The sequence below is a fragment of the Triticum aestivum genome, chromosome 6B, assembly GCF_018294505.1.
Source record: "Triticum aestivum cultivar Chinese Spring chromosome 6B, IWGSC CS RefSeq v2.1, whole genome shotgun sequence".
Taxonomy (NCBI): Eukaryota; Viridiplantae; Streptophyta; class Magnoliopsida; order Poales; family Poaceae; genus Triticum; species Triticum aestivum.
Window position 1 is genome coordinate 411722008 of NC_057810.1, and position 72089 is coordinate 411794096.

The window sequence follows — 72089 nt, forward strand, 5'->3', positions numbered from 1 at the left end:
GAGAGGAAGAAGATGAGGAAAGGGGAGAATGAGGAAAGACCTGGTCGTGCCTATTTATAAGGAAAGACTGATAAGTGGGCGTGAAAAACGAGGAGGCCGAAAACATAGTTATCCAGCTACAAGGACGCCTCGATTCTCGGGATGGTCATTAAGGTAAGGATCCTTTGAGATATGTTGGACAAAAACGTGCATTAATGGCAGATGACGTCATGGCGGGTTACGACAAATCCAAAGGATGATGTCACGGCGGGTTACAAAAATTTTATAAGCAAAGAGCAGAAGATTTTTCTTAAGTGTTGAAGATTGACATGAACCAGTTTAAATCAATCTGGGGCCTAATGTTGGGGATATAACTATTAGGTATGACCCACCCAGGAGGGGCCGGGTTATACCTATGATTACTCTTGAAGCCCAAGACAAAGCTTGAAGATGGCGGTTCAGTTAAGGGCCCAAAGCCCAGAGGTGACTTAAGGCCCATAGAGGTAAACCACCATATGAACATAACTTGTATTGTAAGACAAGAATAGTTAGATACCGAGCCGGACACTATTTATGAGCCGGTCGGGACTCTGTGAGCCGCTGGGCGTTGACCTCTGTATATAAAGGGATGGCCTGGTGGCGGTTCAAGGCAAGTAACATAAGATTGAGAGCTAGGTCAAGAAATTTTTCTCCCTGGTAATCGAGACATAAGCAATCCCAATCAAAATTGGATTGTAGGATTTTACCTTCACCGTAAGGGGACGAACCAGTATAAACCCCGCGTCCTTTGTCCCGATCAACCCCTTTAAGATTCCTAGTTGCGATGGCTCCACGACTAAGTCCTTTCACTAGGACATCTGACGTGACAATTCCACAACAGACAGAGAGACAGATCCAATCTCGGAGGGGCTCTCGCCCCACCCATGCCATGGAGACCAAGGACCAGAGGGAGAACCATTCTCCCACCTAGGGAGAAGGCCAAGGAAGAAGAAGGAGGGGGGCTCTCTCCCCCTTGCTTCCGGTGGCGACGGAACGCCGCCGGGGCCATCATCATCACCACAATCTACACCAACAACTTCACCGCCCTCATCACCAACTCTTCCCCCCTCCATGCAGCGGTGTAACCCCTCTTTTACCCACTGTAATCTCTACTTAAACATGGTGCTCAACGCTATATATTATTTCCCAATGATGTATGCCTATCATATGATGTTTGAGTAGATCCATTTTGTCCTATGGGTTAATTGATGATCGTGATTGGTTTGAGTTGCATGTTTTATTATTGGTGCTGTCCTATGGTGCTCTCCATGTCACGCAAGAATCAGGTATTTCCGCTGTAGGGTGTTGCAATATGTCCATGCTTTGCTTATTGTCTGCATTGCGTGAGTGACTGAAACACAAGCACGGATAAGTGGGTCATGGCGTATGGGAATAAAGAGGACTTGATACTTTAATGCTATGGTTGGCTTTTACCTTAATGATCTTTAGTAGTTGAGGATGCTTGCTAGAGTTCCAATCATAAGTGCATATGATCCAAGAAGAGAAAGTATGTTAGCTTATGCCTCTCCCTAAAAAAATGCAATAGTGATTAGAGGTCTAGTTATCAATTGCCTAGGGACAAATAACTTTCTCGTGACAAAAAGCTCTGTACTTAAACTAACTTAGTTGTGTCTTCATCTAAACAGCCCCTACTTTTTATTTACGTGCTCTTTATTATCTGGTAAACCTATCCTATCACACCTGCAAAGTACTTCTAGTTTCATACTTGTTCTAGGTAAAGCGAACGTCAAGCGCGCGTAGAGTTGTATCGGTGGTCGATATAACTTGAGGGAATATTTGTTCTACCTTTAGCTCCTTGTTGGGTTCGACACTCTTACTTATCGAAAGAGTCTACAATTGATCCCCTATACTTGTGGGTTATCAAGACCTTTTTCTAGCGCTTTGCCGGGGAGTCATAGCGTGGGGTGAATATTCTCGTGTGTGTTTGTCTACTTTATCACTAAGTAATTTTTATTTGCTGTTCTTAGTTGTTTTCTATCTTTAGTTATGGGTAGGAAATGAAAAATACCAAAAAAATTAGTTGTACCTACTACCCGAATGGTTGAAGAACCACTGAAAATCTATCACACTCCTGAAGCTTTTTTACTTGGATCATCTTTGATCCCTTTGTGCTCGTGCTGAAACCCCAACTAGCTTAGTTGAGGGCAAATCTTTAAATGATCATGCTTGTTATGTGCGACACCACTTATCTCAAAAGGGGAAACTTTTACTGGATCAAATTCATCGTTTGCAATGTCATGCTTGGAAGTTATGTGAAATATATGATGTTACTTGTTGTTCTGAAAACCCTAAGAAACACCTTCCCTACCAATGTGAGTTTAGTGATAATGGAATCGCATCTTCGTATGCCAAGGGTGTTTATAATTACTATGATGTTCAACAAATTGAAGAATTTGTTGCTTTTAAGGGTGCTTATGAAATTGCTTCTTTGATTGAAAAGTATGATGCTACTCTCTACAAATCTGAAAATTTTGCCATACTTAAATATTGTTATGATAATTATGCTTCTAATGCCTATGTTAAACCATATATTTAGGAATCCTCCGCTGTCCAAGAAGAGACTAATATTTTGCAGGAGTCTATGGAAGAAGAAATTCATGAAACTGTGAGCTCATTGGATGAAAAAGGTGATGAGGAGAGCGAAGAACAAAAGGAGGAAGAGCGGATTAGCTATCTGTGCCCACCTTCTAATGAGAGTAACACTTCAACTCATACATTGTTTAATTTCCCTTCGTTCTTACCGAAGGATAATTGCTATGATGATTGTTATGATCTCGTTGATTCTTTTGAAATATCCCTTTTTGATGATGCTTGCTATGCTTGTGGCCAAGATGCCAATATGAATTATGCTTATGGAGATGAACTTGCTATAGTTCCTTATGTTAAACATGAAATTGTTGCTATTGCACCCACGCATCATAGTCCTATTATTTTTCGAATTCTCCCTACTACACTATATCGAAGAAGTTTGCCCTTATTAAGGATTGTATTGATGGGTTGCATTTTACTACTACACATGATGATATAGATAGATATAATATGCATGTGCTTGCTGCTCCTACTTGCAATTATTATGAGAGAGGAACTATATCTCCACCTCTCTATGTTTCCAATATGATAAAATTGCAAGAAACTGCTTATACTATCCATTGGCCTTTACTTGGTGTGCATGAAATGTTCTTTTATGACATGCCGATGCATAGGAAGAGAGTTAGACTTCGTTGTTGCTTGATATATGTTACTTTCTACTCACTACTAAATTACAAATCATTGTTAATTAAAATTGGCTTCGATATACCTTGGGATCCAGGTGGATTCATCACTTGAGCACTATATGCCTAGCTTAATGGATTTAAAGAAAGCGCTGCCAGGGAGACAACCCGGAAGTTTTAGAGAGTCATTTATTTATGTTCAGTGCTTTTATATAGTATAAAAACAAAAAAATAAAGAGGGGAACCCAAAACTTTTCAAAAAGGAAAGTGAAAGTAAGAAAGACAAGCATTGTTGAAGTGGGGGAGCTCCTTGAACTTTGTTCATGCTCACGGAAACTTTGCGAATCTTGATTACATAAAATTTTCAACAACAAAAATTATCCCCTTGTACAATTCCATTGTATTATAAAAATAATGTGCCAAGGTTTGCCTTTAGGATGTTTGCCTTTAGGATGTTTACAATTCTTGTTTGTTTGTGCGGTGTAGGACAAAAACTTTGGCTGTAGTGCGCGATTTTACAATTTTTTACTGGAACGTCAAACGGTTCTGAAACTTTTTGCAATGTCTTGCTACACAAATTATTTATTTTATCCTAATTTTAGCATAATTTTTTCTGTACCATAAGTATGGTGAATTTTCATATTACTACAGACTGTCATGTTTAAGATAGATTCTCTTTTTGATGCATAGTTTGCTTGTTTTGATGAAACTATCAATTTCTATCATTGGATTAAGCCATGGAACAGTTATATTAAAGTAGTTAAAATGCAAAAACAAAATATGAATTGGTTTGCAACAGTACTTAGAGTAGTTATTTGTTTTATTATACTAACGGATCTTACCGAGCTTTCTGTTGAAGTTTTGTGTGGATGAAGTGTTCGAAGATCGAGGAGGTCTTGAAATGAGGAAAAGGAGGAGAGGAAAGAGCTCAAGCTTGGGGATTCCCATGGCACCACAAGTAAATATTCAAGGAGACTCAAGTGTCTAAGCTTTGGGATGCCCCGGAAGGCATCCCATCTTTCTTCAATAAGTATCGGTATGTTTTCGGATTCGTTTCGTTCATGCGATATGTGCAAATCTTGGAGCGTCTTTTGCATTTAGTTTTCACGTTTACTTTATGCACCATGCTGGTATGAGATTATCCATGGTTGATTTATAGAATGCTCATTGCACTTCACTTAAATCTTTTGAGTATGGCTTTATAGAATGCTTCATGTGCTTCACTTATATCATTTGAAGTTTGGGTTGCTTGTTTCTCTTCACATAGAAAACCGCCATTTGTAGAATGCTTTTTTGCTTCACTTATATTTGTTAGAGCATGGGCATATCTTTTGTTGAAAGAATTAAACTCTCTTTCTTCACTTATATCTATTTAGAGAGTTGACAGGAATTGGTCATTCACATGGTTAGTCATAAAATCCTACATAAACTTGTAGATCACTGAATATGATATGTTTGATTCCTTGCAATAGTTTTGCAATATAAAGGTGGTGATATTAGAGTCATGCTAGTGAGTAATTGTGGATTAGTAGAAATACTTGTGTTGAGGTTTGTGATTCCCAAAGCATGCACGTATGGTGAACCGTTATGTGATGAAGTCGGAGCATGATTTATTTTTTTGATTGTCATCCTTTGTGTGGAGGTCGGGATCGCGCGATGGTTAACTCCTACCAACCCTTTCCCTAGGAGCATGCGTGTAATACTATGTTTCGATGGATAATATTTTTTTTACAATAAGTATGTGAGTTATTTATGACTAATGTTGAGTCCATGGATTATGCGCACTCTCACCCTCCATCATTGCTAGCCTCTTCGGTACTGTGCATTGCCCTTTCTCACCTCTAGAGTCGGTGCAAACTTCGCCGGTGCATCCAAACCCCATGATATGATACACTCTGTCACACATAAGCCTCCTTATATCTTCCTCAAATAGCCACCATACCTACCTATTATGGCATTTCCATAGCCATTCCGAGATATATTGCCATGCAACTTCCATCATCATCATATACATGACTTGAGCATTCATTGTCATATTGCTTTGCATGATCATAAGATAGCTAGCATCATGTTTTCATGGCTTGTCCGTTTATTGATGTCGTTGCTACGCTAGATCATTGCACATCCCGATACACCGCTGGAGGCATTCATATAGAGTCATATCTTTGTTCTAGATATCGAGTTGTAATATTGAGTTGTAAGTAAATAAAGTGTGATGATCCATTATTAGAGCATTGTCCCATGTGAGGAAAGGATGATGGAATCAACGATTCCCTCATAAGTTGGGATGAGTCTCCGGACTTTATGAAAAATAAAAGAGGCCAAAGAGGCCCAAATAAAAAAAGGCCAAAGAAGCCCACAAAAATAAAAAAATAAAAAAGAGAAAATAAAAAATTAGAGAAAAAGAGAGAAGGGGCAATGTTACTATCCTTTTACCACACTTGTGCTTCAGAGTAGTACCATGTTCTTCATATAGAGAGTCTCCTATATTGTCACTTTCATATACTAGTGGGAATTTTCATTATAGAACTTGGCTTGTATATTATGACGATGGGCTTCCTCAAACGCCCGAGGTCTTCATGAGCAAGCAAGTTGGATGCACACCCACTTAGTTTCTAGTTTGAGCTTTCATACACTTATAGCTCTTAGTGTATCCGTTGCATGGCGATCCCTACTCCTCACATTGACATCAATTAATGGGCATATCCATAGCCCGTTGATTAGCCGCGTCGATGTGAGACTTTCTCCTTTTTGTCTTCTCCACATAACCTCCACCATCATATTCTATTCCACCTATAGTGCTATATCCATGGCTCACGCTCATGTATTGCGTGAAAGTTGAAAAAGTTTGAGCATACTAAAGTATGAAACAATTGCTTGGCTAAAACCGGGGTTGTGCATGATTTGAATACTTTGTGTGGTGAAGATGGAGCATAGCCAGACTATATGATATTATAGGGATAACTTCCTTTGGCCATGTTGTTTTGAAAAGACATGATTGCTTTGTTAGTATGCTTGAAATATTATTGCATTAATGTCAAATGATAGACTATTGCTTTGAATCACTCATGTCTTAATATTCATGCCATGATTAGATTACATGATCAATATTATGCTAGGTAGCATTCCACATCAAAAATTATCTTTTTTTAATCATTTACCTGTATATAAAGGGATGACCTGGTGGTGGTTCAAGGCAAGTAACATCAGATTGAGAGCTAGGTCAAGCAATTTTGCTCCCTGGTAATCGAGACATAAGCAATCCCAATCAAAATTGGATTGTAGGCTTTTACCTTCACCGTAAGGGGCCGAACCAGTATAAACCCCGCGTCCTTTGTCCCGATCAACCCCTTTAAGCTTCCTAGTTGCGATGGCTCCACGACTAAGTCCTTTCACTAGGACATCTGACGTGACAATTCCACAACAGACAGAGAGACAGATCCAATCTCGGAGGGGCTCTCGCCCCACCCATGCCATGGAGACCAAGGACCAGAGGGAGAACCCTTCTCCCACCTAGGGAGAAGGCCAAGGAAGAAGAAGAAGAAGCAGGGGGCTCTCTCCCCCTCGCTTCCGATGGCGCCGGAACACCGCCGGGGCCATCATCATCATCGCAATCTACACCAACAACTTCACTGCCCTCATCACCAACTCTTCCCCCCTCCATGCAGCGGTGTAACCCCTCTTTTACCCACTGTAATCTCTACTTAAACATGGTGCTCAATGCTATATATTATTTCCCAATGATGTATGGCTATCGTATGATGTTTAAGTAGATCTGTTTTGTCCTATGGGTTAATCGATGATCGTGATTTGTTTGAGTTGCATGTTTTATTATTGGTGCTGTCCTATGGTGCTCTCCGTGTCGCGCAAGCGTTAGGGATTCCCGCTGTAGGGTGTTGCAATATGTTTATAATTTTCTTATTGTCTGTGTTGCGTAAGTGACTGAAAAACAAACACTGATAAGTGGGTCATGGCGTATGGGAATAAACAGGACGTGATACTTTAGTGCTATGGTTGGGTTTTACCTTAATGATCTTTAGTAGTTGCGGATGCTTGCTAGAGTTCCAATCATAAGTGCATATGATCCAAGAAGAGAAAGTATGTTAGCTTATGCCTCTCCGTCAAATAAAATTGCAATAGTGATTACCGGTCTAGTTATCGATTGCCTAGGGACAAATAACTTTCTCGTCACAAAAAGCTCTCTACTAAAACTAACTTAGTTGTGTCTTCATCTAAACAGCCCCGACTTTTTATTTATGTGCTCTTTATTATCTTGCAAACCTATCCTATCACACCTGCAAAGTACTTCTAGTTACATACTTGTTCTAGGTAAAGCGAACATCAAGCGTGCGTAGAGTTGTATTGGTGGTCGATAGAACTTGAGGGAATATTTGTTCTACCTTTAGCTCCTCGCCGGGTTCGGCACTCTTACTTATCGAAAGAGGCTACAATTGATCCCCTATACTTGTGTGTTATCAAGAGGCACAACTTCTTTAGGCGCAACTGATGCAGTTGCCCTGGCAGGTTCAGTTTCTTCAAGCACAACAGCAGATTCTTCAGCTGGCCTGGGTTGATCTTCAGGTGCAACATTGATGGTTGCCCTGGCAGTTTCATGAAGAACTGGAATTTCTTCAGAAGCCTTGGCACTCTTAGTATCATCAACAACCTGATTTTCATCAGCTGTGCTGGCATGTCCTTCAGTGGACTGAGCAGATGCTTCACCCAGAGGAATTTCTTGTTGCGCTTCAGCAGCAACATTGGTCTTGAAGCCTTTCGCCAGTCTGACGAATCTGACCTTGGCACCTAGCCAATCTGCACGGTATGAGTCAAATTCATCATTGAGAACTCTGATCTCAGTCTGAAGAGTCACAAGTTCTTCAGGAGACATGTTGACAACATTCTTCTTAAAAAATCGCTCCTTCTTGTACTGAGATTTCTTCACTTGTCTGGCCTTATCAAATTTCCATTTTTCGTCAGTGATAAAGGCGGTCAACATACTGGTACAACGAGGTGCTATACAAACGGTTTTTAACCCCTTTCCGTGGCGACATTTGGAACCGTCGCCTAGTGAGTGTGGGTGATAGGGGGTCCTTTCCGCACGACCCAGAAACCGTCGGGGATGGGCGAGCGGCTACTGACGATCCCCATAGAACAAACGTATGAGAAGCCGCACCAGTCCCACACGTTACATCTCGACATTACTTTTCTGATCAGAGAGACATCCCAAACGATTAGGCCGCTATAGCCGTGTGAAAAAGGTGGACATCAACATTTAATCCGCCAATATGTTTGTGATAGGTACGTTATCACACACGGTTCAAGAATGTAAAATGTGTGTGGTGCCTCTACTAACGCCAACGTGTACATTTTCATAACTGTGTGCGATTGGTATTCCTATCACACACACACACTGGTTTGAAACGTTTGCCGTATTGCCATGAATCGCACATGCTTATGAGATGAAACCGTGTGTGCGTCTGATGGGCATCGCAAACGTTTCACGTCAAAGAACCATCTGTTTTCTTTTTTCATCGCACACACTATTTTCTTTCTAATCATGTGCACATTATTTTATTCGCTCCTGTACATTTTTTGGCTGTAATTTATTATTCAAATTTTAAATTTTGAAATGTGGAACGTGCAATTCAAACTCTCAGCACAATGGTTCAACAATGAATCCATAAATAAAATTGTCAGTACAATATGTTTAGTAATTACAGGATTAGACATCAATTAACTATGATGAACCACAATATTTACAGGCGATAAAGGTGAAGAGACAAGTGTAAATCAGTTTGACTGCTGATGTTGTTGAAGAAGCGGAATGCCCATAATGTGCCTTCCTGTATGCCATAGGAACAAACAACTTTTGTCCAACCCCTTGTGACGATCACTCGCTCATCCTTCACCGCCTTCAGGAAGACTTCTAGAGCATTATCATGGTAGCATGAATTATATACTTTAAACTTAGTTGCCTCCACTCCAGTCATGTAGTTTGCAAGGTAATCATCAGTAAATAGCTTTGGAAACCACTGAAAAGATAAAAATATCAGATCATGAGGTCTAATAGATTAACTTGTTGTGGGCAGGGAGAAAAGGCAACAAATTACTTACTATCCTAAAGTACACTGATGTCTTGGACAAAGTGTAAATAAAGAGCTTAATTACCATCACCTGTTTCTTTCGCCTAACAATCTTTCTTAGTTTCCTCACTTGACGCTTGTTCACAAATATCTCATTGCCCCATACACAAAAAGGATCAAAGCGTGGATCACTACTGCTCATATACATACCTACAAGCAACCAGTAAATGTTAGAAGCTAAATGAGATTGCACAAATGATGTAAAATACAACTACCTACATTCCTAAGTACAAGTATTTTTAGAGTTTCAATATGTAATACATACGGATGTATATAGAATTATAGATATAGTTTAGATTAGAATCTAGATTCACTCATTTTGCTCCTTATGCAGTCTATATTGGAATCTCTAAAAATACTTAAATTTAGGAACAGATGGTGTATAAGACATAGTATGTAGCTAACCTCAATGGCAAACAACAGCATCACCCATTGTAGCCCTGTGTAAGTACATGGGAAGCCAATGTTAACTACAACAGGGTTAACATCCACCAAAAATAGCAAATGGTAATAAAACGGCAGCATCTGTAGTGATATCTTCATTGTGAAAGAGTAGCACGGTAGCAAATGGATGGATTAAAAAATGGATACAATTGTTAATTGCAACAAGCTTAATAACATCCTAATTCATGTTTTGTAAGTTTGTAGCCATTGAAATACAACTGTTTAAAAATGGATACAATTGTTAATTGCAATAGGCTTAATGGCCATTGAAACCGGTACTGATAAAAATGCAATTGGCAGAGTTAAAAATCACAAGGCAGGTGCTGCCAGAGCAGATAATGGCCTAGTTGTCTATAAAAAGGTCGGGAAAATAGCTAAAACATGTTAGGCATGTTTACTACAAGATTCTTAAGACATCAACTGTACAAAACATAGCCATTAATTGCAACTGGTATTGGTAAGATTGAACTGGTGAGTTCATACTTGGTAAGTCCTGAGAGGTAGTTGCTGGGGTACTTCATCTTGGCCAGAGCCCGCCCAAAGACAGCGGCGGCGAAGGCGAGCTCTTCCTCCGGGTCAAAGCGTGGATCAGTGCCCCCGACATGTGTACCTACAAGAAGCAAGTAAATGTTGGAAGCCAAACTGCAATTGCACAAATGATGTAAAATATTGTAAGACTTGGGATGCATCTAACCTCGACACCAAACAACAACATCGCGTGTTATGGCCTTGCGTAAGTACATGGATAGGTATGTTAAGTACAACAGGGTTAGCATCCACCAAAAATAGCAAATGGGCAACATCTCTAGTATATCTTCATTGCGGGGAGTAGCATGGTAGCAAAGGGACAGATTAAAAATGGAAAAAACTGTTAATTTCAAAAGGCATGAGAATGTACTAAATAGCACGAGGATGGTTTTCCAGACCGTTCTTGTACACCTTTTCATGCTCCTATTGTTCGAATTTGAATTATGTGCATTAATGCCTAGAAAATGAAAATAATCCCCTAAATATGATAAATGAGCCCAGAAAAATGTAAAATTTGAACACATTGCATCTGAGGCAGTACGTTAACCGTTGGAAAAAACTGAATGACAAACTAGGACAGAAATTTGGATTCCCCTTCAATCTTGGTGATTTCCCTCTCAAAAGCATGGGACTTCCTCAGTGATGGTTCGATTTGTGAAGGGCATGCATGACGCCATTAATCAAACCTTCTCAGCTATTAACCAGGGCACGGTGAGGCCATACCATGATGGCACCATGCCAGGCGTCATGTTTTTCAAGCACGTATTTCATTTTTCTATAGTTGCTAACCCAGTAAATGACGTGTTTTGGTTGACTATTGCCACACATTCCCTTGAAATCTCTGCCCGTTCCCTGTAAAAGGATTGATAATTTACTAAATACCACGAGTATGGTTTCTTCAGACCATTCATGTGCACCTTTTCGAGCACCAGTTGTTTGAATTTGAATTATGTGGATTAATGCCTAGAAAATGAACATAATCCCCTAATATGGTAAATGAGCCCGGAAAAAATGCCAAATTTGAGCACGTTGCATTCGAGGGGGTATGTTGATTGTGGAAAAAACTGAATGACAAGCTAGGAAGGAAATTTGGATTCCCGGCCCCTTCAATCTTGCTGATTCCCCTCGAAACCATGAAATTTCCTAGGTGATGGTTCAATTTATGAATGGCGTGCATGACAACATAAGACAAACATTCTAAATTTTTTACCAGGGCATGGTGAGGCCACACATTTCCTTGAAATATCTGCCCATTCCTTGTAAAAGGCATGAGAAATTACTAAATAGCACGACCATGGTTTTCTAGACCGTTCTCGTGCACCTTTTCTGATTGTTTGAATTTAAATTATGTGCATTAATGCCTAGAAAATGCACAAAATCCCCTAAATATTGTAAATGAACCAGGAAAAGTGCCAAATTTGAACATAGTGATTAGCAGGGTTTATGTTCATCGTAGAAAAAAACTCATGGACAAAGGACAAAGGAAATTTGGATTCCCATTCAATCTTGTGATTTACTATCGCACACGATTCATCTCCGTCGCCTCTATGAACCGTGTGTGTTCACTCACACATGCAAAAGGAAAAATAAGTCCCTCGTCCCCTTCGCCCCCACCCACTCGCCACGGACTCCTGCCCAACTTTGCACCTAATCAACTTCTATCATGGCGGCCACCCTAAGCTCGACGGCGCTGTTGTCGGCAGGCGGAGGTCGCGCTCCAAACGGCACAGGATTTCGCCCCTGCCGCTTTCCGTCGCTTATCTGCACCGACATTCTAGACTCTGGTCGACTGCGGATTTCGGCGGGATTGGCCTGGTGATTTTTCTCATGGAGAAGGTAATAAACTTAGCAAAACATTCACTCATCTCTTATCGCAGTCCGTCCGTCGCTGTTAATCAATCGGCGGAAATCGCCGTGGAATCATTTTTGTTCTAGCTGATTCGTGGGTGTTCATTCATGTGTCCACAGTGCGAGCACAAATTGGGCAAGTGTGGTTGCGGCTAGTCGGAAACAAAGTTCTATCTCACCATTCTGGATGACTTCAGGGAGCACTTGGTATGTTCAATCTCAACCTACCACGGTCGGCATGGCCTAAATATGTGAACATATACCTTCTGTTGCTACATTATCTATATATTTGCATCAAATCTTTGTTACATTATCTATTTTTAATTATATATTTTTGTACTTTGCTTTCATCTATATATTGATATGTTCTATTAGTTACTCCCACATTTTCATCTTTCTCTGTTATTTCAATATATCTATTTTATGATCTTAATTTTCATTTCAAGCAGTACATCCCTTGCTTTGCAAGAACAGTAGTAGAAGGAAATCTTGGGCTTTACTTTGTTGATGACTCCCAGGATGTCATATTGACAACGCAACATGGACATACAATGACGGTTAGCATAAAACTTGATAAAGATGGTCACTCCTATTTTAATGCGGACCTTTGGAGAAAATGTCTAAGTGTTGTGAACTGAAAGCTGGCAATAAAATTATAGTGCATCCACCACAGCCTGCTCTAACTAACATGGATGTTTACTTCCCCAACATCATGAGCCGATCAAAGTCTGACCAAGGTTAGTGTCCTTTCAGCTTTCTCCATGCTGTCATATTAGTTAGCAAAATTGGGGTATTTGTTCTGACTAATTGATCACTATTTAAGCAACCAATTGTGATTTCATTTTCTAACTCCGTTCCTAGGCAATAAAAAATTCTATTTACCAAATTATGCACACTATATATTCTTCTGCCATGTTCAGAATAAATAATACCTTTCCACCTTTTAAGCAGGATATGTTGGATGCATAGTGAGCGATCTGTATGTTACTAAGCGTACCAAATATCACTGGAAGGACTTGAAGCATGTCATAAACTTTGTTGATAATCTGACAGAGATAGCACATCATATGAACGCTGGATTTTGGATGGGGTTAATTATACCTATGGTGCACACATTGAACAAGACTGAAAGTGCATTATATCGACTAGAGGGGGGTGAATAGGCGACTTTTACAAATTCCTTACTGAGGAATTTCTAGGTGAAGAAATTCCTAAGCAACGACACACTAGCAGCGGAATAAGTACTCAGGTATAAGCATAACAGAGCAACAACATAGTCATCATGATGAAGTGAAAACAAGCACAGAGTACAGATAGCGTGATAATAGGATAAGCAGGCTGAAGACTATGAGACTGAAGAAATTGGATTGAGGAAATAGAGAAAGTCTTCAGATAAAATCTTCAAACAGTAATGATCAGGTTCATCAACACATGAATGAGGAAATGGAAGGATTGAAGAAATAGAACCAGTTGGCTTGGTGAAGACAATGATTTGGTAGACCAGTTCCAACTGCTGTGATAGTTGTATGTTTAGTTGGAGCGACTGAGTATTTAAACTCGAGGACACACAGTCCTCACCGTATTCTCCTTGAGCTAAAGTCACACAGACCTCGCCCAAAACTCATGGTAAGTCTTCACAGGTGACTTCCAAACTTTCACAGACTTGGTCACTCGGCGATCCACAATTCCTGTTGGATACTCAGGCCATGACGCCTAACCGTCTGGAGGATACACAGTCCTCAAAGGTAACAAGCATCGGTTCCACACAGGAACAATCTCTTCAATGATGCGCAATCACTTTGGGTTTGTAGGTGTTTGGGTTTGGGTTTTTGGGTTTTCCTCACTTGATTATTTTCGCTCAAAGTCCTCGGAGGATGGGATGCTCTCAATGACAAGTGTTTGTTTCTCTCGGAGCAGCCGACCATCTAGTGGTTGTAGGGTGCAGCTATTTATAGCCCAGGGAGCAGCCCGACATGATAAGACATAAATGCCCTTCAATGATATGACCGTTAGGTGGATAGATATTTTGGGACAGCTGGCGCGTAGCACAGCAATGGTCGAATAGTTGAGGTTCGAATTCCTCAGGGCTATCATGTTCCTCATTGTGTAGGCAATCCGCACTGGCGAATTCCTAACTCCTCAGTTAGAACAAATTCCTCAGAGACCATAAGATTTTCGTCTCTGTCACTGAAGAAATTGACTAAACTGATATGAGATTTCCAATGGCTTGACTCAAAAGGATTGGGTACGTGTAGGATTTCGAGATGATCATCACTTGGAAATCGAATTCCTTAGTATTACCTCGACCCCCTTTAATAGTACAGTGTTTCCCATGACTGAAGAAAGATAAAATGAAACTACGAAAACAAAAGTCTTCATGCTTCATAATCCTCGCATGAATATCCAAGTCTTCAAGGTCACACCAATTTCTTCACTTTCAAAATCTTCAGGAGAACCAAAGTCTTCAGCTGAAGGCATGCATTTTTAGGGGTCGACTTTCATCGCAAATATCAAACTCCTCATCGACTTATAGAGCCTGTGTACACTCACAAACATATTAGTCCCTTAACTTATAAGTCTTCAATACACCAAAATCACTAAGGGGCACTAGATGCACTTACAATCTCCCCCTTTTTGGTGATTGATGACAAATAGGTCAAGTTTTCAATGGGGATAGACATATCAATTGTAAGTGCTCAATATTGATGAATTTGATTGCAAGATATAGAAGAACTCCCCATGAAGTTGTGCATATGTGAGGAATTTGCTTTCAAAAAGCAATGCACATTATAGAGTTATATCATGGAGATCTCCCCCTATATCTTGTAATTCATACACGCATTTAACATATAGAATGAAGAATTTGAAATGCATGATGAAATATGGTGACTGATGTAATTCAGCATGCATGCATTAACATACATGAGGAAATATCATGTAGAAAAACAGAGCAAAAGTGTCAGGTCACCATCGGACTTAAGTTTACAACGCGAACCAACAAATACTTCAGAAGAGCGAGAGTTGCACCTTAGCAAAAAAAATGCCCATATATAGACCCGCGTGAAGACTAACTCAAATTTCTCCCCCTTTGTCATCAAATGACGAAAAGGGACGAAAAGTGAGGACTAACGCCCCTGACGAATTTCTTCAAGATGTCGATGGAGGAGCGCCAGTGTTGTTGGGGTTGTCTGTTGTAGTAGGGCCTGCTGCAGTGTCGTCCAAATCTTTAGCTTCGTCCATCTCGCATGATGAAGAATATGAACTGACGACCAGCGGATGAACTTTGACCTTCTTGAATTTCTTCGATGGTGGTTGAGACCTGTCAAAGTCCTGTTGGAAGTCCATCTTCTTGAGTTCATCAACTGTGTAGACATGTGAAAGAATAGCCCAGGTGCGGTCGAAGACTTGATGCAGATAATAGTGATTCTTCTTCACAGTATTTTGAGTGACTGTCATGTAGTGAAGAATAGCACCAAACTGACGCTTGACCCACTTGTGATTTCTGTCAACCTTTTGATGAAGCCTTAGAAGCAGCTCACGATTAGTCATCACACGTGGAGCTGTTGCCTAAGGATTATGCTTTGAAGCATTTGCAGAAGTATCATGTGTGGCAGAGTCATCATTAGTGGAGTAGGATGCTGCCTTTCGAAACTATCCGTACAAAGGACGAATGCCTTCATCAATAACTGTAGCCTTGCCCTTCTCATCAGCTGAGGAAATAGTCCGTTTGAGGACTTCGATCGGGGGCAAATAGCTCAGATGATTTTGAAAATCAGCCTTGTAGTGAATTGAAGTCCCTGATCTGATGAGTTTCATGATCCAGGGAGCATAAGGCTTTAATTCAAACGGTAAGAAAGCAGCATTGCCAAAGTCCTTATGAGGAAATCATTATAGTTGATTATTATACCATGCATGATGTTGAACAACAGATTCTTCATGATGCCAACAACCTCTTCTTCTTCAGAATTGTGGCCCTTGATCGGACTGAGGGTTTTGGCCAAGATGCGATAGATGGTCCTTGGCACATACAATAATTCCTTGGCGCTTGGCCAGCCTTCAAAGGATTCATTAGCACTTGCATCAGATGATTTGATAGTTCAGGTTCCTCATAAAGCTTCAGGGCTCCTTCAGGGGGCGGACTGACTGGGACGGCATGAAGCAATTCAGAGGGTGGAGCTTTGTGATGTGTATTGTCAACCATCCATTCCAAAACCAATGAATTTACATTGTCAAAATTGCCTGTCAGATGCAGAGTGGCATAGAACTGAAGAATTAGCTCTTCATTCCAATCGCAGATGTTAGCGCAAAAGTTGAGCAACCTTGCATCATGAAGAACACTCAGGACTGGAGTAAAGCACGGAAGTGACTCCATGTCCTCATGAGGAAGATGCTCATGGGCAAACACTTTGTCGTTGTCAAACAACAGCGAGGAATAAAAGTTCATCTAAGAAGCTATTCAGAAGCGCTTGCAGCGAAGACGAGAAGCGTCATAAGGATTGAAGTCAGAGAAGAAACGATGCTCAGTAAAGAAGTCATCAGCCTCGAACTTCTGCTTCTTGGAGTGAGGATTCTGTGGCTTGGGTTGAAGATTTATACTTGAAGTCTTCATAGCCATTTCAAGCGCAGCCTCTGAAGTAGGCTGAGGAATCTCTGGAGCAGTTTCTTCTGCAGTCTTCTTGTCAGTTTCATCAACACTAGTGGCTGGAATTTCTTCGGGGATGGAGTGAAGTGAAGCTTGATGTTCATCAGAGCCCATATGAATTTCTTCTGTCTGAACCGGGGACTGAGGAATTTGTTGCAGAGGAGTGAATAGTGGTGAATTGGGGTGATGACTTTCCTAGAAGTCATCATTCATAATAGGAGTGGAACACCCAATATCCACCTCTTCATCATCTTCATCAACTTCCTCAACGCCTGCCTCTTCAACTGTGAACTGAGGCATGGGCTATGATACCAGTGGAGTCGAAATGGCATGGTCAACTTCAATTTCCTCATCCAACTGCTCCGTTGAAGCAGTAAAAGGATCATCATCATCTGAGTCATTAGGAATTTCATAATCCTCACCAAAGGGAATAATCTCTTTTGATGGCATGCTTGAAACAGGGACAACATCAATTGGAGTTTCAAAAGAGCTCGTCAAAGTCTTCATTTTCTTTGGTTCTGAAGAGTTTGAGGCACCAGATGCTTTCCTTTTCTTCATAGCTGCTCGCTCTGTAGCCGTGGTTTTCTTCGCTTATGATGCAGAAGAAAGGATAGGACTTGGGTTGGTGCAGGAGGAGCAGTGAAATTTGGTGCAGTTTCTTCAAGCACAACTGATGCAGTTGTCCTGACTTGTTCAGATTCTTCAGGCGCAACAATAGATGCTTCATCTGGCCTAACTTGTTCTTCCAGGCATACACTAGTGGTTGCCCTGGCAGTTTCTTCAGGAGCTAGAATATCATCAGCAGCCCTGGTACTCTCAGTTTCTTTAGCAGCCTGATTTTCATCAGTGATGCTGGCATGTTCTTCGGTGGGCTGAGCAGATGCTTCACCCTGAGGAACTTCTTGTTGTGATTCAACAACAATATTGGGTTTGAGGCCTTTAGCCATTTTGACGAATCTGACTTTGGCTCCTAGCCAATTAGCTCTGTAGGCGTCAAATTCGTCACTGAGAGCTTTGATTTCTGACTGTATAGTCACAAGTTCTTCAGTTGTCATTTTCAGCACATTCTTCTTCAAATATTGCTCCTTTCTGTACTGAGGTTTCTTCACTGATCTGGCCTTCTCAAACTTGCATTTTTCTTCAGCAATGAAAGCAGTCAACATGTGACTTTGGCCTGGTGTGAGGTTCAGATCAGGAAGGGGTGTGTTGGGATATTTATGCCAAAGATCAATGTAGTCAAGGATCTTCTTCCGATCCAGCAAGAGCAGCACAGCACTGCCTTTGGCACTAGCGGCCCGGCTTTGTCTGTCTCTAATGATTTGAGCTAGCTCTTCATCATCAGCCTCGTCTTCAGACAATGGAACTTCAAAGGAAACCTGCCTTTTGTGAGGACTTGGCCTAGATCTGCGTCCAGCAGTGACCTTTTTCTTAAGTAGTTGCGGCTGTGTTGAGGAACTTGCTGAAGGTCCTGAAGCAATTGAAAAGCCTGTGGTCCATTGGCATGTGGCAAGATGCACTGGTGCTGAGGACTTTGAAGGTGCAGCTGAGGGCTTTGCTTGAGCAGAAGTCCCTGAGGGTTTTGAGGAGCTGGGCCGTGAGGGCATTGCAGAGGAAGATGGCTTTACTGCAAATTTCTTTTTCATAGCTTTCTTAGGCTGACTAGCAGATGCTTCAGCAGCAGCAACAACAGAATCTCCATTGAATTTCTTCACTGCCTCCTTTGCTACTTTAGCCAATTTCCTTTGGCGCTTGGCCCATTCTTTAGGAAATTCCTCACCTCTTGTGATGCTTGAGGGATCGACTTCTTGGCCTGGTGCTAGAGGAGGTCTTGGGCATGGAGCATTTATGCCGAATTTCTTCATGTATTTGGGAGTTACATAGTGGTAATCCCTCCATTCCCATGCCCATCTTCGTTCAATCTGCTGAATGCGCACTTTGCGCTGATTTTTATTCTCCTTGCCATGAGTGGCCTCATTAGGAGTGCAGTAATCTGCATAGATGTCTTCAGGGATTTCGAATGTTGTGTTTGTTTCAGGCCTCTTGCCTCCCTTCTGAGGACGCTTTTCTTCAGCTGAGGATTCTGAACAATAGATGTCTCTGAGGAAGTGTGCATTTTTTCTTCAAGGAACGCTGCAAATGAGTTAAGTTGATGAGAACCTAGTGATTCAACAACAGACATGTGTACCTATGAACAGAGTATAGGTGCGAAGAATTTGAAGAGGTCATATGTGTTCTCAGAATTTGTTTCTAAAAGGAATCAAGTTTGAGGAATTTGACCAGGGAGCCTTGAAGAATTTCACTAAGACTTCTTGTCTTAGGTTCCAGAATTGTATAGATTGGAAATCCACACAATTGAGGAATCATGAAGAAAAGTACATCTTAGAGAGAAAGATCAAGACCAGATGCAACTGTGGTGTTTAAGAATATGAAGATTGAAGAATAAACACATTTTGAAGATTTTTCTGTGAATCATCAGAATCAACAAGGGCAGTAAAAGTGTGTTTTAGTTACCCTTGATGGAGAACGCGACAAACATAGAGATGAACTAGAGAAGCTCGTCCGTTCAGATCTTCCACGCCCTAACTTGGCGGAGGAAGACAACTATGTCGGAGTAATGGGCCATGGGTAGCCTCACCCGAGTCCCTGGATTTATCAAGACTTTGGGCCATCTTTGCCTTGCTGTGCCCCAAGCTGAAGCTCCTCCCTCCGGGGGCCGGCTATCTCAACGGCCGGCCGCCAGAGGACGGCCAATCACCAAACAGACGGCACCACGAGCGACCGCACCCTCAGAGTTTGTGCCCCCATCAAGAGGACGAGATGGGGCGTGGCTACAGTAAAGCCCTCACCCCTGAATCTTGGGTTTAGCATGGCCACAGTGCCCCGTACAGGCGGAGATCTCCGCACAGCATGGCACTGTTACCACCTTCCTTTGACGTCACTCCGGACAGGTGGAGCCCTGTTCCCCATGATGGCCTGTCATTACAGCCCACAGGCTACGGGCCCTCCCGGGCAGTGACACTCCAGCAGACGGCACCCGCCTAACCAGTCAGACAAGGGGAGGGCCGGCCTCTAGCAGGCGGTTGTCCCCTCCCTCGAAGCAAGTGCGCCATTAACCTGACGAGACCAGGTGTGGCTACAGTGATCTCCCACCAGGCGGCGGGACTGTAGCCACACTGAGCTGACCAAGCCTGCGTCATTAGCAGCACGACTACAGTGAGCAGCCACCAAATAGACCCGCCAGCGGTGGGAGCGGCCTGTCGGCTCCGTACCAGACCAGTCGATGGGGCCAACCAGGCGGCGGGTCCCAGTAGGCGGCGGAGAAGCCGGAGGCCGGAGACGCTGACAGCCGGGCCTAGTAGCCGGCCGGATTACCCTTGTACCCCTGGGGGGTAGGCCTATATAAGCCCCCCAGGGCATCCATGCAAAGGGTTCCCACCCCATTAGACCTAGTCACATCCCTAGAGCAGGAGAGAGCTAGCCCTGCCTTCTCCAACCTATAGCAAATAGCTCAAGGAGCGACTTTGTATCACTTGTGCCTTTAGTGATCATGCGGAGACCCCGCAGAGCAGGACTAGGGGTGTTATCTCCTAGGAGAGCCCCGAACCTGGGTAAAGTACGTCGGCGCTCGTGTCTACGCCTCATCCTGCTTCAAGGCACTGGGGACGTTCTACTCGCCCCCACCATGATAAGCCATCCTTTGGCATATGTCACACCCAACCCCCAACATTTGGTGCCCACCGTGGGGCCAGGTGCACCGTCTCCTGGAGATCTGCTCTGGACGGGAAGCCTGTTCCTTCCTAGCGAGTGAAGCCAACCCTGCACGCCCAACGGCGTCAGCCTCGACGCCCTGCATGGCACGGAGATCGCCTGCGCGGCGAGCTTCCTCGCCGACCTCGTTGGCAAGGTTCACCTCTCCAACAAGCCGGCCTCTGACACAGGCAGCGGCTGCCCCGAGAGCTGCCTCGTCAGCCTCCTTGACCAGCTTCACGTCACCAGCGAGCCAGCTGTGGACCTGCAGTCCGTTGGCTCCACCGACCCGATGATCGTCGACTCCGACACGGCGTCGCTTGACGCATTCCCCACAAACGTGGTGATCTACGACGAGCCGCCTCCTCGCGAGCACAGTGGCAGGAGCACCGTCACAGAGGTGCTCATCATCAACAGTGGAAAGCGCTCGGCTGGAGATGCTTGAGACCCACTTGATGCGGCGCTGCGAGACCTGACGACGCCCATCCCAGAAGACACGGACGCTGAGATGCTGGAGGCACGCCGCGTCCAGCTCCTCGAGAGCGTTGGCCGACTAGCCAGCATGCGATGCCTCTCAGACGCCTAGCAGCACGAGATGGACCTGGCCATTGGCGGCACGCCGGCTCCTGAGGGGCCTAGCCGCATTGGCCCTATCCGGCAGCGGCAGCGTGGCGTGACCATCGCCAGCATGTTCGGGGAAGAACGCCCCATCTAAGCCACGCCTGCAGAGAACATCCGGTCGCCCAGGAGGTGACGGAGAACTGGACAAGTACGAGGGCGACGAGCGTCACCACATGACGGAGCGAGTCCAGCAGCTCCTAGACGCGGCTGCCGTGCAGCATGAAGCCGGCTGGCATGCTGAAGTACCCGCCCCGCGGAACGAAGAACCGCCCCATCGCCAAGATCACGACGTGATATCCCAGATGCCAACTGGTGGCGCCCGTGGAAGAAGATGCAACGAGCCGGCGGCTAGCCGAAGCCGGACTCGCATTTCCATCGAGCGTGACAAAGACGGCCGCCCTCGAGTGGTGGAACGCCGAGGCGATCCTCGCCTCCTCCACCTCGCGGAGCAAGACATCCCACTATGCCGCCTGTCACGCACCCGACACTCGGCGACCGCCTTGGACACCGAGAGGGAGTCAGAGAGAACAACGCCTGCCCTTGGAATGACCACCTCAACCGATCCCTGGCGCTAGAAGAAGAAGACGCACTGGGCCCGCCCTGCTTCGGCCCTTGAATCCGAGATGAGCCCTTTCCCAAAGGGTTCACCCTCCCGCGAGATATGCCCAAATACACCGGCTCCGTGAAGCAGGAGGATTGGCTGGTCGACTACTCGACAACCGTCAGCATAGCAAATGGCAATAAGCGTGTTGCCGTGAAGTACGTCCCACTCATGCTTCAGGGCACAGGCCGGACATGGCTCAACAGCCTGAAGCCCCGCAGCATCAACAGCTGGGTTGATTTCACCGAGGCCTTCATCCACAACTTCACTAGCACCTACAAGCGGCCTCCCAAGCCCCGACAGCTCTCCTCTTGCGTCCAAGGGCCTAGTGAATCGACTCGCGACTACCTCACGCGTTGGGCAAAGATGCGCAACTCCTGCGAAGGCATGCACGAGGTGCATGCAATCGAGTATTTCACCGCCAGGTGCCGAGAGGGCATCCTCCTCAAGCATCGACTCCTCTGCGACGAGCCTGCGATGCTCGACGAGCTGCTGATCATCACCGACAAGCATGCCACGGCCGACTCCTCCATGAAGGCGGAAATCCTAGTAGATGCATCCGGCAAGGTGGCACCTCAGGCCCCTCGGACTCCGGCTGGTGAGACCAGTCGGTGGCAGCATCCAAGCGACAACAAGCGTAAGGACACTCAGCCGGCTTCCACTAGCCGGCAGGTGGCGACAATCGAGGATCAGCAGCCGGAAGGGCAGCCGACACCCAAGCGTCAGAAGGGCGGCTAGTCCAATTGGTTGCCCGCCTTCTCTTATGAGCAGACCTTAGATGCACCTTGCAAGTTCCATAGCGGCGCAAAGCTGTCCAACCACACCACTCGGAAGTGTCATTGGCTCGCCAGAATTGCCAAGGGAGATGTACTCCTACCTCCTCCGCCTGCCGGACCGCCGCCTCCTCAGCCCCAGCAGCCGGCGGCCCGGCCAGTCGGCACCATACAAGACGAGTATCCAGAGGAGCACGGAGCTTATGCTGTGTTCACCAGTGTGGCCGATGACAGACGCAACAGACGGCAGCAATAACAAGAAGTGCAGGCAGTGGCCTCAAGTACTCCAGAATTCATGCTTTGGTCTGAGAAGCCTATCAGTTGGAGCAGGTCCGACCACCCGGAAGTGATGCCTTCCCCAGGTTCATACGCCCTGGTCCTAGATGCTACCTTTTGCAACGGAGAGGCGGGTAGCGCGCTTCTCTAGAGTCCTGATAGATGGCGGCAGCAACATCAATATCCTGTATCGTGACACAATGGAGAAGTTGGGAATCAAGAAGAAGGAGCTCATCCCCAGTCGGACTGTATTCCATGACATAGTCCCTGGCCTTTCCTGCTCACCAATCGGCAAGACCCAAATTGATGTTCTCTTCGGAGACAAGAATCATTTCCGCCATGAGCCATTCTGGTTTGAAGTGGTGGACCTCGAGAGCCCCTACCATGCATTGCTTGGCCGACCAGCTCTGGCCAAGTTCATGGCAGTCCCCCACTATGATTACCTCAAGATGAAGATGCCAAGTACCAAGGGGATCCTGACCGTAGTCGGAGACTACAAAAAGTCGTTCGCTTGCGCCACAGATAGCAGCTGGCTGGCCGAGTCCCTCGTGATTGCAGCTGAGAAGCGACTCCTTGACCGGGTGGTGGCGTTGGCAGGCAAGAAGCCAGAAATGTCACCCATCCCCAAGGGGTCGGAGGTTGAGGGCTCGTTCAAGCCGGCCAAGGAAACAAAGAATATACCCTTGGACTCGAAGTACCCGGAGAGGCACACTATCATAGGTGCAAACCTTGACAGCAAATAGGAAAGCGAGCTCGTCGATTTCCTCCATGAGAATCGGGACATCTTCGCATGGTCTCCCAAAGACATGTCGGGTGTTCCGACGGATTTCGCCGAGCACAAGTTACATGTCCGACTTGACGCCAAGCCGGTCAGGCAGCCCTTGCGCCGCCTGTCAGAAGAGAAGAGAAGAGTTGTTGGAGAAGAGATAGCCCGGCTTCTAGTAGCCAGATTCATCATGGAAGTGTTCTTTCCAGAGTGGCTGGCCAACCCAGTCCTAGTATTGAAGAAGAATAAGCAGTGGCGCATGTGTATTGACTATACTAGCCTCAACAAAGCCTGCCCCAAAGATCCCTTTGCTCTATACCAAGAATTGACCAAGTGATAGACTCCACAGCCAGATGCGAGCTCTTGAGTTTCTTGGATGCATACTCAGGGTACCATCAGATAAAGCTGAACCCGGCTGACAGGCTGAAGAACACCTTCATCACGCCATTTGGATCCTTCTGCTACCTGACCATGACGTTCGTCTTGAGAAACACCAGCGCCATGTTTCAGCATTGCATGCAGAAGTGTCTCCTCAAGCAACTCGGCAGGAATGCCCATGTCTATGGGGATGATGTGGTGGTGAAGACGGAGAAGCATGGCACGCTCCTAGAAGACCTCAAGGAAACCTTTGAGAACTTGCGTCGATTTCAGATCAAGCTCAACCCAGAGAAATGTGTCTTTGGAGTACCAGCCGGCCAACTTCTTGGCTTTCTGGTCTCAGAGTGTGGCATAGAGTGCAACCAGGTGAAGATCAAGGCCATTGAGAAGATGGAAGTGCCTACCCAACTGCTGGACGTGTAGAAATTCACCAGCTGCTTGGCATCAATTAGCCGTTTCATCAGTCGGCTGGGCGAGAAGGCTCTTCCCCTGTACCAGCTTATGAAGAAGACTAGTTTTTTCGAGTCGAATGACAAGGCGGACGAAGCTTTTCTCCAACTCAAGAAAATGTTGACAACCCCGCCTATCTTGGCGGCTCCGACTGAGAAAGAACCCATGCCCCTCTACATCGCTGCCACCAGTCGGGTTGTCAGCACAATCATAGTGGTAGAGCGCAAGGAGGAGGGCAGAGCATTGCCGGTCCAGAAACCGGTATATTACTTAAGTGAAGTACTATCCGCCTCCAAGCAAAACAACCCACATTATCATAAGATGTCCTATGGTGTGCACTTTGCCGCCAAGAAGCTGAAGCCTTACTTTCAAGAGCACCCAATAACTGTCGTCTGCACAGCTCCGCTTGCTGAGATCATTGGAAGCCGAGATGCTTCTGGCCGAGTGGCCAAATGGGCTATTGATCTGGCCCCTTACACGATCTACTACCAGCCTTGCACCGCCATCAAGTCACAAGTGCTGGCCGACTTCCTCGTCGACTGGGCCGAGACCCAGTACTTACCGCCAGCACCAGAATCCACCCATTGGCGGATGCATTTTGATGGTTCCAAAATGCGCACCGGTCTGGGAGCCGACATCGTCCTCATCTCTCCCAAAGGAGACAAGCTGAAATATGTGTTGCAAGTCCATTTTGCCACCTCCAACAACGTAGCAGAATATGAGGCACTCATATATGGAATCCGGCTTGCCAAGGAACTCGGCATTCGCCGGATCCTGTGCTATGGTGACTCCGACTTGGTGGTCCAGCAGTCGTCAGGCGACTGGGACTCCAAGGATGCAAATATGGCAAGCTACTGCTTCCTCATGCAATAACTCAGTGGATACTTTGACGGGTGCGAGTTCCTCCACGTGCCAAGAAATGATAATGAGCAAGCAGATGCCTTGGCACGTATCGGCTCCACCTGACAGGCGATACCAGCCGGCGTCGCCCTGCAGCGCCTCCTCAAGCCGTCTGTCAAGCCTTCGCCAGAATCCGACTCCATCTTCGTGCCGGCCCCTCCTGAAGCAGTTGGATCCGACTTGAGGATACCAGCAGTCGGCACAGGGACTTCCGCAGGCGGACTGGGGACTGCAGCCATCGCACCCGGCCCGGGAATTCCAGAGCCCGGCCCGGGGACTGCAGCAGTCGGCCCGGGGACTTCTTCAAGATAGAAGGCGGCAGCCAACTCCAACCCGCCGCCTCCCGGCCCAACCGCCCTCGTACAAGTTGCTGTCGTAGCAGTCGGAGAGATAGCAGCACCATCATGGGCTCAATCCATCCTCAACTTCCTGGTGAACAAGGAGCTGCCAGCCGACGAGACCCTGGCCCGACAGGTGCAACGGCGGGCAGCAGCATACATCATAGTCAACAAAGAGCTGGTTCGGCGCAGTGTCACTGGTGTGTGCCAGTGCTGCGTGGAGCCGGATCAGGGTCAAGCAATCTTGAGAGACATTCACCAGGGCGAATGTGGTCATCACGCGGCCTCAAGATCACTTGTTGCCAAAGCTTTTCGCCATGGTTTCTTCTAGCTGACTGCTCTAGAAGAGGCCAAAGAATTGGTCCAGAAGTGCCAGGGGTGCCAGAGATTCCGCTCCAAGCCACACTTGCCAGCTTCTGCACTCAAGACTATTCCCATTGCTTGGCCCTTTGCTGTTTGGGGTTGGGATATGGTGGGACCATTCAAGATGGCCCGTGGTGGCATGACTCATCTGCTTGTCACCGTGGACAAGTTCACCAAGTGGATAGAGGCAGAGCCAATCAAGGAACTGAATGGGCTGACTACCGTGACTTTCATCGCCGGCATCACCACTCGGTACGACATACCACACAGCATCATCACCGGCAATGGCACAAACTTTGCTAGAGGAGCCTTGGCTCGTTTCTGCACGACGCAGGGCATCCGACTGGACTTAGCGTCTGTTGCCCATCCACAGTCAAACGGAAAGGTTGAGCGAGCAAACGGCCTCATTTTGTCCAGCATCAAGCCCCGACTAGTCGAGCCTCTTGAGCGTTCGGCCGGCTGCTGGTTCGATGAGCTGCCGGCCGTCCTCTGGAGCCTGCGCACAACTCTGAACAAGTCAACCGGCTTCACGCCCTTCTTCCTTGTCTACGGTGCTGAAGCCGTCATCCCGACGGACATAGAATTCGACTCCCCGCGAGTCACCATGTACACCGAGGCGGACGCCAAGGAGGATCGAGAAAACGACGTCGACCTGCTGGAGGAGGGCCGGCTGCTGGCACTCAGCCAGTCCGCCATCTACCAGCAGAGTCTACACCGATACTACAACCGTAAGGTGAAGCCAAGATCCTTCCAAGAGGGAGACCTTGTGCTCCGGCTAATCCAGCGAACAGCCGACCGGCACAATCTCTCGGCACCTTGGGAAGGCCCTTTCATCATCAGCAAGGTGCTGGGCAACGACTCCTACTAGCTGGTCAACGCTCAGAAGCCCAGAGCGTGCAAAAGAGATGATTCAGGCAAGGAGACGGAGAGGCCGTGGAATGCAAACCTCCTCTGGAGATTTTATAGTTGAAAGCAGTATGTATCACGCTACCTTTTTTATTATGTACGAAGAGTCTGGGTCCCCCGAGACAAACTCGGGGACTGCCCTCCTTTTATCTATATGATAAGTGTTATTCCCATGAGTATGCATTATTATTTCCGCCTGGCACCGGGTTCGACCAGTCAGCCCGGAGGTTTGCCGCCCTCTACTGTATGCCGCGTCCTGCAGCCAGACAAGTAATGTGCTGGCACCTAAAGCCTCCTCTGTCAGAAGCCGTAGCTCGCGGAGCGACTGAATGGCGGACAGGGGTCGCAAGACAGTGCCCACGTGAAAAATGGCTAAGGAAAACACATACAGTTGAGGCCGGCGCGGCACTTGTTCGGCCGGCTACTGAGCAGCTGGCCGACCAGCTTCTACTTTCCTTGCCAAAATCTCCAAACGGCTAAGTACTTGCCCTCCCACAAAAAGCTACATACTCAAACCAGCCGCAATCTGCAGAGTGGCTGCTTGGCTGGCAAGAGGATAGCTAAGGGAGGGCGGCAAAGGGAAAAAGCAAGGAGTATAGGCAAGAAAAGTTAGAAATCGGCAAAACAAAGCATAAAATTGCAATAGAATATTTACATAGATAAAGGCCCATCGGCCGGCATTCAACAAAGTTTGATATACACCCCACGGGTGGAATTGTGCGAATTTAATCAAAATGTCCAGACTAGCAAGCATGAAAAGAAAAAGGTAAACGTCCTAAGGAGCAGCGGAAGATTCCGGCTGGGCGCTGGGGTCGGCAGTGCCGGTTAGCGCGGCATACAGCTCCGGCTGGATGTTGGGGTCGGCGGTGCCGGTTGGTGCTGCAGGCGGCTCCGGCTAGATGACAGAGTCAGCTGCGCCGGTTGCCGCAGAAGGCGACTCCGGCTGGGCACTGGAGTCTGCGGCACCGGTCGTGACGGTGGAGGGCTAGATGACGAAGTCTGTGGCACCCGTCGGAGGCACGAGTGGCTGGTCGATCCCCGCCTGGCCGCCTCCAGCATCATTTGAAGCGCGGATCGTTGCTTGAGGCAGGGTTAGGTTGGGGCTGATCATCCGCCCCAGCCTCCGGCATGTCGTCATCGCTATCCTCCTCCTCCTCCTCCCCCTCCTCCCGTTCATCACTGGAGTCAATTACTTCGGCCGAGTCTTTGCTGTCCTCTGGGTTCAGCCCGAGCCACTCCTGCGGCGCTTCGGCGCCCTCTTCGACCACCTCCGGAACAAAGATGCTGGTGTCGGTGAAGTCGGCGATTGCAGCCACCCTGTTGATAAGCTCGGCTTCCACCGCCACCAGCTCCTCCTGTGCCTCCAGCCGGAACATGGCAAACTGGGCTAGATCTAGCCCAATATACCATGCCTTGACGAGCTCCAAGGCCCGGCGCGCTCCTGGCCGGGCTGCAGAGCCCTTCCAGGCCTCCAAGCGGCCGGCCGCCACCTCCAGCCAGTCAGCAGTCCGACTTGGGGTGCACGGAGCCGGCAAGCCTAGAGGGCGGAAATCGCCTGGGCCCCGACGCGCTGAAGATGGCGCATCACTTGATGGGCGGGCGAAAGACGGGCCTGGATGCTGAGGATCTGCTCGTTGAGGGTCCGAGGGGTGTCTGCGGCAATATGCACGCATTCCGCCCTCCGCTCCTCACCCTGGGCCTCGATGATTTGGTTCGTGGCGACGGAGTGACCCGGGAAGAAATCTGCTCAGGCAGAAGGCAAGAAAAAACCAAAGTCAGAAACAAGCAGTCAACTTAGACAAAGGCCAGAAGCTGAAGGCGAGAAACAAGGAGAATAAAGCTCACCATCGACCAAGTCCTCGATGTTGTTGAAGTAGGCCGTCGTCTACGCCTCCTTGTCGGCCCAGACAGTGCGGTCGATTTCAAACTCGGCGAGGAAATCGGTCTCCTTTGCCTTTGCCTCCCGCTGGGCCGTCTTGAGGGCCTCCGTCTGCTCGGCGAGCTGAGCGACCAGCCGGTCTCGCTCCTCGGTCAGCTTGCTGCACTCTGGCTCCTTGCCGCGTAGAGCGGTGTTGGCTTCGCCCAGCTGCTACTGCAAGGCGGCGTTGGCCTCTGTAAAAGGAAAAGAAGAAAGAGCATCATTCAAAAAGACAAAAAGGGATACAGTTGCCGGGGAGATCCGGCCCGACTGCTCAGCAGTCGGCCCGAATCTCGGGCACTAGCCCGCGGGTGCGCCATCGCGCCCCCGTAGAGAAGAAGTAGTTAACAAAGGTAGAGCCACTGAGGATATTCGACCCAACTGCTCGGTAGTCGGCATGAACCTCGGGGACTACAGCCCGCGGGTGCGCCAGCGCGCCCCCGCGAAAAAAGAAAGTTGAAAGCTTACTCCAGCTCTCGGACAGATGGGCAGTCTGTGTCTCTAGCTCCCGGACCCTAGAGTTGAAGGTCACTGCGCGGAGATTGTGGTAGTCCTGCAGAAGGGAGATCAGTTGAAGTCAACATTTGACACTCACAAGTTAAAGTTCCGGACCGCCTGCTCAGCAACCGGCCAGAAACTTGGGGACTACACCCGATGGGTGCGCTAGCGCGCCCCCACGAAGAAAGGAAGAAGATCAAGAAGTAAAAAGAAGCGAAGAAAACTTACGCGGACGGCTGCCCGCGACTCCAGGAAGGCTTTGTTGCAGCGCTTGAGGGCTTCGGCTTCAGCCCAGAGTTTGGCCTGGACGTCAAGGGACGCCTGGGCCAGGGCGCCCGTCCCTCCTCCTGGTACCCAGCCAGCCGGCGCGGTGCTGGTCGCTTTAGTGTCGGGGACCGACGAGCTCGTGGCACCGGTTTCTAGCGGTCGTGGCATCGAGGCCGCCTTTGCAAAACGGCTACGCGAGGGTGTGCGGACCCCATGAATCAGGTCCGTCACCACCATGTCCCCGACTGGTGGCAACAGCGTCGTAGCCGGCTGCTCGTCCTGCGTCCCGCTAGTCGGTGGCGGCGGCGGCACAATGACATCCGGCATGGCCATGTCACCGCCCTCCCGCTCCCGGATCGGCTGCTCGTCGCCGGCTCCCCTGGTCCTCGCCTCAAACTCCGGCGGAGGTGGCGCGATGTTCAAAGGCGTCACGAGCAGCGGCTCTTGGCAGCGTGCGGCCTCCGCGAGCCACTCCTTCTCCGCGGCTTCGGCCTCCGCCTGCACCAGCTTCCTCGCCACGGACGCTACGGCCTTGTCCGCCTCCGCCTCCGCCAGACGGTCGGCCTCTTCCTCACGCGCCTCCCACGCGTTCCGCTCTGTTGCCTCCCGGAGGTCGGTGGCCGGGTCGATTCGCCGGCTGGTGGAGGAGGTCACCGCCGACCTGATGACCGAGGCGGTGCCCGACTTCTCAAGAGTCAGCGGGGCCCTGGGATAAGAAGACAAGTCAAAAAAGTTTTTTAGGCCGGATCAGCAAAAAGATGGAAAACATGAAAATAATACTTATGCCGACACCATGAATGGCACCTTTGGCTGCCTCTGATACTTGGCCACCTTGGCCGCGGCTTCTTTCCTCCTGGTCACCGCGGCCGGGTTCTTGGGCTTCTTCGGGGCACTGCCAAACAGGGCAGCACCTTGCCTCCGCTTGCGTTTGCCGCCACGGGCGGGCGGCCCAGTAGAGGGGCCTGCGCCGGTGTTAGCAGTGCTCCAGGCGGGGCGTGGCTCGTCCTCGTCGTCATCATCATCAAGCCAAGTCTCCATGCCGCCACCATCCTTGGAGCCGCCTGCTCCGCCGCCGCCGCCTATTGCGTAATCCGCCAGGGTGGCCGCCCCCAAGACGGGTTTGTCTATGTTGCTTAGTGCCCTGTCCGGCAGGTAGTCACTACCCGGCCCCACGATGGCGGCCATCGTCTCATACATATAAATCTGCACTCCAGAAGGGAGTCGCATCACGACAAAGAACAAGACTGAAAAACAGAGTTGGAGGAAGAAATGAAGGAACTTACGGCAGGCGGCAGATCGTCCTGAGAATACAGCCGCTTCCCATACCGCCACTCTTCCTCCGACACCTTGAGGTCGGAGATCTAGTTCACCATCCGCGCGACCTCGGCAGTCGGCATCTCCTTCGTGCATAGCCGGCTGGGGTCGCGGTGCCCGCTCATCCGGAAGATTGGATGAGGGTGGCCTTGGAGCGGGAGGACCCGACGCTCGACGAAGGCGATGAGGAGGTCGGAGGCCACGAGGCCCTCCGACTCCTGGAGCACCCGGAGTCGGCCGATGGCTGCCGCCGTGTCCGGCGACACCAGCTTCGACTTGTAGCCCCAGTTGGGCCGTAGCCTGGTGGGAGGGCCGGCCTCGTAGGCCGGCAGGTTGATGAAGTCGACAGCCGGATCGACGTTCTCGACGTAGAAGTAAGATTGCTGCCACATCTTTAGAGACTATCACAGCTTGATGACAGGGAAGGCGTTCCGTTTCACCGGTCGGCGCACGGCGACGAACCAACCGCACTCAGGCGCCGTCTCCTTGGTGGAGGTGCCGAGCTTCCCATAGAAGAACGCTCCCCACAGCTCGAGTGTGGGGAGTATGCCGATGTAGCCCTCGCACGCCGTGACAAAGGCGGATAGCAAGGTCACGGTGTTGGGCATAAGGTGATGAGGTTGGAGGTGGTTGAAGTGCAGGAATGAGCGGTGGAAGCCGCTAACCGGAAGGCCGAAGTCGTGGAGGAAGTGCGAGCGGAAGATGACCCGCTCGTTCCCCCTCGACGCCGGCGAGATCTCCTCCTCCGGCGGCACTCGCGCCTTGACGAATGCCGCGTTGGGCATCCGGCGCGTGTCGCGGAGGAAGGAGATGTCATCCTCAATCACCGTCGACCCGTCCTAGTCGCCGCCCTTCTCGCGCGCCATGGCCTCGAGCGGGCTGCGTGAGGAGGAGGGGAGCGTCGATGGTGAACGGCGGCAGCGCCTCGGCAGCACGGAGCTGCAGAGGCAGAGATGGAGGAGAGAGCAGAGGAGGAAGAGAGAGTGGGAGGGGGCGCGTGAGCTTTGCCACACCCATCCCTCCCCCTACTTATAGCCCTCGGGGTATGAAGCCAAGGGGCCAAGGCATGGGTCGTGGGATTAACTGCGCCCATGACCCCACGACCCCCCATTTACCGCGCGCATTCACCACGCCTCGAGCAGTCGCGGGAATCACAACCGCCCCCCTCGGCACAGTTGATCCGCCCGGGTGCCGAGGCGCGGTAGTGGCGGACCCGGCCCGCTGTCACGTCCCATCAGGAGTGTGGGGTGGCAGGCTGGCCGGGCTGGCGTGCGCTGCGTGGCGTGTCCTTGGCGGGCGGTGGCCTTGGGAAGCTTAGCAGGCACGCCACCTGTTTTCCCGCCTTGGAGTTCAAAAATGACCAACAGTCCCGCCTAGCCGAAGCCGACTCCAGTAGTCGGACAAACAAGAGGTAGATCGAACATTCTTCCAGAGCTCGGTGAGGGGGGAAGCCACCGAGACTTCGCGGCCCCTCGACCACAACGCCTCACCAGCTTCGGGGACTACTGTCGGAGTAATGGGCCACGGGTAGCCTCACCCGAGTCCCTGGATTTATCAATACTTTGGGCCAGCTTCGCCTTGATGTGCCCCAAGCTGAAGCTCCGCCCTCTGGGGGCCGGCTAGCTCAACGGCTGGCCGCCATAGGACGGCCAATCACCAAATAGATGGCACCACGAGCGGCCGGCTCAAGCGGGCCGGCATCTAGAGAAGACGGCATCGAGCAGGCCGCCACCGCGCACCCTTAGAGTTTGTGCCCTCATCAAGAGGACGAGATGGGGCGTGGCTACAGTAAAGCCCTCACCCCCGAATCTTGGGTTTAGCATGGCCACAGTGCCCCATACAGACGAAGATCTCCGCACGGCGTGGCACTGTTGCCACCTTCCTTTGACGTCACTCCAAACAGGCGGAGCCCTGTTCCCCATGACGGCCTGTCGGTATGGCGCGCAGGCTGCGGGCCCTCCCGGGCAGTGACACTCTAGCAGATGGCACCCACCGAATCAGTCGGACCAGGGGAGGGCCGGCCTCCAGAAGGCGGCCGTCCCCTCCGTCGAAGCAAGTGCGCCATTAACCTGGCGAGACCAGGTGTGGCTACTGTGATCTCCCACCAGGCGGCGGGACTGTAGCCACACTGAGCTGACCAAGCCTGCATCATTAGCAGCACGGATACAGTGAGCAGCCACCAACCAGACCCGCTAGCGGTGGGAGCGGCCTGTCGGCTCCGTACCAGACCAGTCGGCGGGGCCCACCGGGCAGTGGACCCAGTAGTCGGCGGAGAAGCCGGAGGCCAGAGACGCTGACAGCTGGGCCCAGCAGCCGGTCGGATTACCATTGTACCCCTGGGGGTAGGCCTATATAAGCCCCCCAGGGCACCCATGCAAAGGGTTCCCACCCCATTAGACCTAGCCACATCCCTAGAGAAGGAGAGAGCTAGCCCTGCCTTCTCCTACCTCTAGCAAACAGCTCAAGGAGTGACTTTGTATCGCTTGTGCCTTTAGTGATCATGCGGAGACCCCACAGAGCAGGACTAGGGGTGTTATCTCCTAGGAGGGCCCCGAACCTGGGTAAAGTACGCCGGCGCTCGTGTCTACGCCTCATCCCGCTTCCAGGCACCGGGGACGTTCTACTCGCCCCCACCATGATAAGCCATCCTTTGGCATATGTCGCACCCAACCCCCGACAAACTACGACGGCGGTGGAGGTGAAGATTTCCGCGGCCGGCGCAAGTACGACGACGACGAGGTCGAGGTAGCTAAGCTCTTTCTCACCGGCGATGATAGAGATTAGCGGCAGTGCTAGGTCAGAGAGCAAGAGCGGGAGAGGAAGAGGTTGAGCGGAGTAAATGAACTAAGTTGCAAGGGAGCGGTATTTATAAGGCAGTGAAAAACTGTTCATCCAAAGAATTTGGACGAACATGCCCCTGACCCTTGCCATCCTAGAGACATGTGTCACCCACGTACAGAGAGGTGGATATCGTGTGAGATCATGTGTGAGTTGTTTAATCCAGTCGTGGGATGCGGAAGGATTTGAGCGGCAAAAGCCAAAAAAAATAGATATGAAAATTTTAACGTTTCATTCGCAAATTCTTCAGTTGTCAAGGACACAGTGAAGATTTTGAACGGGATTCAAATAAAGCGCACATGAAGAATTTGTGAACAGACTGGGTTGAGTATAGCATAGAGGGGAACGGGTCCGATCACATTCACTTAGATGAAAAAGTAACTTGAAGAATTAGCTATAGGTGAATGTTGTAGAGGACATGAAAAATTCAAATATATATAGCAATGAAGAACAATGACGGAAAAACTGAGGGAATTGAAAATCTAAAGAAATCGCAAAAACTCAAAATTGAAGATTTTCAGCTTTGGTTGGTGGCGTAACCCACCATATAAGAATGATGATTTCAGACACCGCGTACAATTGTCGTAGGGTTTTGAGAATAAAATTATTCATTAATTTCTTCACACTTAGAGGGTTAGTCTTCATTGATTGAAGAAAAACGTTACTTCGTGTGTTGCACTTCTAAGTCATCAAATTTGCGTAAGTGTTAGGATGTGTGTCCTTTTCAAAGAACATTCAAAGATTCTAAGATATTTAGCTCACACCGCAACTTCCTAAATCTCTTCTCATCCAAGGGCTTTGTGAAGATATCGGCCAGCTGATCTTAAGTATTTGCATGGTTGATGGAGATGTCGCCCTTCAACACATGGTCATGAAGAAAATGATGAATAATCTAGATGTTCTTTGTCTTCGAGCGCTGAACTGGGCTGTGAGCAATCTTGATATCACTCTCATTGTCACAGTAGAGTGGCACATTCTTCACATTGCTGTCATAGTCCTTGAGGGTTTGCTTCATACATAGCAATTGAGCACAGCAAGATCCAGCAGGACTGTACTCAGCTTTAGCAATGGAGAGTGATACCCAGTTATGATTCTTTGAGGACCAACATACCAAGGATCATCCGAGGAAATGACATGTGCCTGATGTTGACTTGTGGTCCACCTGATCACCAACTTAGTCAGAGTCAGAATATCCAACGATATCAAAAGAAGAGCCCTTGGGATACCATAATCCAACTGTTGGAGTGTGAGCTATATATCGAAGAATATGCTTCACAGCCTTATGGTGTGATTCCTTCGGTGTAGCTTAAAATCGGGCACACATGCAAACACTAAGCATAATATCCAGCCTAGATGCACATAGATACAATAAAGAGACAATCATGGAACGGTATACCTTTTGATCGAAGTCTTTACCATTTTTGTCGGTGCATAGATGACCATTTATGGGCATAGGGATTTTGATGCGTTTGCAATCTTGCATCCCGAATTTCCTTAACACATCCTTGAGGTATTTCTCCTAGGATATGAATATGCCATTGTGTTGTTGACGAATTTGAAGACCTAAGAAGAATTTTAACTCTCCCACCATGGACATTTGATATTCCTCACTCATCATATAGGCAAATTCGTCACACGCCCGAGGTGCTTGCTTAAGGCCATAGAGGGCCTTGTTGAGTCTGTAGACGTGATCTGGAAATTTTGGATCCTCAAAACCTGGTGGTTGAGCAACATATACTTCTTCCCCAAGCTTACCATTGAGGAATGCACTTTTCACATCCATTTGACTATCTTCACATCAGCAGCATTCATAGACAGAGTGACTGAGGGAACACCATTTTCCACAACATACCAGAGATCGTTATCAATTGCCTCAAGATGCATGTGCATCTTGTTCTTCCAGTAGGGGTAGTCCGTCCCATCGAAACTAGGGCATCCAGCCGAGACCTTGATCATTCCTGCAGTCAATATAACTTGAACTCCAGGTGGTTAAACGAAAATCACATAGAACAATGGAGTACGTTGCTCTGATACCAATTGAAAGTGCGTTATATCAACTAGAGGGGGGGTGAATAGGTGATTTTTACAAATTCGTCACCGAGGAATTTCTAGGTGAAGAAATTCCTAAGCAACAACACACTAGCAGCGGAATAAGTACTCAGGTATAAGCATAATAGAGCAACAACATAGTCATCATGATGAATGAAAACAAGCATAGAGTACAAATAGCATGATAACAGGATAAGCAGGCTGAAGACTATGAGACTGATGAAATTGGACTGAGGAAATAGAGAAAGTCTTCAGTCAAAGTCTTCAAACAGTAATGATCAGGTTCATCAACACATGAATGAGGAAATGAAAGGATTGAAGAAACAGAACCGGTTGGCTTGGTGAAGACATTGATTTGGTAGACCAGTTCCAACTGCTGTGACAGTTGTACGTCTGGTTGGAGCGGCTGAGTATTTAAACTCGAGGACACACAGTCCTGGACACATAGTCCTCACCATATTCTCCTTGAGCGAAAGTCACACAGACCTCGCCCAACACTCGTGGTAAGTCTTCACAGGTGACTTCCAAACCTTCACAAACTTGGTCACTCAGTGATCCACAATTCCTCTTGGATGCTCAGATCATGATGCCTAACCATCTGGAGGATACACAGTCCTCAAAGGTAATAAGCATTGGTTCCACATAGGAACAATCTCTTTAGTGATGCTTAATCACTTTGGGTTTGTAGGTGTTTGGTTTTTCCTCACTTGATGATTTTCGCTCAAAGTCCTCAGAGGATGGGATGCTCTCAATGACAAGTGTCAATTTCTCTCGGAGCAGGCAACCAGCTAGTGGTTGTAGGGGGCAGTTACTTATAGCCTAGGGAGTAGCCCGACATGATAAGACATAAATGCCCCTCAATGATATGACCATTAGGTGGATAGATATTTTGGGACAGCTGGCGCGTAGCAGAACAACGGTCGGATATTTGAGGTTCGAATTCCTCTGGGCTATCATGTTCCTCACTATGTAGGTAATCCTCACTGGCGAATTCCTAACTCCTCAGTCAGAACAAATTCCTCAGAGACCATAAGATCTTCGTCTCTGTCACTGAAGAAATTGAGTGAACTGATATGAGATTTCCAATGGCTTCACTTGAAACGATTGGGTAGGTGTAGGATTTTGAGATGAGCATCACTTGGAAATCAGTTTCCTTAGTATTACCTCAACCACCTTTAACAGTACGGTGTTTCCTATGACTCAAGAAAGAGAAAATGAAACTACGAAAACAAAAGTCTTCACGCTTCACTATCCTCGCACGAATATCCAAGTCTTCAAGGTCACACCAATTTCTTTACTTTCAAAATCTTCAAGAGAACCAAAGTCTTAAGCTTAAGACATACATTTTTAGGGGTCGACTTTCATCATAAATATCAAACTCCTCATCGACTTATAGAGCCTGTGTACACTCACAAACATATTAGTCCCTTAACCTATAAGTGTTCAATACACCAAAAACACTAAGGGGCACTAAATGCACTTACAAAGACCAATTGTGTGCACAAAACGCTGGTAAAAAGTCATATTTGAATGTTGATGCTCATAAACTATATATATCTACAATGATATGTTACAATTGCTTTTTATTCTACATTTCAACAGAAATTGCCCGCTGTAGCAATTCCTCGTTCGATTTCCCGACGTGGTCGAATTACACTTGTGCCTGCTAATAACGCCAAAGTGATTGCAAGGTACTGCATTTCCCGTAGAAATAGAACCATTCAAATTAACAAGTTTCTGTCAACACTTAGCAAATTTTGGTCATTGTGTGGAACCTGTTTCTGTCAACACTTAGCAAATTTTCATCTGTCTCCTCCGCCAAAGGGTGGTTTAAACTTTTAGCAGTCAGTAATCCGCCACTTATCATTAGCCCTCGCTTAAACCGCCTTCTTTGATTTGAATAGCAGTTTTCGGTTTATCCCGCACATATGCCTTTGATAAAATCTTCCGGTTTAACATCAACAAATGCTCCTTGAACCGTCAATCTTAAACCGGCTCTCTTTTTACCTTTACAGTTTACTGTCCAAGATGACCAAGCAATACGCCGCCTGTAACTGGGTTCCGTCCCCGATTACAGAAATTCAGATCAATGGCTATGTCACAACTGGCGCTTTAGCCTCGAAGAATGTCCTTCACTGGCGAGTTCCTGGCCCTGAGTGCCCTCCTGAGCCTCAGGATGGAGAAGTCATTGTCTTTATGCAACACTTAGACTGGGGCTTCAGTCCTCTCGGTTCAAAAAATTTCCGGGATGTCCTTGCAAGCCTTCAACTCCATCCACAAGACATTGGCCCAAATTCTGTATCAAATATATGCAACTTTTTCAAGTGTTTTGCGTAGTTTACCTTCAAGAAGAACCATCTGTCGAGATGTTCCGGGACTTCTTCCACTTATACTGCCGAACCGAGTTTTCTGATGGCCCTAACACAGAACTTGGCGGGGTATCAATCCATAAAAGGAAGGAGGTTGATTTCCCACATGCATCCCACCATAGTCATCCCAAAGACTAGAACCAAACTTGGTTTTACTGTCAGAACACAACCCCTACTAAAGAGAATCCCCTGTCGGGTTACCGCCCTCATCGGCTTAGCAATGGCCACCCGTTACCTAAGCGATTAACCGCCAGAGAGAGACAAACTTATTCTCCTCAACTCGCCAAGCTCCGGGCTCTCATGGCCAACGGATTAACTGGCGTTGATCTTGTCCGCTGCTGAGTTAAATGGCGCATCATGCCTCTAAGTCGCTGCTCCGGATTAATGGATGAGTATACCGGCAACTCCAACAATCCTCAACGGTTCAGTGAGATAGAGGTGACTGATGATGAAGTCACCGAATCAGTAAAGAAGATGTTAGACGAACCCATCGACATATGCAGTCAAACCGGGCTGGCTCCTTTTTACGCTGCCAACAAACCGCCAGCAGTAAGTTTTTGAACTTGTACTTTCTTGATCCGTCTCCGCTTTAACACTTGTGCTAACAATTCTTTGTTTTAATCTTTTCAGGCCAACAACAATTTTTGGAAGAAGAAAACTTCAGAGAAAATGGTCAGAGCTCCCCGTGCTAAGAGCAAAGGTGTCAAGAAATCAAAAAGGAAGACCGGCGAAGCTGCTGATCCGCCTGAAGATGCTAGAGAGTCGTATCAAGAGGTAGAACTTGACTCCCTTGGCTCCTTTTTCATTCATCTTATTAACAATTATTATCATCAGGATGATGCGGAGGTCAGCCGTGCGGACCATGTTGAGGTAATCTCTCTTTCTTCCGGTTCAAATCTTGTGCCGGTTCAAAGATTTCGCCGTGCAGCTTGGAAAGTGAAACACTCTCACCCTCTTGCTTATTTGGATCCAAAATTTTCTTTAAAGAAAAGGCAACCTGAAGAGCGCCCCAGAACCCGACACAGTGGCCAACAAGTCACTTCTTCCGGTTTACCGGATACTCCAATCCGGAAGTGTCGTCCAGAGGTTATGGTTTCTTCCGATACCCACTTAATCCGTCTGATCCAAATTACCAGGCATCTTCTAACTCGTCTGGCGGTTCATGAACCACACAACTGCCTCCCCTCAAGGTCGTCGCTGGGTAAGTGCATCATTTGTTGGTTTGTCTCTTCACGCATTGGTTTACCATACTAACCTTTATCTTGATGTTGTAGTGCCAAAGCTCGATTGAGTAAGAAAGCCAAAACCAGTGGTCCCTCTGACGATGTTGAACCAGAGAAGACCCCAGATAATGCCGGCGATGATACTGATAATGTCATGGATGAATCTGCTCCACAAGATCCAGCCGCTGATGCCAATCCGCCGGAGGCTGATCAGGAAACACATCTTGACACATCAAGTCCACATGCCACGCCTCCGAGTCCAATTGCTGATCCGCTGGGCTCAACTGCTAATCCGCCAAGTCCTGCTGCCAATCCACCAAGTCCTGCTATCAGACCGCCAAGCCTAGACAAAGACAAGGTCAATCCGTCGAGCCCCACCAAGGATGGCGATGACGTTGTTGTCACCGGTACTGCTTATACTGCCCCCGGCAATCTAGTTGCTTTATCAAAGCACACTGCCAAGGATGAATTTGCTGCTATGAACAAGGGAAAGGGGAAGACCGATTTGTCAGCCTATGTTGATCTTTCTGCTCAAGACCTTCATTCCGGCTTCTTGAACCGGCTTTACACCAGCCGAGATTATGAAGCCGGTTTTGTGAATCTGATGAAGGAACGTATGAGGTAATTTTCAAAACACCATCTTTATTTTGTCCATTCCTTGTATTGTAGCCCCCAAGGGTCGGTTTATCTTTGAAAGATAAAACGGGTCTTTAAAGATGAAGAACACTTTGACTTCGTAGCCCCCAAGGGTCGGTTTGTCTTTTTGAAGACGAACCGGGACTTTTATATTCCATATTATATCTTGTTGGCTTTCCTTGCGTATGCTTTAGATCAAACACACATTAGCCCCCAAGTTCCAAGATTAAAACTTGTATTGATCCTTGGGACTTTAAACAAGGAGTAGTGAAGAAGCAATCCGCATTATCCCCCAAGTGTCAAGTGTATAACTGGTTATATGCTTGGGACTTTGACAATATTTACATGCTCTTCCTCTGTCTATAACAGGCTGATATAAATCGCCAAGGCTCTCAAATCGCCGATCTTCAAGAGAACCTCAAGACCCAACAAACAGAGACATCCAAGGCCAAAGATGAACTGAAAACCGCTTTAGAAGCCATGGAGCAACTCAAGGAAGGGTTCAAAATGGAACGGACCAACTGGGAGACAGAGAAAAATGCATTGCTGAAGCGGGCAGAAGACGCCGAATCAGCTCTTAAACCGGTGGCGGAAGAACTCTCTGGGTTAAAGCGCCAAGTGAACGCAATGACTTCTGCAGTGTTTGGTAAGTAATTTTACCAAGACGTCTTGAATGACCATGTTGGTAATTGTGTCGGTTTAACATGAAATTCTTAAACCATTGTAGGTAGCCACATTGCTCATCTGGGCTCTGATATGCGGATGAAGCTGAAGGCAGCATACACTTTGATTGAACAATTATATACCGGTGCCCAACGGGTTATCTGCGCAGCTTCATACAACAACCCGACCCCCACCTTAATCAAGGATACGCTAGCAAAGTTATCCGTAATGCCGGCACAGATAGAAGAGATGAATCAATCTGCTGCCAGGGCCGGCGCTTTGTTGGCACTTACCTGAGCCAAAGCATGGATAGCTGATCTTGATCCGGCGGATATCGCCAAGGGCTTCCCCAGTGAGCAAGAGAATGGGGCAGAATTTGACAACGACACCCTCAAAGCTGTGACAAGGGAGATGCGTCCGCTAGCCAGCCAATTGGCAGAAGAAGCCAACTTGACGGTTCACCGGTCCTTCTATGATGCCAACAACAAACGGGTTGAGACTGTCGTGCCAGAAGTGCAAAATCTTATCCCTCCAATCTGTAAGCACACTTATGCCCCTGACGTTGATCCGGCTGAACTTATAAGTGAAGAGGCTGTCTTTCAGGCCTTAACACGGATTGACTGGACCACCGTTGACTTCCAGCCACTGTATGAGGAGGAGGAAGCTGAACCGAGGAAAGAGGATCCATCCACTTCACGTCAACATGGTGATGAGGCCTGATCCAACAATCTGACTGATGCTGTCATGAACTTTGATCTGTGGAAAGAACATTCATACTTTGGGCCTTGAAGCGCCTTGTAATAGGCTTAGTTAAAATACTTTGATCTGCTGCCATCGTGCATTGGGATATACTTTGCTTGATCCGCCATGCCAATTTGAATGCTAGCTTATATATCTTTATAATATTATGCAATCCCTGTGTCTGCATGGAAAAGAGTTGTCCTGGAGGTTTACCGCTGGATGGGTCATAGTGCCCAAGATAAAGCCTGGTTGGGAACCAAGGCGGAATGAATATGAAATAACTCATACCTGTGATGTGGAATCACTTAAGTGTAGAAGCCCAAAATTGTGAGTTTTTAAGACTTTAACCCTATAATGATAGGAGGAACAAGTCATGTCGGGTTATAACAAACACCGGATAATCATACTGGCGACATATTGTCAAAGCCAGGCCGGGTTAATAAACACCGGTTTAATGAGATGGTCTGACAACGTGTAGCTGAAAGCCAAGCCGGGTTAACAAACACCGGTTTAACATTGTGACTGAAAAGCCATACCGGGTTAAAAACACCGGTTTAAAACAAATTCATGAAAAAGGTGCAAACTTAGCAAAAAACAAATAAAAAACTATGTAGGCAAGGCTTTTCAAGGGCTGCCAGGCCCAAATTCGAGGCTTTTCATGGGCTGCCAGGCCACTGAGTTAAACCATTTTACAAAGCCTTTTAAGATGGGCCTCCAACTAACCAGTCGCCGTTTTAACTTTGAAAAGTTCAGGGTCTATATAAGATTGACTTGTCAAACGGTCAGCGGGTCATGCCAGGATTACCTGGATAGGAGTGGCTTACTTGATGAAGGCAGGTTAACTCGGGGTTTTAGGTGAATACACCAGGCTTCCAAGCCGTGGGTCGATACCAAATTACAAGGGTCCCTTCAAACTCTTTGTGGCTTTTGCACAAAAGAGCCCCCAACTAATGTTGTGAGCTATGCTCAATGGGTGCCTATGTTTGAGCTGTGTATAACATCCAGACTCTCTTTGGCCCCTTGGGTGTGAAGCTCCCAAGCTGTATTGTGGCATTATATCCGGTTTAATGGACAAGGTGAGTCATCGCTTTGAGAGAAGAAGCCCCCTTGTAACCAAGAAATATTTTGGAAGAACGGCATAGGCCCTGCTTGTAGCAAGGATGCCGGTTTATTATATTGATCATAATATATACATTGTCATAATATGTACATAAGGAAAGCCTATGGCTTAGGTGTAGTAAGGCCGTAGGAGAGCTATGTTCCATGGCCGCCTGGTTTCCTCCTCAGAACTGCGTGAGTCTTCTCAAACGTCAATGAGGTAGTAAGATCCGTTGTGCGGATTTTTGCTGACCACAAAGGGTCCTTCCCAAGGTGGGGATAACTTGTGCATATCGGTCTGATCCTGGATGAGCCGAAGCACTAAGTCGCCTTCTTGAAAGGTATGTGTCTTAACCCGGCGGCTGTGATAACGCCGCAGGTCTTGTTGATAAAATGCCGACCAAGCCAAAGCCATGTCCCGTTTCTCATCTAACAGGTCCAACACCTCTTGACGTGCTTGCTCTTTGTCCACTTCAACATAATTGTCCACCCGGGGTGAGTCATGACGAATATCACTTGGGAGGACAGCCTCAGCCCCGTAAACCATGAAGAAAGGTGTATAACCCTTGGATCGGTTTGGGGTGGTGTTGATACTCCATAACACAGAGGGCAATTCTTCCACCCAACAACCCGGCGTCCGCTTCAATGGAACCATAAGCCTGGGCTTAATACCCTTCAAGATTTCTTGATTCCCTCTCTCGGCTTGACCATTGGACTGGGGATGAGCCATGGATGTTACATCAAGCCGGATGTGCTCTCGTTGGCAGAACTCCTCCATCTCACCTTTAGAAAGGTTTGTGCCATTATCTATGATGATGCCGTGAGGAAACCCAAAATGGAAAATAATCTTTTTTAGAAATTGAACCGACGTGGCCGCATCACACTTACTGATAGGTTCCGCTTGAACCCATTTAGTAAACTTGTCAACCGCAACCAACAGGTGGGTCTTCTTATCCTGGGAGCGCTTAAAAGGTCCCACCATATCAAGCCCCCAAGTGGCAAACGACCAAGTGATAGGAATCATCCGTAGCTCCTGAGCCGAAACATGAGCTCGACGTGAAAATTTCTGACAAGCGTCACACCGCTTTACCAGATCCTCCGCATCGGCATGAGCTGTCAACCAATAGAACCCATGACGAAAAGCTTTAGCCACAAGGGATTTTGAACCGGCATGGTGACCACAATCCCCTTCATGGATTTCACGTAGAATCTCTTGTCCTTCCTCAGAGGAAATACAGCGTTGAAAAACACCTGAAACACTACAACGGTGTAACTTGCCATTGTGAATAACCATGGACTTGGACCGCCGGATTATCTGTGTAGCGAAAACCTCATCATCTGGTAACTCGCCCCAGTTTAGATACGCCAAATATGGAACCGTCCAATCCGGAGTAGTATGTAAAGCGGCCACCAACTGGGCCTCCGGATCAGGAACAGCTAAATCCTCCTTTGTAGGCAACTTGACAGACGGGTTATGCAAGATATCTAAAAATGTATTGGGTGGTACCTGTTTATGCTGAGATCCCAGCCAGCTTAAAGCATCTGCTGCCTCGTTTTTGCACCGGTCAATATGCTCAACCTGATAACCCTTAAAATGACCTGCCACAATATCCACCTCGCGTATCTAAGCCGCCATTAGTGGATCCTTAGAATCCCAAGTACCAGAGACTTGCTGAGCCACCAGATCAGAATCTCCGAAACAGCGAACCCGGCTTAAATTCATTTCCTTAGCCACCCGGAGACCATGGAGTAAGGCCTCGTATTTAGCTGCAGTGTTAGTACAAGGAAGCATTAATCGGAGAACATAACAAATTTTATCACCTCGAGGGGAAGCAAGAACAACTCCAGCCCCCGAGCCCTCCAATTCCCTGGAACCATCAAAGTGAATAGTCCAATACGTATTAACTGGTTTGTCCTCTGGTGCTTGTAACTCGGTCCAATCATTGATGAAGTCAACAAGTGCCTGTGACTTGATTGATGTCCGAGGCATATACTTCAATCCGTGCGGGCTAAGCTCAATTGCCCACTTTGCAACCCGGCCAGTTGCCTCCCTGTTCTGAATTATATCGCCTAGAGGACATGAACTGACCACTATAATGGGATGGCCTTGAAAGTACTGCTTGAGCTTCCGACTTGCCATAAAAACCCCATAAACCAGCTTCTACCAATGCGGATATCGCTGCTTTGACTCGATAAGCACTTCACTGATGTAGTAAACCGGCCGTTGAACCGGGTATTCCTTACCAGCCTCCTTGCGCTCTACCACAATCGCCACACTGACAGCATGGGCATTAGCAGCCACGTACAATAACAAGGGCTCTTTGTCAACCCAAGCAGCAAGAACCGTTGGTTCAACCAATTGCCGCTTTAAGTCCTCAAACGCCGCATTAGCCGCATCACTCCAGACGAAATTGTCTGTCTTCTTCAACATCTGTTACAAAGGAATCGCCTTTTCTCCCAAACGGCTAATAAACCGGCTAAGGGCGGCGATTCGACCCGCCAAACGCTAAACATCATTGATACACTTCGGTTTAGCCAAAAATGTAATCGCTTTGATTTTTTCCGGATTAGCCTCAATTCCTCCGTTGGACACCAGAAAGCCTAAGAGCTTGCCTGCCGGAACACCAAAAAACACATTTGTCCGGATTAAGCATCATTTTGTAAACCCGAAGATTGTCAAATGTTTCCTTGAGATCATCTATCAAGGTTTCCTTCTTCCTAGATTTTACCACAAAGTCGTCCACATAGGCATGAATAGTACGCCCAATCTGCGTGTGAAGACAATTTTGCACACAACGGTGATAAGTAGCCTAGGCACTTTTGAGCCCAAAAGGCATAGAAACATAGCAGAAGGATCCAAAGGGAGTGATGAAGGTTGTCTTCTCCTGGTCCTTAACTGCCATCTTAATCTGATGATAACCTGAATAAGCATCAAAGAAACTCAGGCGCTCACAACCCGTCGTCGCATCAATAATCTTATCAATACGCGGGAGAGCAAAAGGATCTGCCGGACAAGCCTTGTTCAAATCTGTGTAGTCCACACACATACGCCAAGTGCCGTTTTTCTTAAGAACGAGCACCAGATTAGCCAACCACTCGGGACGGAACACTTCAATGATAAACCCAGCAGCCAACAACCGGGCTACCTCTTCACCAATGGCCTTGCGTCTTTCTTCATTAAAACGACGAAGAAATTGCTTGACCGGTTTAAACTTGGGATCAATATTGAGAGTGTGCTCAGCGAGTTCCCTCGGTACACCTGGCATGTTAGAAGGCTTCCATGCGAAGATGTCCCGATTCTCACGGATGAACTCGATGAGAGCGCTTTCCTATTTCGGATCCAGATTGGTGCTGATGCTAAACTGTTTGGATGAATCGCCAGGAACAAAGTCAACAAGTTTAGTCTCATCAGCCGGTTTGAACTTAAGGGTCGGGTCATGCTCAGTGGTGGGCTTCTTCAAAGGAGTCATGTCTGCCGGATCAACATTGTCCTTATAAAACTTTAGCTCCTCCATAGCACAAACCGACTCAGCGTAAGCCGCATCACCTTCCTCACAATCCAAAGCGATCTTTCAACTTCCATGTACTGTGATAGTTCCCTTGTGGCCCAGCATTTTGAGCTGTAAATAGATATACCAGGGCCTCGCCATGAATTTTGCGTAAGCCGGCCGTCCAAACAGTGCGTGATACGGGCTCTAGATTTTCACCACTTCAAAGGTCAATTTTTCAGACCTGGAATTATGCTCATCTCCAAACACAACCTCCAGAGAGATCTTGCCAACAGGATATGCCGATTTACCTGGCACCACACCATGAAAAACAGTGTTGGACGGTTTAAGGCTCTTGTCTGTCAACCCCATACGACAAAAAGTCTCATAGTACAGGATGTTGATACTGCTCCCTCCATCCATCAGGACTTTGGTAAACTTGTAACCTCCCACCTGAGGTGCTACTACCAAGGCCAGTTGACCCAGATTGTCAATCCGGGGCAGATGATCCTCCCTACTCCACACGATGGGCTGCTCGGACCACCGTAAGTAACGTGGCACTGCCGGTTCAATAGCATTAACTGCCCTTTTGTGACGCTTCTGATCTCGCTTACACAGGCTAGTAGTGAACACATGATACTGCCCACCATTCAACTGCTTGGGGTGACTTTGATAACCTGATTGCTACTGATTCCCTTGATTATTCTGCTAGCCATTACCACCTTGGTTATGCTGGTTGCCCTGATTATTCTGGAAATCCAGAGCTTGAACCGCCGCCACCATGAAAACCTGGACCTGAACCGCCCGAAGGACCCTGATCATACCAGAAAATATCGGAATTCTTGAACTCCTTCATTATATAACAATCTTTCCATAGATGTGTGGAAGGGGCCTCCTTGGTCCCATGCTTGGGACAGGGTTGGTTCATCAAACATTTTAGATTCATCCCTCCACCGCGCTGGGGCGGTTTACCTTTACGACGCTGCATATTGGTGTTAGCCACAAGATCTGAATTATCTGCCTTGCGCTTACCATTATTCCATGGCCTCCTTGGTTGTGATGCTGTCCCTTTGCACCGCCGTTCTTCTTTCCCTTCTCCGGTTTCTCCTCATCAGAATCGGGATCCTTGGTATTATTAGAGTTGGCATACTTGACCAAGGCTGCCATAAGGGTTCCCATGTCATTGCAGTGGCGCTTGAGCCGTCCCAACTTCATCTTCAGCGACTTAAACCGGCAATTGCGCTCCAGCATTATGATCACTTGACCAGCGTTAATCCGGTCGGACGAATGCAAAACCTCTAAAACCCGACGTACCCAATGATTTGTTGACTCGTTCTCCCCTTGAACACAAGCATCCAGATCCACAATGGACATGGGCTGTTAGCACGTGTCTTTGAAATTGGCTATAAACCGGGCCTTCAACTCATCCCATGACTCGATGGAATTAGCTGGTAAATTTTTCAACCAAGTACGGGCCGTTCCTTCCAACATCGTCGTGAAGTACTTTGCACAGGCTGCTTCATCCACATCCAGCATCACCATTGCCATCTCATAACTCTCGACCCACGCCTCAGGTGGCTAATCCGCCGTGTAGTTAGGCACTTTACATGGACCCTTGAAATCTTTGGGCAGACGCACATTACGGAGAGCCGGAATAAGACACGGCACTCCCCAAGAACTGAAGGCAAGCCCGGTGCCTCAGTCCACTGATGCAGCTGGCTAAACTGGGGCGGGTTGATGATGACCCAAAGAGGCCTCCCTTCGTGCTCTGCCATTATTCACCACATCATGAGCATTACGATGCCGCGCACTACTAGACACTTCCAGTTCATCCATGTGCCTGCTATAGCTCGGGCTTGGACGAGGGGTGAATGAATTCTATCCCGGCTATAAGAATAAGCCTGCTGCTGTACCACGGCGGTTTGAAGAAGGTCCCTAGCCCGCCGCGTTTCAATTGCTGCCAGTGAATCGCCCTCCATCGGAATGGCTGCCAGGCGCGATGCTGCGGTAATCATGTTATCCAGAGGGCTCGAGAAGTGACCCGGCGGTGTAGACACGTATTGCGGCGGGTTATCTGTTCACCGGGGTGGTTCTGTTATCCATAGTTGATCCGGAGTTGTCCTAGGCGCATCAGTCCGGTTTGCAGCTGCCGGATTGCTCGGCCCAGCGCCCGGTGTTTGAAAGAGGTTCAATCCTTCATAGATCGACGGCAGACGAGACCAGTACTTCCTTCGCATTACATCCTCTGATGCGGTCTGATCCAGCATGAGCCGATAATTCTGCGCCTGTATCTGCTTTGACTGGGCATCCAAGGCGGCCCGTTCTTTTGCCATCCTAGCATCCTCAGTTGCCAGGTCCTCCTTAGCCTTTGTTATCTGGTCCTTCAGCTTTGCAATGTCCGCATTGTGCTGATCCCGCATCCCCGGGGTGACTGCCGTGGTTAACAAAGTTGCCCAGGCATCCATCAAACAGGAGAGGACTTGAGCCGGTTGGTGCGCCGGGGCTCCTACCACAGCTGCTGATCCGGTATTCATCGCTGCTGTAGATGAAGACTGCAAAGTGGGCTGTGTTCCGGCCATGTAAACAGCAACCCGACTCGGCGGTTCAAGGAGGTCCGGAATACTGTATCCATCGGAATATCCCTCGAATACACCATTATGAATCTGGTACAAGGACTCGGTTTCACCAGTGGATGATTCTCCGTCGTAATAAACAGCCGTCTCGCCTTCAGACACCGGTTCAGATCCGATCTCATGGACACATCCTACGAACGCACGCTTCATGGTGGGCTCAACCCGGGCTGGACTTGCACGCTGAGCCGTTTCGACGAGGTCGGTGCAGATGTCCGGCTCAGGGCCCGGTTCGCCAATCTTGCCGATGAAGACATGAATTCCGCCAAAGGGGACCCGGTACCCGTACTCGATTGAGCCGGCCTCGGGGCCCCATCCTTCGTCGTCGATGTAAAGCTTGCCGCGACGACTCTTGGTCATCCGGCCAACCACGTACCCCTTGAGTCCTTCAAAGCTGCCCTTCAAGAACTCGAAACCATCATGCGATAGCCCCACGGTGGGTGCCAACTGTCGTGGAATTAACACGTCAGATGTCCTCATGAAAGGACTTAGTCGTGGAGCCATCGCAACAGGTTAGCTTGAAGGGGTTAAACCGGACAAGGGACACGGGAGTTTTATACTAGTTCGGCCCCTTCAATGAAGGTAAAAGCCTACGTCTAGTTGTGATGGGATTGATTGCGTTTCAATGACCAGGGAGCAAATATGCCTGCCTGAGTCTCGAGTTGTTGTTTTTTTGTCCCTGAACCGCCGCCGGGTCGTCCCTTTATATACATAGGTTGACGCTCGGCCGGTCTACAGAGCCCCGAGGCTGACTCATACAAAGTGTCCGGCTCGGTCTCTCCTTTCCTAACTTACATTACAAGTTACAAAATCATGGCGGTTTACCACTATGGGCCCTAATCCGCCTTTGGGCTTCGGGCTTCTAAGCTTCATTAGTAAATCGCCATCTTCTAGATCTTCATGGGCTTCAGCATAGTCGAGGGTGAACAGGGTCCTCACAGCTGGTTTACACTCAGTAGTTATATCCCCAACACCAGGCAAGAGATTCAGTTCTGGCAGTGGTGTGTTGCGATCTTTGTGCCATAGATCTATGAAGCCGAGGATCTTCTTTGGATCTAGCAAAAGTGGCACAGCACTGCCTTTAGCACTAGAGGCCCGGTGTTAGCAGTCTCTAATGATCTCAGCAAGTTCATCATCATGAGCTTCATCACCACTTGATGGAATTTCAAAGGTAGCCTTCTTCTTGTGAGGACTTGGCCCTGTGCCGCATCCAGCAGCAGCCTTTTTCTTCAGCAATATTGGACCTGTTGAGGACTAAGGCTGAGCCGAGGAACTAGCTGAGGCTCCTGAAGCAATTGAGATTCCAGCAGTTCATCGGCACGTGGCAAGATGCACAGGTGCTGAGGACTTTGCAGGTGCAGCTAAGGATTTTGCAGGAGCAGGTGCTGCACTTGAGGGTGTTGCTTGAGCAGTAGGCCGTGAGGGCTTTAATGAGCTTGGCCATGAGGGCATTGCAGCTGAAGAAGGTGGTTTCTCAGCAGACTTCTTCGGCATAGCCTTCTTGGGCTTGCTAGTAGAGCCCTCAGCAGCAGCAGCAGCCGAATCTTCATTGAATTTCTTCACTGCTTCTTTTGCTACTTTCGCCAATTTTCTTTGGCGCTTGGCCACTCCTTGGGAAATTCCTCACCTTTTCTGATGCTTGTGGGATCATCTTCTTGGCTTGGAGGCAATGGAGGTCTTGGACATGGAGGATTGACAAATAATTTCTTCATGTACTTGGGAGTGACATACCGATATTCCCTCCATTCTCTTGCCCATCTGCGTTCAATCCGCTGAATGCGCAGCTTGCGCCGATTTTTGTTCTCCTTGCCATGCTTGGCTTCATCAGGAGTACAATATTCTTCATATATTTCATCAGGGATATCGAAGGCAGTGTTTGTCTCATGCCTCTTTCCTCCCTTTTGAGGATGCTTGCCATCAGCCATTTTCTTCACCTGAGGATTCTGAACAATAGAGGACTCCAAAGAGGTATGTATTTTTTCTTCGAGGAATGATGCAAATGAGTTAAGTTGATGAGAACCTAGTGATTCAATAGCAGACATGTGTACATGTGAATAGAGTATAGGTGCGAAGAATTTGAAGAGGATGCGTTCTCAGAATTTTGTTTTTAAAAGGAATCAATTTTGAGGAATTTGACCAGGGGAGTCTTGAGGAATTTCACTAAGAGTTCTTGTCTTAGGTTCCAGAGTTGTATAGATTGAAAATCCACACAATTGAGGAATCTTGAAGAAAAACACATCTTAGGGAAACAAATCAAGACAGAAGCAACTTTGGTGTTTAAGGATACGGAAGTTAAAGAATAAACACCTTTTGAAGATTTTGTGGAAATCATCAGAATCAACAAGGGCAATAAAAGTGAATTTTATTTACCCTTGACAAAGAACACGACGAACTGAGAGGTGAACTGTAGAAGTTCGTCCATTCAGATCTTCGACGCCCTAACTTGGTGGAGGAAGACAGCTACGCCAGCGGCGAAGGTGAAGATTTCCGTGGCCGGCGCAAGTACGATGGCGACGAGGTCGAGGCAGTGAAGCTCTTCCTCACTGGCGATGATGGAATGTAGGGGTGGTGCTAGGTCAGAGAGCTCCATCGAGGGAGAGAGATCGAGCCGAGTAAATGAGCTCAGAGGAGGCCGAGGGGTATTTATAGCCAAAATTAAAAACCGCTCGTCCGAGTAAATTGGACGAACGTGCCCCTGACCCTTGCTATCCTGGCGACATGTGTCACCCATGTACTTAGAGGTGGAGATCGTGTTAGATCATGGGTGAATAGATTAATCCTGTCGTGGGATGTAGAAGGATTTGAGCGGCAAATGCTGAAAAATTAGATATGAAAATTTTAACGTTTCGTTCGCAAATTCTTCAGTTGTCAAAGACACGGTGAAGATTTTGAACGGGTTTCAAATAGAACGCACATGAAGAATTTGTGAACAGACTGGGTTGAGTTTAGCATAGAGGGGAAAAGGGTCGATATGTAGCAATGAAGAACATTGCCGGAAAGAGCGAGGAAATTGCAAAGTTGAAGAATTTGAAAAATGAAGAAATTGCAAAAACTTAAATTGAAGATTTTCAACTTTGGTTGGTGGCGTAACCCACCGTATAAGGATGATGATTTCAGACACCGCATACAATTGTCGTAGGGTTCTGAGAATCAAATTCTTTGTTAATTCTTCACATAGAGGGTTAGTGTTCATTGATTGAAGAAAAACGTTACTTCGTCTGTTGCACATCTAAGTCATCAATTTTGTGTAAGTGTTAGGATGTATGTTCTTTTCAAAGAGCATTCGAAGATTCTAAGATATTTAGCTCACACCGCAACTTGCTAAATCTCTTCTCAGCCAGGGGTTTAGTGAAGATATCTGCCAGCTGATCTTCAGAATCACGTGGTGGATGGAGATGTTGCAATTCAACACATGGTCATGAAGAAAATGATGACGAATCTGGATGTGCTTTGTCTTCAAGTGCTGGTCTGGGTTGTGAGCAATCTTGATAGCAATCTCATTACCGCAGTAGCTTTCCACATTCTTCACATTGATGCCATAGTCCTTGAGGGTTTGCTTCATCCATAGCAATTGAGCACAGCAAGATCCAGCAGTAATGTACTCAACTTCAGCAGTAGAGAGTGATACATAGTTTTGCTTCTTCGAGGACCAACATACCAAGGATCGTCCAAGGAAATGACATGTCCCAAAGATTGACTTGCGATCCACCCGATCACCAACATAGTCAGAGTCAGAATATCCAATGAGGTCAAAAGCCGAGCCCTTGGGATACCATAATCCAATTGTTGAAATGTGATCTAGATATCGAAGAATATGCTTCACAGCCTTATGGTGTGATTCCTCCAATGTAGCTTGAATTCGGGCACACATGCAAACACTAAGCATAATATCCGGCCTAGATGCACATAGATACAATAAAGAGCCAATCATGGTATGGTATACCTTTTGATTGAAGTCTTTACCATTTTCAACGGTTCATAGATGGCCATTTGTGGGCGTAGGGATTTTGACGCCTTTGCACATGCCGAATTTGCTCAACACATCCTTGAGGTATTTCTCTTGGGATACGAATATGCCATTTGTTGTTGATGAATTTGAAGACCTAAGAAGATGAGTAGGTTACCGTCTTTGATTTGGCACAACATTTTCTTCAGGGCCATTTTCTTCAGTAGTACCAGCATGATTTTCTTCACGTTCTAGAATGCCTTCTTCAGTATATTCATCGGTAGGAGTGACATCTTCAGTAGCCTTCAACTTGATGGATTCCTCAGGTGACATTTCATCTAGCATAGGAGGTAGGTGCTCTCTTTGCGAGCCATTAGTTTCATTCAACCGCACATCTACAATTTCAGCAACCTTGTGATGATAGGAGTTGAAGACTCTGTAGGTGTGCGAGTCCTTTCCGTAACCGAGCATAAAATCCTCATGTGCTTTCGGTGCAAATTTAGAATTGTGATGAGGATCTCTAATCCAACATTTAGCACCGAAGACTTTGCAATAACTTACATTGGGTTTCTTGTTAGTGAGGAGTTCGTATCAGGTCTTTTTGAAGAATTTGTGAAGATATACCCTATTGATGATGTGGCATGCAGTATCAATAGCATCAGGCCAGAAATGAGGAGGTGTCTTATATTCATCAAGCGAGCCATCTCAAGAAGAGTCCTGTTCTTGTGCTCCAAGACACCATTCTACTGAGGAGTATAGGGGGCAGATAACTCGTGAGTAATACCAAGTTCATCAAGATAGTCATCAAGACCAGTATTCTTGAACTCAGTCCCATTATCACTCCTGATATGCTTGATCTTCACACCGAAGGCCGTAGATGCTCTTGAGGAAAATTGTTTGAAGACTTCCTACACTTCAGTTTTGTAAGTGATGATATGCACCCATGTGTAACGAGAATAATCATCAACAATGACAAAGCCATATAAAGATACATCATTAGTGAATGTGGCATAATGAGTAGGGCCAAAGAGATCCAGGTGAAGTAATTCAAAGGGACGAGAAGTGGTCATGATAGTCTTTGAGGGATGCTTGGCTCTGGTGATCTTTCGAGCCTCACAAGCCCCACAAAGATGATCTTTGTGGAATTTGACACCCTCGATGCCAATTACATGCTTCTTCTTGATCAGTGTATGCAAGTTCCTCATGCCAGCATGACCAAGTCATCGATGCCATAACAAGCCTTTTGAAGCTTTTGCAAGTAGACATTGTCGGTGTTCTGGGAACGGGAGTCCCCAGACTTGCCTGCCTGCGGCGTGGTTCAAGTGGGGGCCCAATGCAGCCCAGCTCCATCAACTCAAGCTCAAGACCCTCGCGAGGGGCCAAGCCTCGTGGGGAGGACGACAGGGAGCTTCCTCAGGAGCAGCCTCCTCAGGCAGGCTCGCGAGGAGGCGGAGAGATCAAGGCAGGGCACCTCCCTAGGGGCCCGTGACGCAAGCCATGACGATCGGAGGCCAGGCGGGTGCCTGGCGGGCGCCGGCCTGCCCAGTGTTCTTGTTTTCCTTTCGGTGCAAAGGGGGCAAGCACAGGCCAAGGCATCACACAAGGGTTACGGTTTCGGTGCAACAAGACCAAGACCAGCAGAACGGCAGGATGGAGGTCATCGTGGAGCCTAGATGCACATAGATACAATAAAGAGCCAATCATGGTATGGTATACCTTTTGATTGAAGTCTTTACCATTTTCAACGGTTCATAGATGGCCATTTGTGGGCGTAGGGATTTTGACGCCTTTGCACATGCCGAATTTGCTCAACACATCCTTGAGGTATTTCTCTTGGGATACGAATATGCCATTGTGTTGTTGATGAATTTGAAGACCTAAGAAGAATTTCAACTTTCCCATCATAGACATTTGATATTCCTCACTCATCATATAGGCAAAGTTGTCACTCTAATGTTGGTTAGTACAGCCAAAGATAATATCATCAACAGATATTTGGCACACGAATAATTAATCATCATATGTTTTGGTGAAAAGAGTTGGATCGAATGAACGAGGTTTGAAGCCTTTCTTCATGAGGAATTCCTTCAATGTATCATACCACGCCCGTGGAGCTTGCTTGAGGCCATAGAGGGCCTTGTTGAGTCTGAAGATGTTGTCTGGAAGTTTCGGATCCTCAAAACCTGGTGGTTGAGCAACATATACTTCTTCCTCAAGCTTACCATTAAGGAATGCACTTTTCACATCCATTTGATGTAAGATGCTATTATGATGGTTAGCATAAGCAAGCAATATGCGAATAGCCTCAAGTCTAGCAACAGGTGCAAAAGTTTCATCAAAATCAATTCCTTCAACCTGTGTGTAGCCTTGAGCTACAAGACGAGCCTTAATCCTCACCAGAAGGCCATTTTCATCTTGCTTGTTGCAGTAGATCCATTTTGTGTTAATGATATTGTGCTTGCGTGGGTCTTGTCGCTTGATAAGCTCCCACACATTATTGAGCTCGAATTTACAAAATTCATCTAGCATAGCTTGAATCCCCTCAGGCTCCAAAAATGGTTGATCAACTTTGATGGGCTCTATGATAGAGACAAATGCAAAATGCCCACAAAAGTTAGACAAATGTGAAGCTCTTGAGCGTGTGAGAGGACCTGGTGCGTGCGTTGATGTTGTCGATGATTCTCTCAATCTGCACTTCATTTGCAATGCGAGGATGAGTAGGTTACCGTCTTTGATTTGGCACAACATTTTCTTCAGGGCCATTTTCTTCAGTAGCACCAGCATGATTTTCTTCACGTTCTAGAATGCCTTCTTCAGTATATTCTTCGGTAGGAATGACATCTTCAGTAGCCTTGAACTTGATGGATTCCTCAGGTGACATTTCATCTAGCATAGGAGGTAGGTGGTCTCTTTGCGAGCCATTAGTTTCATTCAACCGCACATCTACAATTTCAGCAACCTTGTGATGATAGGAGTTGAAGACTCTGTAGGTGTGCGAGTCCTTTCCGTAACCGAGCATAAAATCCTCATGTGCTTTCGGTGCAAATTTAGAATTGTGATGAGGATCTCTAATCCAGCATTTAGCACCGAAGACTTTGCAATAACTTACATTGGGTTTCTTGTTAGTGAGGAGTTCGTATAAGGTCTTTTTGAAGAATTTGTGAAGATATACCCTATTGATGATGTGGCATGCAGTATCAATAGCATCAGGCCAGAAACGAGGAGGTGTCTTGTATTCATCAAGCGAGCCATCTCAAGAAGAGTCCTGTTCTTGTGCTCCAAGACACCATTCTACTGAGGAGTATAGGGGGCAGATAACTCGTGAGTAATACCAAGTTCATCAAGATAGTCATCAAGACCAGTATTCTTGAACTCAGTCCCATTATCACTCCTGATATGCCTGATCTTCACACCGAAGGCCGTAGATGCTCTTGAGGAAAATCGTTTGAAGACTTCCTGCACTTCAGTTTTGTAAGTGATGATATGCACCCATGTGTAACGAGAATAATCATCAACAATGACAAAGCCATATAAAGATGCATCATTAGTGAATGTGGCATAATGAGTAGGGCCAAAGAGATCCATGTGAAGTAATTCAAAGGGACGAGAAGTGGTCATGATAGTCTTCGAGGGATGCTTGGCTCTGGTGATCTTTCGAGCCTCACAAGCCCCACAAAGATGATCTTTGTGGAATTTGACACCCTCGATGCCAATTACATGCTTCTTCTTGATCAGTGTATGCAAGTTCCTCATGCCAGCATGACCAAGTCATCGATGCCATAACAAGCCTTTTGAAGCTTTTGCAAGTAGACATTGTCGGCGTTCTGGGAACGGGAGTCCCCAGACTTGCCTGCCTGCGGCCTGCGGCGTGGTTCAAGTGGGGGCCCAATGCAGCTCGCGCGAGGGGCCAAGCCTCACGGGGCGGACGACAGGGAGCTTCCTCAAGAGCAGCCTCCTCAGGCAGGCTCGCGAGGAGGCGGAGACGCAAGCCATGACGATCGGAGGCCAGGCGGGTGCCTGGCGGGCGCCGGCCTGCGCAGTGTTCTTGTTTTCCTTTCGGTGCAAAGGGGGCAAGCACAGGCCAAGGCATCAGACAAGGGTTACGGTTTCGGTGCAACAAGACCAAGACCAGCAGAACAGCAAGATGGAGGTCATCGTGGAGCCCAGGGCGGCGTAACCGTCAGGACCTTTGGCAGCCGAAGACCAACTTTAGTCAGGATAAGTGTACGCGATGTTCCCCTTCAAAATGGCCAATTGTTGGCGCCCTTCCCGCTCATTATTTGGGAAGAGGCCCAGGGCCTCCGCCTATAAATAGGACTAGCCACCCACAGGGTAGAGGCATCTAGAGATAAGCTAGAGAGAGAGAGAGAAAAGCGAGTGAACTCACCCAAGCAGTTCATCACACCAGCTCAAGAACAGCCCCTCGCGAGGCTGTTCTCCCTTTGTACTGTTCACTATCAGCCCCTGAGGCAATCCACCACACCACACACTGGAGTAGGGTATTACACCACAATGGTGGCCTGAACCAGTATAAATCTCGCGTCCCTTGTGTGTTCATCTTTCTTGCTTAGATCTTTGCGGGAATTTGAGCCATGAGCTGGTAGGGGAGAGATCTTAATCCGCACCCCAGTGTTCGAACCTCAAGGGTCTGCCAGAACCCGAAATCCGACATTTGGTGCGCCAGGTAGGGGTGCATCGGAATCTTTCTTCCGCTGGTCGTGTTTGATCTTCCGCCGTGACCATGGCTGACGCTCGCCGAGCCCGCGCCAAGCGTCGGGCTGCTCTCGCCACCCACGTCACCCAGACGGCGCCCGTCCATGGACGCCCCCGTCGTTCTCTGTCGCCTGCCGCCAACGCCGCCACCGGCCCGGCGGGGAACGAGCAGCAGGCCTCATCCCTGCATCCTTCGGTGCGACGCGATGGCCGCACCGCCACCCCATCGCTGGCTCCAGCCGGTTCATTGTCCCACGCCCGTCGCGCCCCCACGGACGCGCATGCCGCGTTGCTCCTGGCGCGTGAGCTCCTGCACTACCGCCCCGTTAACGACCTCTACGAGGACTGGCTTGCCCGCATCACCGAGCTCGTCAGCGCCGCAGGGGGCTCTCCCATGTCGTCCCTCTCGCTGCCTCGCCCTCCATCCTACGCAGGAGGCGAGGAGCAGGAGGTGCCTCCACCACCACCTCCCCAAGAAGGCACCTTGGCTCCAAGGCGCACGGCCCCAGGTTGTGACCCGCCGCGTCCGGCGCCTGCGCGGCAAGAAACAAGCTGCCAAGAGATCCCTCGCCCCCAAGAAGGTGCTCGCGTGCTCCCAGCACCGGTGCTCCATGACCGTATCCCTGCACTGCCACGTCAAGACCCAGCATTGCTCCAGGCAGCGGCGCGCGGAAATCCCCAGGAGCAAGCCCCACCTCATCAGAGAGCTCCGGTGGCCACTGCAGGCTGCCGCACTTTCACCTCCGAGCTGTGTAGCATCGCGTGGCCCGGCAAGTTCAAGCCAGACCTACCTCCGCGCTACGACGGCACTGCGGACCTCGTGGAGTTCCTCCAGCTCTACGAGCTGGGCATCGAGGCCGCCAACAGGGACGAGAAGGTCATGGCGAATTGGTTTCCCATGGCACTCAAGGACGGTGCCCGCACCTGGCTCCTGAACCGGGCCCCAGGCACGATCTCCTCCTGGGACGAGATGCGCACCTGCTTCATCGCCAACTTCCAAGGTACTCGCGACCGGCCCCCGGCTATGAGCGACCTGTGCCGCATCAAGTAATAGCCGAGAGAGACCCTGCAGAAGTACATCCAACGGTTCAACAACGCCCGCCTCAAGATTCCCAAGGTGACTGAGGAGGCCATCATTTCAGCCTTCTCCGACGGCATGCGCGACATCAAGATGAAGGAGGAGCTAGCAATCCATGAAGACCTGTGCACATTGCTGGAGCTGTTCAACCTGGCGACCAAGTGCGCCAGGGCTGAGGAAGGGCGCCTCTCCCTCCTCGAGCTCCCGGCTACCGACCTAGAAGAGAAGAAGCCCAAGGTCAAGGACGTGAAGCGCAAGGGGGCTGTTGTGCTCGCAGCAGAGCCAGACACCAAGCAAGGCAGGGATCATCCTGAGTCATCTAAGGGCAGCCGGTACTGCGTGTACCACGATCTCCACACACACAACACCAATGAATGCCAAGAGCTCACAGCCGTGTGAGATGGACGTATCGGCCGGTGCTCCGACCGCAACGACCAGGGCTATGGCCGAGGAGGAGGAAGAGGTGGAGGACGATGGGGAGACCGTGGCCCTCGCCAAGGGTGGCGTGACCGGCCCCACGAGGACCGCTGATAGGACCAGCCTCGTGAGGGAGGTTGGAGGGATCAGCCTCGTGAGGACCGCCCTCAAGGCAACGCAGACCTCCCTCCTCTGCCACCACTGCCAAGGAGGAATGAAGACCATCACCAGGACGAGGGGGCTGGGGGCTTCCAGGAGCCGCGCGCAATCGCTCGCATCTTGGGCAGCGCTCAGGCCCTAGCCTCTCAGCCGCAGCTTCAAGCAGTTTGCTCGCGAGGTGAATGCGGTCCTCCCCAAGCTTGAGGCCACGCGCCCACTCAGGTGGTCCGCGTGCGCTATCACGTTCAGCTCAGCGGATCAGCTCAAGTGTGCAGCAACGGCCGGAGTTCTTCCAATGCTCTGTTCCCCAGTCAATAGCAACGTGCAAGTCACCAGGACCCTCATCGACGGCGGGGCTGGGCTCAACGTCCTGTCCGTCGAGACGTTTAACAATCTCCAAGTGCCATACGATCAGCTTCAGCCAACCAAGCCTTTCTCAGGAGTCACTGATGGTTGAACTGTTCTGATAGGGCAAGTTCGTCTTCCCGTCACCTTTGGGCAGCGCAACAATTACCGCACCGAACTCATTGACTTCGATGTCGCTCACATCTGCCTGCCATACAATGCCATCCTCGGGTACCCAGCTCTGGCCAAGTTCATGGCAGTGACTCACCATGGCTACAATGTCCTCAAGATGCCAGGAAGCGGTGGAATCATCACAGTGCCTTGCGAGGAAAGGGATGCAGTGTGTTCTCTTGAGCGTGCCTTCCAGGCCGCGGCAATTGAAGACCCAGATCACAGGAGCGGGAGGCTCCCCGAGGCGGTCCCTAAGAAGAAGAAGGCTTCACCTGGCCCAAGCGCTCGCGAGGCAGGCCCCTCTGGAGGCGTTGCGTCAGGATCCGCGCCCGTCCAAGGGGTGCCACCCTCTGTCACATAGGAAGGCATGCCCGGCACCCTCCTCGGGCAAGGCTCGGGGGCTCTCTCCTGGAGGGCCACCGACCTCGCCAAGATCACGAGGGAGGCGCTCGGGCACCACTTGGAGGCGTGCTTCAAGGCACGTTTCCCTCAGGAAGGTATAAGGCAAGGAAGGCAAAACCCCCAGGAGTTCACCGCGAGGAACATTCAGGAGCTACAGGAGTCAAGAGTCACGTGTGGCAGTCGCCGCCAACCCGCTGTAGCCCCACATCCCGACGAGGATGGTGGGCTGCGTGTCTGCATCGACATACTGGGGCTCAACCGAGCCGCGTCTCAGGAGCGCCTCTGGCCTTCACGCGTGGGGCGCTGTGAGGGTCCACCTCATAGCTACGTTCACATGCCCTTCGGCCTGCCGAACGCGACTGCTGCCCACCAGCGCCTGATGAGGAGCATCCTGGAAGCTTAGGTGGCCAGGCACCGCGCGTTCTTGGAGGAGATGGAGACGGGCCTTGAGGAGCTGTCCGGACCCTCAGAGCCTCCCTAGGCTCAGGGCTCCGAGGGCTCGTGAGGGTTGGCTGTTTGACCGCGCGTCGACAGCTACTCCGACACTCGCTCTACAATGGTATCAGGTGACATATTTTCAAGTTTTATCTTCAGCTGGGAGTGCCCGCACGGCCGCATCATTCCTAGGTCATGTGGGTCCGTCCCTGCGGCATGTATCCGTTTTGCTTATGTTTTTCATCTGCTTTGTTGGGGACGCCCCTCGGGCTGCATTATCCCCAGGCTGCTCGGGCCAGACCCAGTGGCGTTTACTTCTCCACATCTACCTATATGAATTCGCTCCTCCGAGCCTAACCTAGTCCTCATGATTATCATCTGCTGCTTATCGCGGACCTCTCCACTCGCATGCAAAGCGCTCGCGCGTTAAAAGGGGGGCACCTGAGCATCGCGACTCACGGTCTCTTACTGGCTCTCTAGCCCTCACCTCCTGGCCTTGACCCACGGCATCGCGACCTGTCATACCAGTGGCAGCTAAGCTCGCTCGAGGGCCGGGACCTAAGGACGTAGAGCATTTGCGTCCTAACCACCCTGCAGGAATACACCATTGATAAAGGCCCAGAGCCAGGCACAACCCGTCTCGAGGTAGGGCCTCGTGAGTCCCGTGCTGGCTCACGGGTGCCCAGATACACCTCTCCTAGCCCTACCGTGCCGGCCACGTGTCAGGGAAGGGCTGTACACGCCCCGGGGGCTCCTCCCGGAGGGGAGCCCCCTCCCACGTACCAGTGGAAGCACCATGCTCCGCGCTGGCTGACGACACTGCCGAGGAGCGGCTATGCCCATACACATACGGAAGCGCTACGCTCCACGCTGGTGATAAACAACTGAGGGCGGCCCACGCCCGTATCAACCTTAGGGAGCCCAGAGCTCAGTGTCTGGTACCATCGCAACGCCTCCCCTCGGGAGTGCCGCGCGAGGGGGCTGGACATGGGGGTTGCGCCCGGGCTGCGCCCGGGCTACGCCCAAATGCACGCCACCCAGCCAGGTCCCTCGGACCTGGTCGTCGCGCGCCTCCCCCCGAGCGGAGCCAAGGTACGAAGACTCGTTTGTGCGTCAAGGGGGACTCCTGAGCATCGTGACTCAGGAGCCTAACTGGTCACGTAGCCCCTCACTCCTTAGTCCCGTCCTGGTTTCCGGTCGGGGCTAACGGCGGCTGAGGTATGCGCGGGGCCGGGCCCTGCCGACGTAGAATGACAAATCCACTCCTACGTCCCCTCCCTTCCCTACTTGTTGTTTGCGCGTCAAGGGGGACTCTTGAGCATCGCAACTCAGGAGCCTAACTTGCCACGTAGCCCCTCACCCCTTAGTCCTGTCCTGGTTTCCGGTCGGGGCTAACGGCGGCTGAGGTATGCGCGGGGTCGGGCCCTGCCGACGTAGAACACAAGCAAGTAGGAGGGAAAGATGCAAATTATAGGGAATGCAAAAGCAAATATTACAAGCCATAGAGTGTTTTCACAACACCAAACACAAGTTTAAACGCCTCCACGAGGCATGGTGAATGTTGTAGGAATTAAAACAAGACAAAAGACGCAAGGGGATCACTTTCAGTGGCGATGCCGCCTGCGGTGGAGTCACGCCGGGCGGCCCGCCTCCTGAAGCCGCGGACCCAGCGGCATCGCGCTTAGGCAAGGTGCTGAAGGAGCGGAACCTCCCCAGCAAAGCCTCGGCTCGTCCCTTCACGGCCTCAGCAACAGCGGTGGCAAGGTCGCCGCTCATAGGTTCCATCAGGTTGTCGAGGTCGACGTTGGGGTAGCAAAGGTAGACGTGGCTGAAGACGCGCGTCAGCGCTACAGATGATAGGTCACGCGCCTCAGCCTCGGCCGTGGGCCCAAGGCCGCCAGCGGCATCTTCAAGCGCACGGACCAGGAAGGGAAGCAGCTCGGCAGGGCCGTCCTCTTCGGCAGCCAACGGGTCCTCTAAGCCGCTCTCATAGAATGTCTTCAGCGCGGCGTGAGCCTTCTCCTCTAGCTCGGCCAAGTCCACCCGGTCCTCGGCCAGGACCTTCGCCTTGCGGTCTAGCTCGGCCCTCTCCACCTTCAGCGCCTGCTCCAGCGTCTCCAACCGGCCACGACGGTCAACAAGCTCGGCGTCCCGGTCTTTGACGGTAGCCTCCCGAGCCTTCATCCCCTCCTCCTTCTCCTGGCGGATGCGGACCTCCTTCGCGAGCTCCTCGCGCAGGTCTTGCAGCTCGACCTCCAGCGCCTTACAGCGGCCCTGGGCATCCGCAGCTTCGCCTTGGGCAGCATCGTGAGCAGCCTTAGCCTGGCGGACGGCTTGCTTCTCCTCGTGGGAGGCAGACGCAGCCTGCCTCAGCGCCGCTCAGACAGAGGCAGCAGAGCGGGCCCAGCCGGAGGCTAACTCCAAGAGCCCGACCACCAGGCGGGGGTCCACGCTCTAGAGATCCTCCCGAAGTCGGCTCAGTTCATTGGCGGCCTGGTCCAAGACAACGGAGGGATCAGAAGAGACGGGAGCTGGTGGAGCAGGCGGAGAGGACGGCATCGTGATCACGGCTTGGGAGGAAGGAGCCTCCCGTGCCTTGGGCATCTCAGCGGCAGCACCAAGCCTAGGCCCCTCCAGGGTCAGCGGGGCCACGGGGGCTGACTCCTCGCTAGAGTGCCCCTGCTGGGCTCGCGAGGACGACCGGGCAGGGGAAGCGCGGGGCTCGGTGCCTCCTTTCCCGCAGAAGAAGGTGCTGCCTCGGCAGGCGAACTCGCCTCAAGCAGGGCCGCAGAAGCCCCCCTCAACCTCTTTGCCTCAGGTGTCGGCCTGGTCAAGGAGTGTAGACGTCAAGTCTCGGCGGCAGAAACAAAGCAGAGCACGGATAGAGTACTTACTGGTCATGCTCGCGGTCTCAAGCAGCCTCCGGCCAAACTTGAAGCCTGAGAGCCTGCAGTTGGGGTCAGCCTTGGGAGGCATGGAAGCAGAGGGCACGTCGGGAAGGCCGGAGCTGGCCTCAGACCGCCCCGAAGACAGAGTGGATCCTGGGGGCACCAGCCGAGACCTTTCTTTCCTCGGGACCGGGGGAGAACCAACTCCTCCTCGCCCGCCGCTAGCCTTGTCGTCGTCCGACATGGAGCGGAGGGCGCGAGACCTGCACCTGCTGGGCTCGCCAGTCGTCTCGGAGTCGAACTCCTCTTCCTCCTCCTCCTCCTCTTCTCCCTCCTCACTCCCGCTGGAGTCGCTGGAGGACACATTCACCATCGGCAACGCCGTCAGATCCACGGGAGCCACTGCGGGCACTAGCCCCTCACCGTTGAAGGTGGGCATGGCATCCACCGCCTGCTCCCAGCCGTCGCGAAGAAACAGGGGGACAGGAGCACCGTTCGGCCTCGCCACGTCTCCCTCGACCAAGGAGTGGAGGGCCGCGACCAGATCTTCATCGGCCAGGGCTGCAGAGCTCAAGCGAATGGCAGCATCTGCTTCCCCGAGCCTCCACAATGGGAGCGAGTGCTCCCGGAGTGGAGCCACCCGGTGCTCCAGAAATTCCCTCAGGAGTGTGGCCCCGGTCAGCTTCGCCGCCCCCAGGTTTCCTGGCCTCAGGTCCGCGTCCATCCTCTCCAGCACCGTCCACGCGCAGGGGTCGACGAGCTCTGTGCGAGACCACGCATCAATGGCCTTGGGGGATGCGCCCGGCGTCCACCATGACCCACCTGCTCCGGAAGCCTTCAATCCTCTTCCCGGGCTTCGAGATGGCGTTGGAGCCAGAATATGCGACAAAACTCGCGCATGCGAAGATGGGGCCACGAGAAACCTGGAGATAAAAGTAATGATGCAGCAAGGCCACCGAGGGCTTTATCCCAACGTGAGCCTCGCAATACTAGGCAAAGATCGCCAGAAGAAGAACAGAGTTGGGGTGGAGGTGCAGAGCTTGCAAGTTGTACAGGCGAAGAATAGCAAGGAAGAACTCGAAAAAATGACGCACCAGACCGGCGACGATGGCGCTCATGAAGAGCGGGTAGAAGGTGCTCCCCTTGCCTTCAGGCTGGTCGGAGCCAGCCTTGAACACAGTCGCTCCCGCGTTGCCCTGCGCCACCGTCCTCAGGCGCAGGAGGACGAGATTCCTCTCTGACACGTTCGTAGGATCTAGAGCGGGGGAGTACCAGGCCTTAGTCGGAGTCTTGCAGGGCGCCGTAGCTCGCCGACGGGAAAGATTGAGGCAGATCAGGAGGATTTCAGAAGCAGGAAGGAGAAGGGCGAGAAAGGGGATCTGGAGCAAGGCAAGCGAGAACAAAGCAGGTCAGTCTGGCCCATGCACCCCTTTTGTCAAGTTGTGTGGTTGCCGAGGCGTCGTGAGAGAGCAGAGACACCCACGTCCAATCAACCGCCATGCGGCGCCCAAGGCCGCAGGCTATTGGGGCCCGCGGCGCTTCGCACTTGCCCGTTCGGTTCTCTGCTAAGCCAAGTCCGGGAGCGCCTTGGGCCCGGGGGCTACTGTCGGCGTTCTGGGAATGGGGGTCCCGAGACTTGCCTGCCTGCGGTCTGCGGCATGGTTCAAGTGGGGGCCCAATGCAGCCTAGCTCCATCAACTCAAGCTCAAGACCCTCGCGAGGGGCCAAGCCTCGTGGGGCGGACGACAGGGAGCTTCCTCAGGAGCAGCCTCCTCAGGTAGGCTCGTGACGAGGCAGAGAGATCAAGGCAGGGCACCTCCCGAGGGGCCCGTGACGCAAGCCATGACGATCGGAGGCCGGGAGGGTGCCAGGCGGGCGCCGGCCTGCGCATTGTCCTTGTTTCCCTTTCGATGCAAAGGGGGCAAGCACAGGCAAGGCATCAGGCAAGGGTTATCATTTCAGTGCAACAAGACCAAGACCAGCAGAATGGCAGGATGGAGGTCATCATGGAGCCGAGGGCGGCGTCACCGTGAGGACCTTTGGCAGCCGAAGACCAACTTTAGTCAGGATAAGTCTACCAGATGTTCCCCTTCAAAATGGCCAATTGTTGGCGCCCTTCCCGCTCATTATTTGGGAAGAGGCCCAGGGCCTCCACCTATAAATAGGACTAGCCACCCAGAGGGTAGAGGCATCTAGAGATAAGCCAGAGAGAGAGAAGCGAGTGAACTCACCCAAGAAGTTCATCGCACCAGCTCAAGAACAGCCCCTCGCGAGGTTGTTCTCCCTTTGTACTATTCACTATCAGCCCCTGAGGCAATCCACCACACCACACACTGGAGTAGGGTATTACACCACAATGGTGGCCTGAACCAGTATAAATCTCACGTCCCTTGTGTGTTCATCTTTCTTGCTTAGATCTTTGCGAGAATTCGAGACGTGAGCTGGTAGGGGAGAGATCTTCGTGCGCACCCCAGTGTTTGAACCTCAAGGGTCTGCCGGAACCCGAATTCCGACAGACATGTGGTAGGCTGTGCTCCTGCAGAGAAATCCACTATATACAAGTCTCCTCTCCTAAAGCCTTCGAAGTGGAATTGTCAGATTCCATTAGCACAATGCAGCAATATTTGCCAAAGACGACAACCATATCAAGATCACAAAGCATTGAGACAGACATGAGGTTGAATCTTAAGGACTCGACAAGCATGACTTTATCCATGTGTCTATCGTTTGATATTGCAACCCTACCTAGACCCTATCCCTTGCTTTTGCCTTTGTCAGCATAGGTGATATGCTTCAGATGAGATGGAGATAAAGCAGTGTCCATCAATAAGTTCCTGTCATCGGGCATGTGATTTGTACATCCACTGTCAAGGACCCACTCAGTAGCTTTGGGTTGTTCGTCCTGCAGATGAATTAGTGCAGCTTACGAACCCATATACTTCATCAGTGAAGAATATGACATTAATTTCATCAGATGGAATTTCATCAACAATATAACAGATATAGCATAATAACAATATGAGGACGTGAGAAATGAGTAATCCATTTCTTCATGATTAGCTTGCGTCCATTCAAGCATATTCAAGTCTCCAGAAAATTCTTCAGACGATTAAGTTCGTCTCGAGACCTGACACTGCATAAGAGATTAGTTCTTTTTCTTCACCACCCACATCTGGAGGAGTGGCAAAGAGTTCATCATTCTGCGAGCTCCATAAGAGAAAGATGGCACTGAAGCCAGTGCACTTCGTTTCACAGAAGAGGGGTTAGGGTAAGCATATGAATAAGCAGAGAAATTCTTCGAGGACTTATGAACATAATGGTTTGAAGAATAATGCACATATTGATATCCTTTGGACTTTCCATGCGAAAGGGAAGTGTTAGCATGATGATGTTCATATGATGATTTGGATCCACGTGAGGAATTTGATCTACATGAAGAATTTGGTCCATATGAGGACTTGGATCCATATGATGATTTTGATCCATGTGAAAAATTTGATCTGGGGTTCCTATTCTTCATAGGTGTTGCCATGATGACATTCACCTGAAGACTTTCAAGGCACCTTTCGGAAACCCAGATTTTCTTCATAAGGGGACCGTTCCTGCAGTTAGTTCCAACATATCTAGCAAATACTTCACCATTCTGATTTTTGAACAGTTTATAGTTGGAGTCAAATGACTCATCAGAGGAGTATGAAGATTCACAAGTAAAGCCAGATAAAGTGCATGGATCTATGGGAGGTCCTTTCGCAGCAACCCATGTGGTTTTGGGATACTACTCAGGTTTCTAGTAGGTCCCATAAGCATTGAGCTTCCTCTCAAAGGCAATACCCTCTTTCCTAGGGTTCCTCTTCTAGATCTGCTTTTTGAGCAGATCGCAAAGAGTCTGATGCCCTTTGAGGCTTTTGTATATGCCTGTCACATACAATTCCTTCAACCCTGCATTATTGTCAGTTATACTTGTGGTATCCTCAGGTGAGGAATTTGTGACCATAGAGACAGTTGAAGAATTTGTAGCAATAGAAGCATTGAACATTCATGAGAAGAATTAGTAGATTCACGCTCAATGCATTTCAAACATGGTGGAATGAATTCTTCTTGAGCGGAACTGATCTGTTGAGCAAGCAATGAATCATTTTCCTTCTGAAGATCTTCATAACTCACTTTTAACTTCTTAAGATCTTGCTTTCTCTAAATAAATTCATAAGAAAGCTTCACATGATCAGCTAAGAGAGAGTTATGATGACCATGAAGATTGTCAAACTTAAACTGAAGTCTTTGAAGATTATGAGTCAAAATCTTAGGTCGATTCAATTCCTCACCCAACAAGTCATCGCTTTTGTCTAGCAGATTTTGAACCTTGTCCAAAGCACTTTGTTGTTTGACAGCAATCTTAGCAAGTTTGGAATAGCTAGGTTTGAGATTGTCATCAGATTCATCCTCACTAGATTCAGAGGGGGAATGTTTGAGTACCTTGGCACCTTTTGCCATGAAGCAATAGGTGGGAGCATAGTCATCGACGCTCTTGTCAGCAGTGTTGTGGAGGTCATTTTCTTCAGCATTGAAGATGGACTTGCTGACGTAAGCAGTAGCGAGGGCTAGGCTCGCCACACTAGAGTCTGACTCCTCAGATTCCTCGTCTTCCACATTTTCCTCAGATTCAGCTTCAGAGTCCATTTCCTTGCCAATAAATGTCCGAGTCTTCTTGAGATTAACACTTTGAAGATTTTGATGACGAGGACTTTGAAGATTTCTTCTTCTTCTTCTTTGAGTCATTAGAATCGTCATCTTTGTCCTTCTTCTTCTTTGATTCCTTTTCCTATAGAGGGCAATCAAACATGTACTGACCAGGTTTCTTGCATTTGTGGCAAGTCCTGTTCTTGTAGTCACGGGATGAGGAATCATCACTTCTTGAAGATTTTCCAAAGCGACTACGCCGAGAGAACTTCTGGAATTTCGTCACGAGCATTTCTAGCTCCTGGCTCAGTTCTTCAGGATCACCAAGGCTGCTACCAGAATCTTCACCTTCAGATTCAGAGACTACCTTGGCCTTCAGTGCGCGTGATCTTCCATAGCTCGTCCCATAGAGGTCTCTCTTCTCAGCAAGCTTGAACTCATGAGTATTTAGCCTCTCGAGGATATCAGTAGGATCTAGTGACTTGTAGTCTCCTCGCTCTTGAATCATCAGTGCAAGGGTATCGCGTGAGGAATCAAGTGATCTCAGCAATTTCTTCACCACCTCATGATCGGTGATGTCAGTGGCACCAAGTGCTTGAAGCTCATTTGAGATGTCAGTGAGGCGATCGAAGGTTTGCTGAACATTTTCATTGTCGAGTCTTTTGAAGCAGTTCAAGAGATTGCGAAGAACATCAACTCGGGAGTCATGTTGTGTGGAGACTCCTTCGTTGACCTTCGACATCCTGTCCCAGATCAGCTTTGCTATTTCCAAAGCACTCACTTTGTCGTACTAACCTTTGCTCAGATGACCACATATGATATTCTTCGCTTGAGAGTCGAGTTGCTTGAATCTCTTCATCAGCAGCATTCGACGGATTCACTGAGGGAACACCATTTTCCACAACATACCAGAGATTGTTATCAATTGCCACAATATGCATGCGCATCTTATTCTTCCAGTAGGGTAGTCCGTCCCATCGAAGGTAGGACACCCAGCCGAGACCTTGATCATTCCTGCAGTCGATATAACTAAAACTCCAGGTGGTTAAACCAAAATCACATAGAACAAGGGAGTACCTTGCTCTAATACCAATTGAAAGTGCATTATATCGACTAGAGGGGGGTGAATAGGCAATTTTTACAAATTCATCACTGAGGAATTTCTCGGTGAAGAAATTCCTAAGTAACGACACACTAGCAGCGGAATAAGTACTCAGGTATAAGCATAACAGAGCAAAATCATAGTCATCATGATGAAATGGAAGTCAAGCACAGAGTACAGGTAGCATGAAAACAGGATAAGCAGGCTGAAAACTAAGTGACTGAAGAAATAGGACCGCAGAAATAGAGAAAGTCTTCAATCAAAGTCCTCAAATAGTAATGATCAGGTTCATCAACACGTGAATGAGGAAATGAAAGCGTTGATGAAATAGAAATAGTTGGCTTAGTGAAGACAATGATTTGGTAGACCAGTTCCAACAGCTGTGAGTACGTCTAGTTGGAGCGGCTGGATATTTAAACCTGAGGATACAGTGTGATGCCCCCGATTCGACCGTACACTAATCATACATGCAAATGTGTATGATCAAGATCAGGGACTCATGGGAAGATATCACAACACAACGCTAGACACAAATGAAAATAATACAAGCTTTATATACAAGCCAGGGGCCTCGAGGGCTCGAATACATAAGCTTGAAAACAAACGAGTCAGCGGAAGCAACAATATCTGAGTACAGACATACGTTAAACAAGTTTGCCTTAAGAAGGCTAGCACAAAAGCAACATCGAGTGAAAAGGCAAGGACTCCTGCCTGGGAGCCTCCTAACTACTCCTGGTCGTCGGCGTCCATCCCGTAGTAGTAGGCACCCTCAGGATAGTAGTAGTCGTCAGCGGGGGCAGCGGTCTCAGGGGCTCCGTCATCTGGTTGCATCAAACGGATATGGGGGAAAAAGAAAGCAAAGAAAACGTGAGTACTCATCCGAAGTACTCGGCAACCAAGGATCTACACTACATATGCAACACTATCAAAGGAAGGCTATATATGTGGACTGGGCTGCAGAGATGCCAGAGTAGAGGGGAGAGCCTAGTCCTATCAAAGACTAGCATCTTCAGCATCTTCAGCGGTCTTGCAGCATTAGAAGAGTGCAGACTAGCATAAAGTAAAGTAGTAGTAGTGTCATCAACCTCGCCTAGAGATCCTTCCTTGACTCCCTGCGAGAAAGCAATCCCAGAGCCATACTATCCATTTCTCATCTCAACTATCAAGTTCTAGTTGTATCGATCGGGATACAACTCCGAGTGTCCTTATCGTAGGACAGGCTATCGATAGTTGTTTTTCTTCCCTACAGGGGTGCACCAACTTACCCACCACACTCGCTTAACTCTAGCCGGACACACTTTACTGGGTCATGCCCGGCCTTGGCCAAATGATACGCCGCAACCTGACCTAGGCATAATAGAGAGATCAGCACGCCAGACTAAACCTATGCCCCCAGGGGTCTTGGGCCATCGCATCGGGAACTCCTGCACGTTGCGTGGGCGGCCGGTGAGCAGACCTAGCCCCCCTTATACAAGGCGAGGTGTTCAAGTCCAACCCGACGCAGGCCGCTCAGTCGCTGACGTCTATTAAGCTTCGACTGATGCATATGACGCGAACGCCCATACTATGCCCACGTGATGGTTAGTGCTATCAGGCCAGAGGCCCCTCGGACCAAATATACAAATCATAGTGGATTAGGAGCGCGCGGTAACGAGCAGAGACTCACGATCGATGTGACCCCGTCGCCCCGTCTCGTGGACTTGCGGCAAGGGCTAATAATACCCGGCTACGCCACGTGGTATCTCGTGGGCACCTTCCAGGTCAACCCGACTCCACATCACTCGCAATATGCTCGCGCGGGTACCCCTCAAGTCCGACCCAACTTTAGTATCATGGTTATGTGGTAAAGCCATAGTAACCGTGTGTCCAAACCACCAAGGGGGAACCCTGAGGAATCATCCTCGATGGGATTCCACCTGATGTAATCGTCAAGGTGAACCTAGGATGAATCAACCTCGAGGTCCCACTCTTGAGGAGTTGCACGATAGCATCATTATCGGGAATGGTGAAGGAGGAATCACCCTCGATTACCACAACCGATGAACTAACATACAAGGTTAACAGCAGAAGTGTTGACGAGGTATCACCCTCGGCACTCGATAGTAGCCCGGTAGTGTCGAGAAACTAAGGGGGAAGTGATGTGCGGTGCCGGGGACTAGTCTTCTATCCTGTTGTTCGGGTCTTTTGATATCCAGTAGGGCAGTCGGGACAAAGAGGGGGTCTCTGATGGGTCTCAACCCAACCTATACTAAGCAGTTTAGAATAAGAAGATAAGGTATGAAATCAGGTAACAAAAACAAGCTATGCATCAGAATAGGATCATACAGAAGTGGTAGCAATTCTAATGCAAGCAAGATACAGAATATCGGAATGAACAAGGGGGGTTTGCTTGCCTGGAAGTCAGAAATGGATCTTCAACAGTGAAGTAGTCGATCACTGGTTCAACCGCGGCCTCTAGGGTCTACCGGGAAAAAGTAATAGAGGGGAAACACAATAAATAATAGAGAAATCAAAGCATCACAAAGCATAACATGGAAATAGGCAGTGCTAGGGGTGACCTAACGCAGTGCTACACGTTACAGATGGAGCGAGAAAATATCCGGAGGGGTTTTCCTGGCATTTGGTTTTTTTTCCGGACAAATGAAAGGAGGGGGACGGTTCCATATTCAGCATGCTAGAGGCATGTGACAGATGAACGGATAGCATATTCAGATTCGTCATATTTTTGGGAACGTTTTTCATATATATATATATATATGATTTTCATCTGACTTACGATTATTTTACTATGATTTTCTGAAGTTTTAATAGTAGTTTGGAATTCTTTTAATTCGAAAATAAAACATAAATTAGTTTTGTCACCTAGTGCTATTCTAGCCATAGTGTATGACAGGTGGTGTCAGGGTCAAAGTCAATAGTTGACTACTCAACATATGAACTGTGTAGGGTCCACATGTCATTGACTTAGACTTTTCTGAAAAATTTCTTCTTCTTTAAACTAATGATGGGTCCACATGTCATCTACTATTAGACTAATTAACTAGTACTA